At 24.1% G+C, this 52,662-nt stretch overlaps 4 protein-coding genes and 1 pseudogene across 5 annotated transcripts; 1 reads left to right on the top strand and 4 right to left on the bottom strand.

Annotated features, from left to right (window-relative positions):
- The window catches only part of LOC112684293, a 13,642-nt pseudogene extending 2,011 nt beyond the window's left edge, over window positions 1-11,631 (bottom strand).
- A 953-nt stretch (window positions 11,632-12,584) lies between these two features.
- LOC112684301 (E3 ubiquitin-protein ligase RNF123-like) lies at window positions 12,585-20,341 on the bottom strand. Its single transcript, XM_025555740.1, has 13 exons — window positions 20,327-20,341; window positions 18,598-18,865; window positions 17,357-17,592; window positions 17,169-17,288; window positions 16,846-17,098; window positions 16,617-16,779; window positions 15,758-15,957; window positions 15,548-15,687; window positions 15,216-15,395; window positions 14,997-15,157; window positions 14,480-14,637; window positions 13,757-13,937; window positions 12,585-12,714 (listed from the first exon to the last, which is right to left on the bottom strand). The coding sequence occupies exons 1-13, from the start codon at window positions 20,339-20,341 to the stop codon at window positions 12,585-12,587; spliced, it is 2,205 nt and encodes a 734-aa protein (XP_025411525.1).
- Window positions 20,342-31,387: 11,046 nt separating this feature from the next.
- Window positions 31,388-41,322, bottom strand: LOC112684311 (protein-glutamate O-methyltransferase-like). Its single transcript, XM_025555756.1, has 7 exons — window positions 41,162-41,322; window positions 34,772-34,858; window positions 34,584-34,689; window positions 32,648-32,883; window positions 32,241-32,584; window positions 31,850-32,083; window positions 31,388-31,766 (listed from the first exon to the last, which is right to left on the bottom strand). The coding sequence occupies exons 2-7, from the start codon at window positions 34,852-34,854 to the stop codon at window positions 31,420-31,422; spliced, it is 1,350 nt and encodes a 449-aa protein (XP_025411541.1). The 5' UTR covers window positions 34,855-34,858; window positions 41,162-41,322; the 3' UTR covers window positions 31,388-31,419.
- A 104-nt stretch (window positions 41,323-41,426) lies between these two features.
- On the top strand, window positions 41,427-44,423 carry LOC112684312 (60S ribosomal protein L13). The gene is made up of 5 exons (XM_025555757.1): window positions 41,427-41,535; window positions 41,742-42,017; window positions 42,080-42,259; window positions 42,324-42,458; window positions 44,246-44,423. Exons 2-5 carry the CDS (start codon window positions 41,772-41,774, stop codon window positions 44,363-44,365), a joined length of 681 nt encoding a protein of 226 aa, XP_025411542.1. The 5' UTR covers window positions 41,427-41,535; window positions 41,742-41,771; the 3' UTR covers window positions 44,366-44,423.
- Window positions 44,424-44,477: 54 nt separating this feature from the next.
- On the bottom strand, window positions 44,478-51,734 carry LOC112684309 (pyruvate dehydrogenase phosphatase regulatory subunit, mitochondrial-like). 2 transcript variants are annotated; one of them, XM_025555754.1, is made up of 15 exons: window positions 51,463-51,734; window positions 51,112-51,363; window positions 50,925-51,052; window positions 50,735-50,838; window positions 50,407-50,670; window positions 50,080-50,350; window positions 49,891-50,015; window positions 49,370-49,566; window positions 48,678-48,832; window positions 46,168-46,307; window positions 45,899-46,047; window positions 45,574-45,778; window positions 45,203-45,472; window positions 44,963-45,135; window positions 44,478-44,805 (listed from the first exon to the last, which is right to left on the bottom strand). In XM_025555754.1, exons 2-15 carry the CDS (start codon window positions 51,339-51,341, stop codon window positions 44,547-44,549), a joined length of 2,670 nt encoding a protein of 889 aa, XP_025411539.1. In that variant the 5' UTR covers window positions 51,342-51,363; window positions 51,463-51,734; the 3' UTR covers window positions 44,478-44,546. The 2 variants fall into 2 exon arrangements, with proteins under 2 accessions (XP_025411539.1, XP_025411540.1); XM_025555755.1 differs by having other exon boundaries at window positions 51,472-51,734.
- Between the last annotated feature and the right edge of the window lie 928 nt (window positions 51,735-52,662).

The raw sequence follows: 52,662 nt of genomic DNA, 5'->3' as shown, positions 1-52,662 counted from the left end.
ACACACACACACACACACACACACACACACACACACACACACACACACACACAAATGTTTATTTTATATTCGATATTCCAATGCCTCAAAAATCGATTTGATGAAATTATAAATCAGTCTAATAAGTATTATTTGTGTATACTTTCTTATAATCAATTATATAATTAATGATTACTTTTAATGAGTGTATGATTCACCTAGATGTTCAAAATCAATATAAACTGTATGAAATAGTAACAAGTTTAATTAGTAATAACAAAGTGATTGTAGTATTCTAAATTAATTTTATTCCCTTTCAGTTAAGGTCAAATTTAAATTTTATTCTATAAAATCGACTTTAGTAATTTATTAATTAATAATACTTTCTTTTTATTAAACAAATTATTTTTAACATTCATACATTGAAGAGTTTTGAGTTAAAACGAATTATTACAGTATTTATTTTTAATTTAAAAACATTTGCAACATAAATATTCTGTATATTAAAACTATATACTAGTACAGTGGTGGCCAAACTACGGCCCGCGGCCAACTCCGGCCCGCCATCATTTAATATCTGGCCCGCGAAAGTCTTCTATATTACAGCATTTACGTAAAAAAAAATTTAGAATGCATTTTTTTATGGCCCGCGATAAAAAAAGTTGTTTTTTATGGCCCGAGGAAAAAAAAGTTTGGCCACCACTGTACTAGTATATAGTATACTAGTATGTAGTATACTATGTATTGTATTGAATAATATTATAATTGTAAATTAATATATGTATGGGTTCCAGATTTCAATTACAAATTGTTATTTATTGCTATATAAATCATATACGTATTAGTTATATACCTATTTATGTAAGCAAAATATATGACAAAACTCCAAAACAAAAATAAATTTCAGAGCTTAGTGCGCCAATATCTATTTCAAACTTTAAAATCAGTTGAGACAATTAAGTTATAGTAGAAAAAACAGGTAAAAACATTTTTATATACTATACATATACTATTTTAGTAGTTTATATAATGATAACTAATCATAATAGAGAATATACCTATTCCAGTTTTATTTCGAAGAGTTGGAAATTTAAATTTGATCAAATGTTTCATGTTTTTTTGATAGTATATATTTAAAATATATCATTAATTTATTTAAAATAATATAATTAATATATGTATATGTCAATATAATTATAAGAATTGAATAATGTTTACTTTCAAATGGCTGTTAAAACAAATATATGAATATGTATTTACTTATAATGAAATACTATATATATATATTGAATGATAATAGTATACAAGTATACTATCAAAAATAAATCTTATTTTAAGGGTCTTGAAGCAGTCAAATCTAGGCGGTATCCAAGTTGGTTATTTAAATCAAATAGTTGGTACGGTTGTTTATAATATATCTATGATACCAAATACTATCGTCTCCCAGAATAGCGAATGAGAAAAACAATTATATCAAGACTGAAGGCTCTGATGTATTAAAGTTATAAACCACTGGTCATTTACTTTGTATATATGGTACAGCTTATTTGAAATCTGATTAAATATGACAGATTAACCTTCTAAGGCAACAAGCTTTCAATTTATATTAACCCCAGCTGTACATTAGCAAGTAACTTTATGCAGATTTTACTCATTACTGAGATGGCCGGTAGAATTTATATACAATTTATGAAAAATGATTATTTTATCATTGGTACCTATGTTTATATGAAATAAAATACAAAACAGTATTACACTTCACTCAAACAAAAAAAGTTTTATGATCTTACTTTATAGCTATATAGATGTACCTCCGTTTATACGATATCACTATTTTGATTATTAAAAAATTTAATTATTATGACTATAATATATAATTTATAAATAGTTTACGGTAAAATGGTTGTAGAAGTTGGACTTGGAAGTATAAATACATATATATAATGATTGCTAGTTGTTTTACCGTAAAATAATAAACACAAAACATTATTAAATTGCCAAAAAAAAATTAAAAAATATGTTGAGTTTATAATTAAGGAGAAAGTAAAGTTGCTATAAAAATATTATTACAAAAATTAAATGTTTATTTAAAATATTGCTTAACCTGAGAGAAATAATTGCAATCTCTTTTAGTGTTATTTTTGGCATTAATTTTGAAAAGATATAATAATGTAGAATTATAAATGATTAATTTTTAGGTACCTACGTTATCTGATATAAATTGTTCTACTTAAAATATGGTTTTTTTTTACGTACTGATAAATATCCGAATTAAAAAGCACATTCAAAACTGAATTAATATAGTTTATATAATTTATGTATGTCAATTAAATATTTTAATTTAAATACATTTGAATAAGTAGTGTTTCGAATTTTAAAATATTCAAGTGTAACTTGTCATTATACTACAGATATTAAAAATATTAGAAATTTAAACCAAAAAAAGATCAATGCCACAAAGTTATATTTTCATTACTATAATATCGTGACTAACAAGTATATTTTATATACATATATAATATACAATAATATAATATTCTTAATAATATAAACTATTATAGTTCGTGTTCATCCGTAAAATAAAAAACTTCAATATTTTAAGATTTTTCTAAATTAATAATAATTTATTTTTATAGCGTAGGTTGGAGCTTACAACCTAAGTCATAAACTTCATTGACTAATAAATTAAATTTGTTGTGTTACAAATTTATAAATACTTTAACATACGTCAATTTTGTACTATTGTTTTAACTATTATTTTCGTATTTTGATCAATTCCTAACTACTTTGTTTTTCATGGTTTATAAAGTTATTTTCAATTTTCGAGTAAGTGTTCAGCATCTAGATGAATGTCTTTTTTTGTTTATTCAAGAAATTACATTAAATTATTTGTAATAGGAAATCGTTATTAATATAACTAATGAATTAAAAATAAGTATTGAAATGCATTTAAAGTACCTAGTTTATATTTTTACAATTTTAAGAAAAAATTGTTAATTAGATTAGATTAGATTTTTAATGTATACGTAATATGAATAACAATTAATACATTTTTATTAATTATTTATATAAACGGATTTAAGTCCTATAACATAATATATCTTTTTATATAATTATATCTTTAATACTACCAACACTACCATTAAATACATTTTAATGCAATAAATATATTGTTTTTATAAGACTTACTTAGGTGAAAATTATTAACAGTGTATTAAACATTTTTTATTAGAATCAGTAATTAATATCTAACCGTATTTTCGTTGGATATTGTATTTGGATGGTTGTTTTTCTTTCATCTGTTTGACATTTGCACTAATATTATCAAAAAACTGCTTTAAATTCCGCATAACGTCTGTAAAATATGAAACAGAACAAATAGTCTTAATATGTAATAAAAAACATTAAGGAGTACATTTTTTTTTTCAAAATATTTATATTTATTACAATTATTATATTTGTATGAATATTGTTTGAAAACAAATTTTTTTTAAACCCTTAAATTTTATGAGGGTGTTTTAGTAAATTACGAAGTTTATTTTTATAAATGGGTTACCAAGTACATCTAACATCAAGTGATAAATACACGGCCACATAGGTAAGTTTAATCATTTTTTAAGATTACGAATTGATACCTAGTTATTTATTTATTTTGCATATGACATCGGCTATAATATGCTAACACGCTATAAAGCCTAGTTAAGATGATATCATATTTCACATATGTTTATATTTATATTTTCACATCTCAACTAGATACCTTGTTGATATGTGAAAACGATGTCATGTGACTGCCTAGAAATCCAGGTCTAATCTTTTTTTTATCGTTTTATTTAAATCCATCAAGAACCACTTGATATATACTCTAAAGACGCATACTCATCAAATAAATTACCTTAGAAACTAAAAAAATTAAAAACCTATAGTTTAATAAAATCATTTATTCCAGATAATTGTTGATATTTAAATTTCTGATATCAGAGTGTTCAAATGTTGTATATTCTATAGGCAGACGTGTAAGATTTACATATTCATTCAATTTTGAGAAAAATTAGTGTTAAAGACATTCATGAATAATATAATAAACCACAGACTTGGCATAAGAGAGTGTGAGAGAAGAGAAAGAGAGAGGGAAATGCATAAGTGCTAATTTTCATTTTATATTAAATAAGTAAACATAGTGGGAAACTTCTCCAGAATGTTAATACAATGCATTGATAATTATTAAAGAAGGAGTTAACGTACAGTCATTTATTTGAAATACTACCATGAATTATAATGCTTACCACAATATTATGTTCAATCAAAAAGCCAACCATTCAAATAAACGGTTATATAAAATTGACAATTTAAATGAAATGCCAAATGAACAAATATGTTTTTTTTATTATTTTAAAAGCTATTTACTTACCAACGCTTTCATATGGAGTTAAAGAAGATTGTGTTCGTTTTACCATAGAATACTCGTCAGAGTTTTTTTGTTCTATCGTGTCTTTGGGGTTATTCCTTTCCAGTATTTCTTTGGTTAATAATAAATCCCATACTGATTTAAGATTACTTCTATCGATATCTAAAACGACAATAGTCAAATACAGATCAAACATGTTTTGTTGTAAATATTTTCGTGATCATTTTTCTAATACGTAATAATAACATAATGGAATCGATTAAAACATCAGAAACTATTTTATAATAATTTCCGAATTTTTCTCGTATCCAAATATTTGGACATTTCATTTGGTATCGAAATTAAAATAACACTTAATTATTTGTACGTGTAAAAGTGTGTCTAATGTATAGTAATAAAACATTTTGTAGTCCAATGATATGTAGTGATATATTATTAGTATTTTATGAGTGATACATGATAAATATAAGTGAACATGAAAAATATTATTCAATTTATTTGATATTGTATACAAAATGAAATTAACAGTTTTCACATGTTCTAATGATGGCGTATTGTATAGGCAAAATAAGTACATACCTGCTATTAATTAAATGCAGTTCCATAAAGTACTCTAAAAATCATATTCTGTAGTATTATGATTAATAATTATTATTAAATAATTATAATTATTATAGAAGAGAGATTATGGTCCATAGTTTGTACTGTTTTCTTCAATTTAGTATAAATTATATTTATTGAAATACTCAATAATAATAATTAAGATTAAATAAAACAAAAGTAGGTAAAAAAACTACAAACTATATGCCAACGTAAGAAAATAATGAATCAATCGGGAGTACGATGATAATAATGTTTTTAGAAACTATATTTTTAATACAGATATAATCAGATATAAGTGGAATAAATTATTTATCTGGGACTGTAATACGATAGTAGTTAGTGTAGTAATTTCATAAGTCATTGTTATTCATATGATTACCCGAAATAAATAAACTAGATTGCTATAAGTTTTTCTTCTTTTAAAATTATATGAAACGTTATTTTTAAATTTAAAACATATTTTTGTTACAAATGTTTCTCTTACCTTATTGAGAAATTTATACTTGAGATTTTTATATATTTTTATTTTGACCACATATCCAAAAGCACTAGTGCCATTCATATAGATCGAATATAATGTAGAACTTGTTTTTTTATTGTAAAATATAAACAACAGAACTTTAAAAATAAAATACAAAGAATAGAAGTTAAAATTAAATTGCTCAAACGCTAGATCTAATATTATTTTAGGTGGGGTACTGAAAGAGTGTAATATATTGATTTGAAAAACAATTATTTCGCTTTGAAATTCCTCCTCTGAAATATATTTTTTGTATTATTATTTTATTATTATTAGAATATGAAACTAAATTGTCAAGCAATGATTATGACTTAAGTTTAAAAAGAGTAAAATTATGATACTGTATAAACATAATAATTTGATTTTATTCCTAGCGATTTATGTTATTAATACTCAAGCATAATTTTTAAAGGTCACGGGTTCTTGACATGTGATTTAATTACCTAATGTATCTTTTATAGTTTTTGGAAATTTTGATTTTTTACAAAATGTTTTCAATTAATATTTTTAAATAATTATTTGTTTTCTTTTTTTAATTTCCCAAAGATTATTTTTTAAATTTCATTCTTAAACACTTTTATTATCTTTATATACATACAATTTAAATATATTAAATATATAAACAAAATATTTACTAGTAAAATATTTCAAAAGACTTGGTATTTTAATTTTCAACTGTATTTTTGAAGAAGAAAAATAATTGCAAACTAAAATATATTATCTTTTTCATAATTTATGCGAACTGATTTTAAACCAAAAATTATAATATAATCGAATTTCTTTTATTACTATTATTTTATGTATTTATATTATGTTTATTAAAATAAAATTATATATTCATTAAAAAATAGAAAATATATGGTTTCAATATAGTATTTGTTGAACCAATATGCTTATCGGAAAAATCTTTTTAAAATAATTTAACAAAAAAATAATGTAATATGATAAATGTTATAAAATGTATTTTGTATTCAGATAGTTTCATGAAATTCTACCACAATTGAGGCTTTAACTCGAAAAATTAACATTATATTTTAATTACAACCCATATCCTACAGTCTAAATATCCAATTTCTAATCGATTTCTTTAGAAACCTGACATGTACAATTTTATAATTATATATTCATATATAATCGTATATTATTCCTTTGAGGTTTAATTATCATTTAGCCTCAAAGATAACATATACAAATAATGAGACCTAAGCATATGAGCGTATTTCTTTGTGACACAGTGATTATAATTTTTATAATTTAATATTTATGCGATGAAATTATTGATTTTATAAAAATGTGTATATAGTATTTTAGTTTTGATTGGTATATTTAAAATTTTTTAAAAAACACCATTTTATGATATTTAAATTTTTTTCTTCATAAAATATAACATTATTATTTTAATAATTCATAACACATGAAGAGTAAAAGTATTAGACCACCTGTATAAATGAGTGCATTTTTCTATACTTGATAAACACTAATGGTTCCTTAAACTATTTTTATTTGTCAATCATATTTAAGAAAATGTATAACAATTCGTGGCAATAACCATTAATTGTGTAATTATCTTTGAATGTTAAGCGAAGTAAAAATAATATTTGAAATGCTAACGTTTTTTGAGGATTAAAAATATATGGGTTAGAATTTAAAGTACCTTTTTTGAATTACAATTTTAGATGTCACGTTTACTTTGTTTCAAATATTTCTACAAATATAAATGTATTGTTTTCAGAAGTTTTCTATAAGAATAACGAAGAAATTTTAAAAATGACTTTTCGGAAATAACATTGTATTTAATTTCAAATCTTTAGTTAAACTTTATAAACCTCAAGAAGTCATCTATCTTTACTATAACTTATGCAAATACAACAACAAATACGAGTTCTTTATTGTAAATATTTATAATATGGTTCGGATCAATAATAATAATTTATTTAGTTCTATGTTTTTTTTAATGTATAATTAATAACTTAAGTTTGATTCGAAAAGTTCTGAAATTATATGAAAGATATTTACTGATTCATAACTGTTATTGAAGATATTCACATATTAATAAAATGTATCTTATCTACCAAACACTTACCTCCCAAATACAAAATAAAAATCAACTAAAAATAATCGGATTTTAATTATATTCTTTAGTATAAAAATTGTATATATTACATTTTACAAGTGTTACAACCAATAATTACAAAGTTTTATAATTAATTTAAATCTTTAAGGTTATTTATATATATATATATATATATATATATATTCATAAATTGGAAAGCTATATTGTTGTTATTCTTTTCTATTTTTTTTTTAAACGAATTATCACTTGATCATTTCATCAAATAAGAGAGATAAACAACTTTTATTGAAAGATAGTTGCCCGCCATGCGGGTGGGTTGTCATAAGACACAGCATACTAATAAATATATAGATACATCAAGTTATTTTAAATTTACAATATAAATACATTTTCTAAATTTATAGTAATTAGAAAGGCGAAAATTGAATTACAATTAAAAAACAATTATTTTTATTTAATTTTACTATAGCTGTACTTGCGAGTTACGTAATCTTCCATTAAAAAAATAAATAAAAGATACGACACAAAAAAGTTTTTAGATATATATGAAGATAATCCATTATCAAATGATTAAAGATGTTAAAAAAGCATATAATAAATTCATTGGTAAAAACTACTTTAATACTTTAGACGATTCCGACTTGTTCAATTTTGATAGCATTAAAATGGACCAAACATTTTAAAACAATGAACCATGATATTGCTATAGAATAACGTAACGGAAAAACATTATGTACGCATCATTTATCACCATTTTAGAATGATCAGAGTCTAAAAGCATTATTTTGTTCAATCGTGCGATGGAAAAACTTGCATTTAATTTCATAGTTGAAATATTTTTACATTTTAATTAACAACACAGTAAAAATAATAATTTTAATGAATTGTATTATAAATTTAACAATTAGTTATACCTATAGCTTATAGACCTAGAGTTGTTACTTTACTTTATCTTACTTTAATCGAGTCGAAGTCAATGGAATTTAATACATGTGTAATTTTCGCCTAACTTAATTTTATATTAATAGATCACAACTAAAGCATCGAATAAAAAATAATCGGTCGAGTTTAATGATGTAACTTGATGTAACTTGTTTTAAAATAAATAGGTATCTTAATTTTTTTGAATAGGTTTAATTTAATTCATATATTTCTTTTCCTATTTGATTTGAATTAATACGTTGTGGTTTATACTGCATAAAGTTATATAATACTTTAAACTTTTGAATAAATTATCATAAAATATTGTGATACAATTGAAATGGATTTTATATAAAGACTGCCGGTTGGAAACATTAAATCTTATAAATCATTCAATGGAACAAAATTGACGGCACAATCACAACGGTTTTATATTGGAATAATTTAGTAATAGTTGAATAGTTTGTAAATTTTAAATGCCTACATATTTTTAAACTTAAGCAACCGTGAAAGTAGAAATGGATTTTCACAGTAAAACTGTTCTGACTTCACTTGAGTCGGCATATAATAGAAAAATCAACAGAATATTTACTTTGTGGAATAATAATAAATATGATATTATAATATCAGAAGTAATAATTAAATTTAAATATATTTAACATGACGTAGTTCTAGTTTAAAATAAATGCCGTGTGAAAACAAAACAATATTAAAGTGGAGTCAAGCTGTTTTTAAACTTGAGAACCGCAAGAAATCATCGAATTCGAAAATTTGAGTGTAGCTCATTTTACTCTAAAGTTTACGAATTTTAATGTGTTTTTAAAAAAACTGTGAAAATTTTCGATATATTTTAATTATTACATTGGAATAGTAAGAAAATTTAGCACTGATATTTCATCCTTGTACTACAATTCAATATTTTATATTCAAAATTAAAAAATATATTCAAATACATCTCCAATCATAATATAATAAATAATAAAAATAAAAATTATCACTGCAAACTTATAATTTGAATCGTCCATAACTCGAACTACGTGTATGTCTTCTTAATGACAGACAAATGATTTGATAAATAATTTAAAAATGAATAATACATCAACTCGTACAATAAGAAAATCAATTTAATATTTAATAGATCTCTTAGAACTAACAATGAAATAAAATCTTGTGGTTTATAATTATTTAATTTTTATAAAAAATCAATTTATCTGAATTTTATCAAATTAATGCAAGTTATAATTATGAATTTACTTTGATTTGGATTATTCTTAAAAATAGTGTTAGATTTCAATTGAAATTATACTGAAAAAATTCTGCAGTGTAATAACTAATACACATTAAATAGAACCATGTATTAAATTCAACTATTCAACTTGATATTATTATCATATTTAAAAAAAATATGGAACCATCAACTTATCTATTACCATGTTCAAAGTAAAATAAATGATTAAGTCAGCACGAATATGATATACCAAAATAAAGATTTATTGTTTTGCATTAACAATTACAAGTAAATAGTTTAAGAGGCTTTCATTTTAAAATATAAATAAAAAATATGGAGGTATAAAATATTCGTAGTTATAAATATAATGTTATACATGGGCATATAAATATAAATATACGTAGGTTTATAAATTGGAAAATACATAATATTCATGTCCCAATAGGTATTAATAATATTTATTGTTAACAGAATATGCTATACCTTAAATTTATTACGAACTCAATATGTTATATCGATCTGATAAAATTTATTGAAGTACAGAAAACAACTTTTTTCAACTACGTTATTTGACATTATGAATATTATTGTCAGTTTTACTATTTTATTTCATTCTAGTTTATGTGGATCTGCACTGTAATATAATTTTACTATCAAAGTAAAATGTAATACTTGGTTTGAGTTTTATGTCTTAGTTACATTTATAAATGTTAATATCACTATTATAAAAATTCCATTGAATTAACATTATTATGTACATAAATATCCAAATGGAAGATTAATTTTGGTTAAAATTATTTTATAACACTTTCATGTAATACATTTAAAAAATGTTGACAAAATTTTAAAGAAAATAATGTACACCTACTTATTCATGAAATAATAGTTTAAAATGTAATATTATTATAAAAAAAAAATAACACATTGTATTAAATGTGTAATTGGAATTTATTTCCGTAATAAAGAAATATTATATTATTACATTATATTATATAAATGTTAAAAAAAAACCTTATGAAGTTAACTAATGACGATAGTATCATTGCTGAAGAGACGAAAATGTGCACCCAAAATTATATTTTGTTATTAAGTATTGATATTCAAAGTATTTTATTTGTATTTATCACATCATGAAAATGAAACAATTATCTTATGGCTGAACAAATGTAATTTACATGTTTGTAAAATTGTTTAGTTAATATAAATTACTAATAATTTGTTTATTTTGATTATTAATGATTTGTAAATTATTATAATTTAGTGAAGTTAAAATTTATAATAATTAATTAATTGAACCTTATAACTAAACATTGATAAAGAATAAAATTTTGTTAGTTGAAATTATGAATTCGAAGTACTTTTAAGTACTTATAAGTACACTATCCACAATCTTCACTCGCAATTTTGTATATTATAATAAGAATTAACTAAATATAAGGACGTTGATAATTTCTTAATGTTATTTATCTATAGATATACAAAATGCATCCTTGTTTATAATCATAGAATATTTAAAAATAAATAGTTTTTTCAAATTCAATATCTATGAAATATTTTGATTTATTTGAGGATAAACATTTTAAAATTTTTATTTAAATATTCAACACAATTAGTCATATATTTAATAAAAAATTCGCATTTATAAGTACATAAAACTATTTTAAACACTCAAAAATAGTATCATTACATTAAAATATATATAATACGAACAATTTTTAATTATAAATACCTTCTGCATTATTGTGATCTATGAACCAAGCATTATTTTGATTGAGCAAGAATACTGACAAAGCTAGTGGGATTAGGACGTTCATGACGCGACGTTTGAACACGAATGACTTAATCTCCTCACCTAAGGGTCTGCGGAACACTAAACTGTACAAGTAAACTCAGCCCATACTTATATGTATATATATATCTCCCACTCCTGTTTTATTGTTCAATAATATTTCGTTTTCATTTCCACGTACAAAATAGTATAAAATAAATGTTTGATCGTGTATTCGATAAATAATTTGGAATAAATAAATTATGCAATTAATTTTCAATTAATATTCTGTAAAAAACATGATATTTATTTAATAAATAGTAAATATTTAATGTAAATAAAATATAATTTTAGATACAATAAAGTTATCTTTATTTAAAAAAAAAAAAAAATCTAAGTTTTCTTTTATTGATATTATGTATTATCTACTTCTTATAAATTTAAATGAATATGCATTTTAAAGTACATCGGTTTAAATATGTAAAACGTATGTTCACTGATCATTAAATTTTAAAACCATTAAAACGTATGAACTTTAAATTTAACATATTCGTTCTTATAGTATTCTAGATATTCAATTAGAAAGGATTTTTAATTTTTAAAGATTTTAAAGATTAAAACAGTACCAATTGTATCAATTTTTTTCACTTTTTGATCGAGAAAAATTAAGATTTATTATTTTAATTTAACAATAGATATTTGTTATATATTCTTGTTTATATTTATTGAATATTTGAAAATAATTGGTTGTTAAATATTACCATTTCTGAAAATACTCAATTTTTATAAACGAGTATTTTTAGTAAATTATTTTGAGCCCATAAAAATGAAATCATCTAAAGTTATTTTTATAATTGTACAACTATTCATAATAGGCAACAATGCTCATAATTTAAATGAATAATGTGTATTTTTATTAGTATCAATTTTAAAAAATTTTATAATTTTTTGGGACTATTTGATAAAAATGTGAAATTCCTTATTTATACTAAATCATTTTTTTAATAAATACAGTTTGAAAACTTTGATTTTGACTTATTTTAGTTGATAAATTTAATTTGTAGTTTGTATCCAACGCATTTTTCATAGTGGAGGAAGTTCTTTTCCAAAATCACTTAATACGGCTAATGTATTGCAATCCACTATTTGTTCAATTCTTGTTTTACAATAAAAACATACTTTTGAATAAAGTATGTGGTGGTCGGCGCATAATCTGGAATTAAATAAAAACCCAATTTATTAAAATTGCACATTTAAATAACTGAAAAATAACAATAATGCATTTAAAATATCAGAATATGATATAGTAACCAAAAATAAGGTAATATACTTTTAGAAATATATATTTTAATTTTAAACTATAAAATTATAAATATCATAAACCTGTGTAAGATTTTGTTTAGCAAGGTTATTACTTTATTCTATTATGTTATCGTCTCGTGCCACTAAGTCATAAGTATTTTGATTATAAAAATGTTGTATGTATTAAATATATAAAATATATTAATTAAAATGACAACGAATAAAAAAATAATATTAAATATTTTGATGAAGATTTTATAATACTCAGTTAACTATCATAATAAACGCTTACGCATAAGGTAATTTAAAGTACTTAAAAATAGCATGCCTTTGCATGTTTACTATTTCACTTTAATTAACAGGTATTTTAAATCAATATAAGAAATTATTATGTATAAACGAAACAAAACATAAAGTTTTATTGACCACACTATTCATTTATTGTACATATTCAATAAAAAAATATTTTTTTTACCAACACAACTGAGTTAGATACTCCAGGTATTAAGATGAAACTCAAAATAAAATGCATTAAATTTATTATGATTTATAATAGACAAAAAATATTAAATAAATTTAAAATTAAAAAAAATATATTCTCAAATAAGGATTTTATAAAAAGAAGTATCTATTGTATGAACCTTTTAAAATACTATATTATCACTGATTAATTTATCGCAAAATGCAGGGCAGCACTGTGGACAATTAGCGTCGTTATATTGTTTTATTATTCAGAAAACTTTTAATCCCAAAACACTTCCTCTTTCAAAATTAAGGATTAATGAATATAACTCCCCGTATTGTAATAAATTCTACCTAAACTTATTTATATGACACTACAATTTTTAAATATTTATAGTATAGATAATAAGTACCTATTTTGAATTTTTATAGATAAATGTATTAATTTTTAGTATTGATATTATAACATAGTATAAATAACAAGAGCTTACTTGCAGCATTGGTGTTCACATGGTTTAAGCATTACACTATTTTTTTTCGAATAACAAATCACACATAAATCGTCCTCGTTTATGCTGGAAGCCATAGATTTATGTCGCTTCATATACCAATCTAAATGTTGGTACAGAACAGCGATTTTGTTTAATTCTTCCTCAGTAAGATGTTTTTTATCTAAGTATTGTATAAATGAAATAAAACAGAACTTTTAATGGTATATACTATAAACCGAACAGAAATTTCCAAATCTAAATTATTTGAATTCACTGAACTACCATACATGAATATTTATACGAAACAGTAATCAAAATAATTGGACTTATTGAATGAAGTTATGTTTAAATAAAATGTACTAATGAAAATCATCTGACATTGTTTTACTTTACTAAGTTAATTAAAATTGAAGTAATACAATTTATTTTTATGTATACCTATGATAAAATGTTTTCAATGAAATAAATATCAGTGTTAAAATTATAAATTTAATATAAATAAATTGTATTAAAATTAAATTGATTTATGAAATTTAAAGTAAAGAAAATTAAAGTAGATATTAAAATAATAGAACAATGAATAAACACATGAAAAAAATATATACACTACATACGTATAAACCGAAAAATTAATCAAATAAAATTTTTTTAAATAATTCTAATGAATTTATTTATTTATATATATATATCTGTGTATCAAAATTAGCATAAAGTAATATTTACAAGAATTCAAGGCAAATTTTTCTTCATTTTCACTTTCGGGTAAAATAATAAAGTCCAATGATGATAGATTAAAGTTTGGATCCGAAATGAATACGTCTGTGATATCTGGGATACTGGAAATCTTATTAGAACCATTGGAAGTAAAATCTTCTGTAACGATTACATTAAGCAAGTATTAAAAATATAATAAGATTCCAACAAGATTGAATGAGAATTTTAATGTACGAATTAGAATGGAGAAATATCACATAAAATTGCAAAATAATAACTATTGGGTTTGGTATGTAATTCTAAATTTTCAATTATAAACAATTTATGAAGGTTTTCTATAACATTTATACATTTAGACTTTACACATTACTACAATTACATTTGAATATTAATTATTAATATTATTATTATAATAATAATTATTATTACATATTAATATTATATGATTATTATATATTAATATATTTATTTTAAATGACTTATATTGCACAAATACAAACAATTATTAAATTATTCTAAATTACCTTTTTCGTGAATTTCGTCGCCTAATATAGACAACAAAACACCCATGGTAGCCATGAGAATGGTAAACTTATGAATACATTCCACAAAAGGTAATGATGATTTCAGAATTTTTTGAAACGTAGAAGATGATGTATGTATTCGATTTAGTATTTGACAAATTAACTAAAATGTCAAAACCGAAAGGTAAAAATATTTTATTCAAAAAAAATGTCTATATTACCTGAAAAACTCTGTTGAGAGATCCTTCCTGGTCCATTATAAGGCTACGGTCAAAATTAACCATCATTTCAATAACTCGAAGTAAAGTTACAGTTAGAACAAAACGGTGACTGCACATTCTTAACTTATTGAATTCTTCGGGAGACAAAGGAACTCCATCATTTTTATTTATGTCTTTTATCTATAAATTATGAATACATTTAATAAAACAACCTTTTTTTGGATACAGTTAAGAAATTATATATATTGGTAATGTATAGGTATCCTATACATAATCAATATAATCCTATAATAAGATTATATTTTCTTAAATTATTTAAATATTGTATATACTTCATTGAATAAGATTATAAAATCCGAAAATGACCCATTCAGATATTTTAAAGAGTTATTAATAAATTGTGATGCCATTTCTTTATCGTTAGTAACGATAGTCCGTACATCATTTTGTAATACAATCATTGGAGGTCGTTCTATAATTTAAAAAATGAAATATTAGTTGGTTGATTTTAGTCCAATATAAATATTTATAATCAAACTGACCAACAGCAAAATGAGTAAAAATAATTTCTTCAATTGTTCCAGTTCCATTATCGCTAATGTTTTGATCTTCTAGATGGGGAAGTCGTGTATAACGAAACGCAAATCCAGAGCCATGCCATATTAACATCAATATTATACTTGTTTTATTCCACATGTTCCACTCATCCGATTTTAATATTGATTGAATAGCACGCAATCGTCTAAGATCATTAATTAGACTTTATCAAATATATATATGTATACAAAAATTATGTATTTATGTTATTATGTGTACATATTATGACGTATTAAATTTAGAATCGTACTTTTAACATTGTTAATTATTTATTTAAACTTTGAAAATTAAATAATTATTTTATACAAATAAAAATGTATCTATCTCAAATAATATAAAATAATTATAAGTTTGTAATTGTAATAATAATTGTAATATTTTTTTCTATTATCGAATTTCTTGGGAATGTACTAAAAATCTTATACAGCAATTTTTTTAATTAGAAATTGTTGGATAAAATATTAATTTTTTTTAGTTATTTCAATCAATAAATTTTAAATGCATTAATTTACTTATTGAGATAAATTATAATAGTTATTTTTGTATTGCATTTTATAATTTTTTTATTTTTGATGAAAAAGTTCAATAAATATTAGCGTATATAAAACATAATTTTACTTCAAGAAAAAAAATAACTTGATTTACACAATGCTCATACTTTTTGCAACAAATTAACAGTTGGAAATTTACAAACAATCCATATCGTGAAAAATACAATTTTAAACTTTATACGTAATTAAAAAATATCAGAATAATATAAAAATTGAAAAAATATTATAAAAAATATTTATTATTAAGTCTTACGATTTTTCTGAAATGTCTTGAATCATTTCAATCCCACTAGAATTTGTTAAATACATAATAATCCCTTGTACAGTTGATTCTTTTGATTTTGGATGAATAATTCTATTATCACCAAGTATTTGAAGTTGTGTTTCAGCAACTAAAGTGGCTAACCATTTTTTATCTAAATGAAAAATATTGTCAAATATTCTAATAATAACTAGATACAATTTGAAATAAATATAATTACCAAGAATAATATTCTCAAACTTTTGAAATGGTTTTGTATAATCAGGCAATAAAAAAACCAAGCCCATCAAGTTATCTATATAAAATTCTGGAACGAATCGGAATAATTGGTTTTCATACTCTGAACAATATTTTATTGTATATGAAATTATAGTAAGAATCCATTCCAAAATATTTTTGTTAGCATCTACGAATACCATACTCATCAACCAGCCTATATGCCTTGAGGTCAAATGGATTTTGTTTTCATAACCCTATAAAAATAATATGAATTGATTTTCAGTAAAAATATTTCAAAGTTTAACGTAAAAATATAATTTAAACCATAAGGGTTTCTTCTAAATATTCTTGGTTTTCGATGTTTTCATTGGAAAATTTTAATTCATAATCCACTAATGCATAGTTAATTGATAATTCGGTTAATCTGTCCTTGAATGACATATACTAAACAAATGTTATAAGAATAAAACAATTATAGTTTAAGTTTTAAAACAGTTGTTTATAAGTCTTACGTCAACTAGTTGTTTATGACCAGCTATGTAGTATAAACAAATTACATTATTTAGTAACAAAGAGAGAATATGTAATTTATCAGTAGGTAAATTATCAAATGAAAATACTCTATCTGAAATAGTTGCATGACTATAATTGTTTGCATTTCTATCTTCTGCATTTCCAATAATTCTAGTCAAAATAGTAATTAAACCAGCTGTCGAATTAATTTCTATTATTTCATCTTCTGCATCAGCTTAAACAAAATTATATGCTTCGTAAAATTTTATTAAAATACATTTTTTTGATGTTTAGTTTGATATTTTTTAGTTAACAATTGATTAAAAGAAATTCATTGTTAAAAAATTGAGTTGAACTTTTTCAAGCAACGCAAAAACATACTTATAATAAATCATTGTGCTATAAAATTAATATAGTTATTTATATAAATTTTATCTAAACAAAATATATTTAAATTTAAAAAAATTGAGAAAAATGATGTGAAAACATCTAGCTCTGTATATAATTATATAATATGTGTTATGCGTTATTTATTGCTAATAATATTGCTAATTTTATTTTAATATTTTTTCTTTGGGATTTGTCATACTATAGTATACAGCCAATTATTACAATAAAATCTAAATGTATATAAAATTATAAATGCATAAAATAAATAGATTATATTTCAAAAAGTATACTTTCTTTCAATTAACCAAAATTTAATAATTCATAAATAATGGGAACACATATTTTTTTTTCAAATGTTTAATACCTACTTATAAATTATGAATTTTTTTTTTGGTTTTTATATAATTTGAAATATTTGAAGTTATTTTAAACACTTTTTTCTGAAAACTAATAACATATAATTATGAATATTATTAAATTAAGTACATGCAATTTACTGAAAAATAACACAAGATAATATGAAAAAAGTATAAATAGTAACTTAATATTGATAATTACAATTTTTGATATCCAATAGTGTTATAATAGATATTATAAAAAACCAAATCTTGTTTGCATTTTAATATACTTCGTATCAATGCTCATTTTAGAGCAGAACCTTCATAGTAAATTAATTAAATTTCAAAATATTTTAAATAAAATTTATAAATATTTTATTGAACACAAAAAAAATTGAAAATTAAAGTAAATCTAAGACTATACAATACAATTAAACTATTACTAAAAATCTCATCACCGTCAGTGTGTCGTAGCTGTAGATTGATAAAAAAAAACTACTTACAATATTCACTTTCACTTTGATGAAGAGATTGATTGTTGAGAGGATTTCCAAGTTTGGACTTTATAACTTCTTGGTATTTGGGTTTTAAATATGAAAATAAGCCACCAACTCGTTCGATTCCAAAGAAGTTGTAACTTTCCAAATAAAAAATATTTGGATTAATTGTAGTTTGATCATCTTTGGTAAGTTCTTCATTCCAAAGTTCACGAATCAGATGTGACAAACGAAATAATGTGCTTAGTATTACCGGACCAGGTAATCTTAACATAGGATCATTCTAGAAAATATTCAATTAAATTAAATAACATGCATTATTTTAACTGTAATATTGTCATTAAATGTAATAAGACAGGCATATTAAATAAACATGCAATAAATACTGCATACATTTTTAAAATTATTACTACTCAAATTTTAGTAAGTAAATAAAATAGTAGATCAGGGATCCTCAAACTTTTATAAACACTGTACCCCTTTTTATCAATTAACTTTTTTGGGTAACCCTTCTTAGTTAGAAAAACTAAAATAAATATAAAAGAAATTAAAAACTTATAAAATTACATATTTATTTCATTAAAACATAATACACAAAAAATGTTAAAAACAAAAATAGCTTACTTTCAAAATAAATTAGTGAGAAGGGTTAACTTGTTTTTATCGGCACAGTTGATCAATATTGGGTTCTAATTTAGTTTAGTACGATCTTAAATCATCTTCAACATTTAACTTGTTTCTATATTTACTTTTAAACTTGAATAACCTTTTCCACATAAATAATTTAAATTTAAAGGTTTTTTGGCCAGACTCGTACCCAATGCTCGAAGTGGGGGGATACGGAGGGATGGCATCCCTCTACTTTTTTGTATTTACAGTTTTCATCCCTCTACTTTTTTTGTCTAGAATAACGCATTCCTCCTAAGACTTGGATTTTAAAATGATATACTTATAATTTTTATATTTTTGTATAAGACATTTTTTTTCAGTGAAAATAATTGTTTTTAACATTCAGGCTCGAACGCCCGGCTTATCGTGTTGTTTAGTATAAGCCGTTTCGTAACTCGTATTATACCCGTATTTAGAGCCATGGATTAAAATAATATACTTTATGTGAAATATTTTAAATTAAATTATTATCTCTACGGAGCTATGTAGAAATGAAGAGACTAGCAAAGAATAGGGAAGATTGGTTGAAGCGACGAGGCGATATTGCCTTATGATAAAAAAAAAAATAAATATTATAGGTACACAAGGTATGAAGAATGTTATGATGATATCAGGAAATCTAAATTATGAAGCATCCCTCCACTTATCTTGAACCATTTCGACTACTGATCGTACACCTTAAAAAATCTCGAGTACCCCTAAGGGATACGCGTACCACAGTTTGAGAACCACTGTAGTAGATAATTCATAAAATTAAAAACTAAATATGCTATGCAACCCTTAGAAAACTTCTATTTTATTTAAAACGATGTTTTTTATTTACTCGATCAATTAAATACTAAATGCCTATAAGATATAAATTAAGAATATGTACGTATTATAATTAAAATTGTACCTTTAGTTTTTTACAAATTCATCGGTAAGTCAATTTATCCAAATTTGATGGTCATTAACTTATTACTAATTAGTAATGTTAACAACATCAAGTTATTATAGAATAATAAAAATTATTTTATAAAAATTAACAGTTTCCCTTAATGTTCTAACAAAACAGTATTATTAAAAAAATACACACTCTCCAATAAATCATGTTTTCTTGGGTAAAACTTTGAAATTGTCTACAAAACAAAATCCTTGAACTCACATTTGTATCAGTTTGATCATTGTCATTCAATAAAGTTTTTAAAAATAAAAACTGAAGTTTCTTTAATTCTGTTTGAAAAAATTGAATTGAAAATGGGATATACGAATATAATGACATAAAATGTAATTGTATAACATGATAATTTATATCACTTTACCATTTATTAAATGTTTGATTTTATCACATGAGTTCTCGTAGGCCGATTTACATATTTTATAGTCTTCAGGAAAATTTTTCATTAGTTTAATTTCCATATCTTCTACTAAACCTATATTTTCTATACTCCAGTATACAATCGGAATCATATGATTGAACATTTCATCGGATGGAGCTACAATATGTAAAAAGTGTGAAAATCTGAAAAGTCATAATACGAAAATAATATTACATTTTAAAAAGATTTAATATAATATATTTATAATAAATAAGAAACTCACAAATCATTTTCATAACATTATCAAAAACCCAGATAACCCAGCATCCAAACATATAGACAAAACCATTAAATACGCTAAAGAACGTAGTTTAGAATTTAATTCGGTAACAAAAGTTTATACTTATAATTTCCCCCCATAGACTACCAAATTTCACATCAATCTAACGAAATTCAAAAAAGAACACACTCTCCAAATCATTTAAACGAGTTGATACTAACACTCAAAAAGGACAATAAATATTTCACAGACACGTATAAAATAGAATAAAACATGAGTATAACAACTATAAGTGAAAATCTAACTATCAGGTTTAAAACTCCCCAAATGTCGATTGTTCTATTATACGACAGAAACCATAGCTATATTCAATACAGTCGAAAACATTTATAAATAACGATAAATTAACTTTTAAGAAGTGTGGTTGTCGAAAAAAAGAAGTTTAAAAAGTAAAGAAATTTATTAAAATCCTTAGTAAAAGTTTATATTTTAATCATTCTTTGTCTCAAATGATAGAACAAATGTTCATAAACTGTCAATGCATTATTTTATACTCACGACTAAAGACATAGTCATCAAAATATATTTCAAATCAAAAAGTTTAACCTTAATACATATTTCCGTTGACATTATATTTGATCATTTAAATCATAAGTTATAATTATATTTAAGTGAATCTGTATTTTTTTTTTTTTAATTAACTTCATATTATATATAAAATAATTATTATTGCATATTATACGTATATATATTATGCATACTTGTATTAAAAATAAAATAATGAGGGTGACAAATCATTTCACTTGAACAATTATCGAAGGGACCGCATTTTCTATTCCAAGTTTTCATTATTCCTTAAAGCATTTGCCTCAAGGTTAATGGGTAAACTTATCTTAAATACGAGTATTTTCTGCTTTCTCTCAGTTTGTCCTTTCATTTTAACCTATCTCTGATTTCACAGTATTTCTTTCTCACGCAAAATCATTGTTGCCTATTCTCGCCTTCGGTTTGGCCACATTCGCCTCCCGGCTAACTTATTTAATTTATCCCTTAACCATTCTTATAATTGCATTTGACATGCACCTTGACATATGCAATGTTTCCTATCAACTGCTTTACTGTCCTGTTGTTCATTATAATTACCGTCTTCTGCCTACTATATACTATATACTATATACCATTAATAATCCTTTTGCTCTTCCTCAAATCTTTCAACCCTTCAACGTACTTAATTAAAGTCATTATTCATTTTTCCCTTTTTTAAAGAATTTTATTATGATGTTCTTATTATTTTTTTATATATATATATTTAGATATTGTTGAGTTAAATTATTCATAATATTTATTGTATATCTCTTATCTTTAAATAAAAATAAAAATCCCAAATTTCTTATTATTTAAAATCAATTTATATATTAATTATTTATTATTTCAAATATTAAAATCACGTATTCGATTATATTATGTTATTGTATGAAATTAATTTTAAGTAATTTGTGTGTGTGGTTTATTTTAATTTAAAATAAAAATAATAGTATTTTAATTCTTTAGTTATTGTAGATCTTTAAAAATAACTTAATCTATTTTCAATTATAACTAAAAATATAAAACATAATAAAACAATTAGAAAAAATTGTCATATATAATTTTGCCTTTAAAACCTAAAATACATATTATATAGTTTATGAATACCTTATTTTTTACAATTATTTACAATAATTTAGTTACTGTAGAAGGAAACTAACAGATTTCCATTTTACAAATAATATTTTAATTAATATTTAAGTCTAATATGAAATCAGTAAAAAAAAAATGATACAATTAAAAACTATAACACATACTTGATTTTGTTAAATAAAACGTTTGCAATCATTTGTTTTCTAGTTTTAGTTTCTTCACAAATCGCGGTTATCAGTTTAAGTACCATAATTTGATTCGATGTATCAAATTTTTCTCTCCATGTACATTTAAATTCACAAAGCATACAAAACATAAATTGATTTATGATGCATATCATTTCGTAATCCTTAGAAATATTACAAACAATTTAGTACACTTATTTAGTACAAATATATTATATATGTATTTTAATTTTGCTTTTTAACTTAATAAAACCAAAAAATTTAAAATTAGAAACGTCATATTTTTAGTGAATTATATTAATACAGTGAATAGATAGTTTATATAATTATACAAAATATAATAATAATATTACATAATATTATATAATATATTATATACAAATTAGAAACTTATTATTTAAAAAAAATGTTTTTCTAGGGCATTGTATTATTTTAATACTCTTGCTCTTTAAAAAGATAAAATCACGGTAAAATAATATATATTATTAATAAATTAACTTAAACTCACTGGTATATTTTCCCACATCAATTCTAAAAAAACTTTAAGTTTTATGGTATTTTTTTTACTCATGTTGTTTAAAAATGATACAAAACAATAATCAATGATATATGGAATCTTCAAAATTCGCATAAATTGAAAAAACAACACATTTCCTATAGTTTTATTAATAGTTACTTTATCAGAATGTTTTTGACTTTGCTTTATCTAGAGTATAGATAAATACAAATTCATATAAAATATATGGATTCAATAAAATTTATATGAGACTTACGTTAGCCAATATACTAATTTGGTTATCAATTAAAAGGCTTATATTTTTTTCAAGTAGCCTATAATAATTTATTAATGTTGCTGGATTAGAAATTATTGGTTTTGCTCCTTGTATAGGAAACTTAAATGGTCTTTCGCCCAAATTCACAGCTACATGTTCATTGTTAGAAAGAGTTAATGCAGGGAAGTATATCAAGCCATCGTTATTAAATCCTTCAAATGCTCTACCCAATGTTCGACCATTGCTAAAAAAAAAAAATGTTAAAATTGTCAATTATATGATGTCTAATAATAAAAAAATCTAAAAAAAATATCTAAAAAATCAATGACTGTTATGAATAATAACCATAGTTCATAATATGATATCATAACTTATAATATTTTGCTTGTAATAAAAATTAAAAAATGTAAAGGTATGTTATACAGTTTTCGCGGAAACCTCATTAATTATAATTCTTCCAATGGGTCTATTCATTTTTTTTTTGTTTGTTTGTAAGAGGACATTTAAAATTAACTATGATCTATTTTATTTTATAATCATAATCAAGCCGGTATCAATTTGATACGGTTCTTAAAATTGTATATAAAAAATCTTTTAAAGTTTATTTAATGAAGCTTGGAAATAAGAATTAAGTTTTTTTTATTAAGTTTTGTGTATTACACAGTATAATATCGTGAGCATTTTATAAAAAGGTAATAAATGACTATTTACAGAAGAGCAAACAAAAATGTTTATTTTATATATTTTAACGTCGGCATAGAAGCATGGGCGGATCTAGGGGGGGGGGTTCAGGGGGTCAGCTGACCTACAGTTAATATTTGTTGACGAAATTGGCCTCTTGGAAATTTTTTCTATTTTTAGATCTTGATTTGGACTTTTAGACAGTTGGCCCACCGGAGTTACTTGAAAAATGAATGCCATGTATATTCAAAATTTAAAATTTTTCAATTCATAATTTATATTTTAAATTATATCGTTTTAGTAGAAAGTAAAGTAAATCATATTTTATTCCGTACGTTTGTTGCGCTGATAAAATTAGATTATATATATTAATCGTAAATAAGTCATTATCCGTAGTATCCCTAATTCTAAAATGTAATATAAATATACTTATACGCTTTTATGAACATATTGTGTTTTTTTTTTTTTTTACAAGGTATTAAATTCTAATTCAGTTTCATCCCTAATAAATGGCCTCTTTAAATGGCTTGATCCACAGTTCCCCGACTCTGGATCCGCCTCTGCATAGAAGTATAATACTTGATTTAATTAGTATATATTTTTATTCCATCAATGAAAAACTATGAAAACTATATCATTTTTAAGATTAGTCTATATGAAAACATTGGAACTTAATATGAACTTATGCAAACTCTGTATATTTTAATTTAATGCTTACGTTAGTATAGTAGAGAATAGTTATAAAATTGTATTTCTTACCTAAATGAAATGGTCAAACTGTACTCAAGTAAAAAAAGGCGATATGTATACCTTCATAATACATCTAATTATATTGTATTTTTAATCAGAATATATAAGGAAATATTTTAGTATTTTTCAACAAAGAGATGGTTATAATACTTAAATATATGTATATAAAAGTGGTATTACTATTATTTTTTTCCTTCTACTATGATTTCATAAACAACAATCACTTATTAAAAAATTTTTTCGAACATATTCTTGAACCAAGTGCAGTTCGATTATTGCCTTTTTTTATCCCAAGTAAAATTCGCCTAAAATAGTGCGATTCTTCACCTTATTAATATAGTATGTAATATTCAGTTTTACTATTAATACTACGAATTATAACTTAGAAACATAAAATATCATTAAATGTATTTTGCTTATAACTTGTAAGTGAAGTTAAATGCAATTCAATTTATAGTACTTGAAATATTCAATTGTGTTTTTTGGAAAATCAATCACGCAACTAATCACATTGCCAACTCTCCATTTTTCACCGTATAATGAACTATTAGACATATTCCATTTCTCCATAGTAAAGCCATTAAAACCATAAGAATTCGATGTTTTACCTAAACATTTTCAATCAATAGAATTTATTAATTACTTTTCATAAAAATGCATTAACTCAACGAAGATTTATAGTTTATATCTAAATACAACCAATAGATACAATTAATAACAGTAGTTTAAATATACAGTAATAAAAGTTTTCTAAATTGGAGAATATCGTAAATACCTACGCCCGAGAAGATTTCGGAAAATTCACAATACTGAGTAGCCCATCCTATACAAATCGCACCATTCGAATCAAGTTGGACCTCATATTGATACACTTCATCTTTTACACCATGGATGGCTTTTACAGTAACCACGTTTCTTTTAGAATATATGGTATTAAATTCAGTAATAATATTTACTCCGTTATAGTTTGTATTAAAATATTTAGTTTTATTGAAAAATTCATTTTCTTTTAGTAGCAATTCTTCGAATACTAATTTATCAGCTACAATTTCTAAATCTTCTCTTAATTTGTCAATGCTATAATAATAATAATTTATTTATGGTGTATTAAAGTATTAGTCTTTGATTACGTACTGTGAATAAACATCAATATTTTTTACCAACGGTTTTAATTTGTTTCTACCATTTTTTCCGAATATTTTATTCACTTCTTCAGACACAATTCTTACTAAATTAATTTAAACTATAATTATAATTAAGATTCGTATTTGATTTGCACTAATATATATATAATACGTTTGATACATTTTAAACCAAAAGAAAATATGAAAGATATGATGAAATCAATTTTGAAATATTTAAAGTTTTATGCACCAAATTTATATATACTTATTTAAATTATTTATTAATACTGAAAACAACGATTTACCATCAATATGCAAGTCCATAGCAGCATAGATTTTATTTAATCTATGATCACAGGAAAATAATAATATTTACTTATTTAGCTAAATATTCTGATTCAAACCTATTTTGTTTGATTATATGTAAATTACTAGGCAATGAACAAATCCAATAGAATCCCATGACAATTTGTTTATATCAGTGCAGCATTTATTTTATATTTGTACATACTCATGAAACATGCCGAAAATAAAAACATATGATTTTATTCACTAACAAAATATAATTTTACTAAAAGTCTACGAGTCTATCTTAAGGTATGCAGTTTACTATATCTGTATAAGTAGTATACATAATACATAAAATACAAGCCTCTCTTGTCGCTAGCTAGATAAATAAATTCTAGGTAGATCAAATAATAATAAGCATTATACACGTAGGTAAGACTCTCCATCTAGAGAAGTCATGATCTATTCAACATGCTAAATAAAGCAAATACACCATAAATAAAGCGCAAACAAATATTAAAAATATACCTGTACAATACAAATAATCAGTGTTGATAAATTTTTACCAAAATTTGATTGAGCTATTTAATACAATACAATACAGTGAACAATTCTTTTCAAAACCTAATTATAATTTAATATTTTATGAAAAAGTTTATAAGTAGGTATATAAACTGTATTGTTAAATATTATTTCTACGAGTGATTTCATGTGATACAAAAAGAAAATTGATCAGTTAATAGAACTGATTGAGTCTTCTCCTACACGTTGGGATTGTTTATTAAAATAATACCAAGAAACAAAAATTAAAAGTAAAATGTATGGAGAAGATTACACAAAAAATGGAAATAACTGCGGCATATTTTCTAAAAGATCCTTGAAATTAGTTGTAGATATTTATATGAAGTTTTCATACGTAATTTTATCTTTTACACTGATTTTTTTTAGCAAAATTATGAAAACTACTTCGTTAACTCTTTTTGAAATTCAGTGTCTCACCCACAAACCCCACAACCTCTTCATTCTTTTTTTTTTCCTGTTTTTTTTTCTTTAAGTAACTTATCTAAAGCTGCAACTAAAGTAAATTTTCGGTTCAACATGTTTCGTATGAAATATTGTAATTTATCATTTAAATGCTCTAGAAAGAAAACCATAAACAAATTTATTCGGGCTATAAACTGATTCTAGATAAATTAACTCTACGCACTAACGGAGACTGCTATATATAAACCTATTTCTTTCAATATTCTATATAGTGTACAGCAGAATGTCAAATAGACAGTCCACAGCAATCAATAATAATAGACAAAATAAAAAATAAATAGAAAAAAATTATAAAATATTAATGTAATGTCACAAATATCATAGATTCTTAGATAAAAGTATATTTATAATCCATTATTATGTCTTATCTTCTGGTAAACTGTAATCAATTAAATTTTATTAATGATTTTATATGTATTCAGGTACATAAAAATATTTTTATTTTTTTTTGTTAAATGTTTTTGTGCGGCTAACCTGCGTAGTAAACTTTTCAATATATTTGGTCCACTTGATACTTTGAGTTTTGCATGCCTAATATACAGGTACATTAACACATATATAAGATATAAAATAAATGATTAAATCACATAATTGTTTATTTAATATAATCTTAGCATACTATAAATTGTCATTATTTACAGTAAATGACTATAGGGGTTATCGACAAAATTATTTATATAAAATTATAAATCGTATATATGATAGATAAATAACTAGAATTTATAGGTATACAGTTATACTATGATTATTTATTATATTAGCTATTATTTTAACAAGTAAAATTCGTTAAAAATGAAACTTAAAAAATATTTTCTCACTTACCTGTCCTCGAACTTAATATGTATAATATAATATAATATATAATATAAATGACGTCGATGAATTTTAAATTATTGCAATTTTCATCAAAAATCACAAAAACTCTTGACATTTTTGTATTTAGAAATTCATATAACATTCAATTTTAATATTCAAGTTATAAGTTATAAGACTTAAAAATCAAAATAAAATTCTTCGTATGTGGTTATTTATAGTCAATGAAATTGATACTTAAAAATATTTAAATTTTATGTATATATACACAGATTGTCATAGTTTTAATTTGAACTGTTGATATTAGAGTAATTACATTAGTTTAAATGCTAATTAAATGCACTTTTATGCGTTTTTTTGTAAAACTCGGTTTAATCAACCCGGTTACGAAATTATTTGATAATTATACTAATGTATGGTAATGTAAACTAGACTAAGGCATATAGACTGATCCACCCTTTCTCCCACTATCCTGTAACTACAGAATACTCACCATTAAATTGTTTAAAAACTGTTAACCCAATTCATCAATCAAAATAAACGTTCTTTAATTATTTTTATTAGTATTTTCATAAACTAATTTATTAGAGCTTGATAATTCATTGTCAGAAACAAATTACAAGATATACTAAAAAAAATATATTAAACTTCAACTCGATAACACTTTAAAGTTAAAAGTGAAGTAAAATTGTAGACGTTTGGTTAATCAAATAATCTAATAAATAACCTAACATATTTAAATTATTAATCACGTGCGACATGAGACTATGAATGACTGGAGACATTAATACTTCGCAGCTTTGCTTATTACATAGCAAAATTTTTTTCATAAAATTTCATACTATACATTTTTTAATGTACAATGATATGATATAGAGCCCCTATATATCTACGCCCTTCCATATAATTATAATTTGTAGTACAATGTAAGTAATAATTTTTAGCAATAGTTCATTTTATTAATCAAATTGCACATTATAATTAGGTAATTACCAATCTGTTATTATTTTTTAAACTGAAAATATACTTTTGATCTGTGTAAATCTGAAAACTATTTACAAATTATTTATTTTAATGTGAGGTATATAATTTAAAATGTAATAGATGTATTTCATTCCTTATCAGTTGTCTTGCTTAAGACAGTTAAAACTAAAGTTGAAGTTGAAGTTGAAGTCTAAATTGACAAATGCCCCAGTTTCCACCCCACTCCTCTCTACCAAATTATGCCACTAGTCCACTGGTTTAGTTGTATAGTAAAATAAAACATATTTATGTTAGACCTCATGTAAGATTCCATAAAATAAGATAAAAATTTACAATGATAATTATGAATAAACTTAAAAAACAAATATTATATGATCATAATGTTTTTTTTTTGTTACAAGGAATACATTTATAATTTACTTTCAGCTCTAATAAGTGGTCTCTTGAAATAGCCTGACCCACTGTTCTCTAACTGTGGATCCGCTCCTCGTTGGACCCCAATTTTAAGAATAAATCTCAGGTGATTGCCGAGTATCCGGGTGGGCTAGACCGACACTGATTTCAAGAGGCCACTTTTAAGTCTGAAACTGGATTATTAATGTATATCTTGTAACAAAATAACATAATATGATCAAATAAAATGTGTTTTTAAGTTTATTCATAATTATCATTGAAAATATTAACATTTATTCTATTTTACGGGGAATTCCGTCTTACAACGGATCTGGCAAAGATATGTTTTATTATACTATACAATTAAACTAGAGGCGTTATTGAAAAAAAGAAGGGTTGAAACTGGAGCATTTGCCTTGTCTAGTATTAAATTCAACCTATAGTCGACAAGCTTAAAAATATATGAAGTCTTCAAAAAGCCAACATTTTTCAATATATACTAACTTATGGTTAGATGACCTCCTGAACCCATACCCCTGATATACGATCGCACGACTGTTAACATAATTTAAATGAAATATAGTTAGTTTCCCTTATGCAATTGCGGTCAGCAGTTTAAATTTGTTCGCTACACGAATACGATTTGACTGTTCGATGTTTCTAGAGTATTTAAATATTTCAAGAATTACAAGTTTCTAATTTTAATTTTAAATTAGAATTAAAAATCAATTAATTCTAGTTGGAAACCTTCCCTTACATTTTCTACATTTATGGAAAATGACATACTAAAATCTAAAAAAATCATATTTATACTATTGGAAATCTGCAAATCTGCACTGATGTACGTCTTTTAGTAATAAGATGTCTAAAATATATTTTTTTCCGTCATTATTGTCTATAGATAGCTGTTTTAATGTAGGAAAGTGTACCAAATTATTTGATACAAGTTTAGTTTCCCACAATTGAAATTTCATAATAAATTACTGAATCGATCCGCACATATTTAAGATAACTTTATTTTTGTTCTGTAATTATAATTAAAAAAAATTTAAAATCTTTAATCTAATCAATATAATCAGTTCAGAAATAAATTTATTCTTATTAGGTATTATATAACAATCGACTTTTTTTGTGACAGTTTAAAATATTTGAAGCACTGCTCCACGACTAAGCCATCATCTTACTTCATTATTATATACCAAACAACAATTTAAAATTGTTGAAAAAATAAATAATATTGCGAGCCGCATGGAAAGACCAAAAGTCACCTGTTTAAGACCACTGGCATAAAGCATTATTACTGTGCACTTATCAGGTCTCTTCTGGAGTATGGAATATGGAATTTGAGAATGAATTCTTCAATCCTATTTTACAAATGCAAACTAATATATATTGAAACAAATCAATTTTATTTTAAAATATAATATAATGGTTCTTACAATTTATTTTTTAAGCCAATAAATTTTGTTCCATTGTTTTTATTTATGTCATTACAACAGAATGTGATTATTTTTTACAAACTTTAAAACGTAAACATTATATTAACTAAATATATCTTAAGACATAATAACAACAGCAACATCTTAAGAGATTTTAAAAATCACTTAATTTAATAAACTTAAAAATATATGTATATAACTCATAATATAATATTTATAAGAAATACGAAGTTTTAACATATATAAATAAATATATTTATATGTATTTCATTTTTGAACAATATACTGAGTTAAAGCTCATAATAATACATTGAAGCTATTTGAATGTACTATAAAATTACATAAAAATATAATAAATTAAAAACAAAACAATATTTAGAGATTACATGTCTTAATTAAATATTTAAATATTTTTTAATGAAATTGTAAATTGTACATTTTAAATACCATCTACGTGGATAACAGCATATTTTCCTATTTTTAACCAATCTGGATCATTTTTTGATATACTTTCGGCAAGACCCTCAGGTAAGCCACAAGTGATATCCGACTTCAATGTCCTTAAAGCAATTAGTTTAGAAGGCTTAAAATTTCCAACTGCTTGAGAGAAAGGAACTGTAGGTTCCCAAAAAACATCACCAACTAATTTTCTATAATTAAGATCTCCTTTTGATATAATTAAAAGTGATTGTGAAAGTTTGTTGTACAATTCAATATCTAATAATTTAATCTGACCAAAATGAAACGGTAATGTCCAAAATTGTTCACATTCAAATTTCCATTGACCTATAAGTATAATAAAGACGTTTAATTTTACTATGGTTAATTTATAAAACAAAATATTTCTATACATTAGTCATCTTACAAACCTGATTTCATATAGCTTTCCCATCGCTTCCCTAACTCTTTCAGTCCTTCACATGTAGATTTATTAGCTATATAATCAATAGTAGTAATGAAATCCTGATTAGTGACATCAGATACAAACCATGGTATAGCTTTACCATGAAATCTTACAATATTTACAAACTTATACGTCACTAAATAATCAGCTAAACACAAGTCCGTGAATAGTTCATATCCTGCATTATCTAATATAATATCTGAAAATATATTTTTTTAAATTAGTCATAAAATAATATTATATAATTATTAAACGAATATTATTTATCAATACGTGTATTTAATAAATATATACAAATTAAAAAAAATAAAACTGTTTTTTATTAAAATACTTCAGTATGTTTTTAAAAATATTACCCAAAATTTTGTCATCATTAGTGATACTGAGTGAGTTACATAAGAAGTCAACTGCTTTAGAAGATTCATCAACAAGCATAAGGTCTTGTAATGAATCAACCAATTTCAATGGACTTTCAGTTTGGGCAATAGCATCACCTCCAGTTTGTGAAAGGTCACATCGATTTCCCCACAAAGCACATTTAATAATTTTTGGTAAATCTTCTCGGAGATTTTTTATTTCAACCTCACTTTTATTGAAATAATTAATTAAGAATTGGCCCAATATTTTCATAGCATCTTCACATGAAACCAAACCTTTCATTTTTTGTTCATAAAATGGATCATAGGTTTTTAAGTATATACTAAAATATAAAAGTTCAATGATTCCATGTATATGACTACAATAAAAATATTATAAAACTAACCTTGTTTCAAAAGCTTCAAATAAACGTCGATGTATATAACATTCACAATAAAGCCAATTGGTAAACATCCAAGTAGGCCGTTTTCCATCTTCATCTGAATAATCTTCAAGAAGTTTGTTCCATATTTGAACATCAACATTATCAGAAATCAACTCTCTAAATGGTGCATTACTTAAAATTTCTTTTCTTAATGTGTTCAATTTAGTCAAAACTGATGTTATATCTTTTTCAGCATCCTAAATATGACATTTTAAATATTTAAATATTTCATAAATAATTATTTCAGTTATTACAAATTTTATAAACAATTAGAAATTAAGTATAAATTATATTTTATAGTGTATGTTTTTAGTTATTTGAATGTGTTATGATACAATATTTACAATGAATATAAATTACACGCTTTGATTTAATACATAAATCATTAATTATACTAATCGAATAAGTAATAACGAATAATAATGCAGTAAAATTGCTGAGTTCAATCAATTAAAATAATTATTAATAATATCGTCATATTGAAGGATATGTAATAGTTATTACAATATAATTGCATTACCTAATGGAATTTTATACTTTTATTCATATGTTAAAATATTTGAATTTAAAATGAAGCTTTAGATATTATAAATATAGGTAAATAAATATATATTTATAAAATAAACAATTCAATACTAACATGTACGATTAATTTAGAATTATTAAAAGATTTAACAGATTATACTTGTATATTTAAATACACATAACGAATGCGTTTATATTAGATATGGACTATCAAGTATGAAATACTGGTAATTAAAAATAATTAAAAGAGAAGGAAAACGATCATGATTTTAAATAATATTTTAATATATTATATTACTCACATAGAATATGAAACTTAGGTGCTATTGTTAGTTTAATTAATATCAAAATTGTTCACACTTATGTAAAAAAACACTAAACCCATTAGTTATTAATTAAATTTAAATAATATAAATAAATATATTAATATAATATTATCGCAAATATTTTTAGAAGAATTTACTAGCTAGGTTAAAGTCAAAAGGTCTATAGTATTAAAATAATTAAAACTAATATAATTATTACATTTTTATAACCTATCAACTATCACTGTATACTTAGTCTAAAGTATTATTTTACAGCACGTGTACAATCATGCTTTACAATGATCTCACGTTACTAGACATGTGTTTTATACTAAAAGTAACAATATCATAACACATTTGTAAATAACTCATACTTTATACCTTGTAAGTACCTAAGTCATAAGTTATAAGATCATAAACACAGTTTGGAATAATATTGAATTATACTATCTATAATTGATGAAGTCAACAGCTGGATAAGATATTAATTAGTATGTAATATCTCCAATAAACTGACAAATTATTGTTTGATGTTTTTTCAAATCATAAACAATAATATAATTTAACTATTTTAAACGTAATGGAAATTTATTTCGATTATCGTAAATAATTTTAAGAACAATAAAATATACAGATTACAGTTTTTGAACTTCGTTTATTAAATTGGGTTGCTTGAGAAATAAATTAAAAAATAAGTAATAATTTTACTTAACTTATTTAAAAATAAATTATTAAAACTTTTTCAGAAATACACCTTTTATAAATAGTCTTTCATTTTTCATAATAGACCAACATATAGAAAAAAAATGTATAAACACAAATAACATTAATGTAAACAATATATGTTTATACTCCTCGATTAATGATGATTAAGTGTTCAGGGGTCATTATCAATAATTTTACCATAGTTCGAGTTCTATAAGATTACAAAGTTCATTGTTTGTACTTCTATTTACACCTCATATATTACACAAATGTTACTATGACTTCAAATATTTAACCATTTATTTTGTCTATATTTATAATATAATTATAAAATTATCTAAACAATTAAAGAATATACTTACGGCTCCATATTTTTGTAAAATAGAATTCTTATTACCTTCTAAATAACTACCAGTTTTTGATATATTAAATGGAGATAATTTTGATAATACTGGAAAAGCAAAGCTCCTGTGTACATTAATCATATAAATTAATTATATCTATTAAGTTAAAAAAAAATAATAACTGAATATCACTAAAATCTAATTACCTTAAATACTTTGCAATTAACGGTTTATTTCTGGGTGGAAAATCGTCAACACTCAGTCTAATCAATTCGTTTTCAATAGTCATTTTACTGAAAATTATTAGTATAGATTACTTATTTTAATAAGTCTCATTAGATTATATATATATATATATATATTAGATTTTATATTATATTATATTATCTCATCTTATTATTACTCATTAGAAACCCCTAACCTCTAACCCCTAACCACTATTCATAATATTGTTATATCTATCATTAATATCCACGTTTAATATGACCTAGTAGATAATTTATAACTTTTTTTTAAAATTATATTTATTCAAAAATAAAAACCTAAAGATAAAATCAATAAGAGTTTTTTTCCGTTTGTCTTTTTCATAGTTACTTTATTTAAACACCTAGAGAAAGTTCTTAAAAATATTTCTTTTTTTGATAATACATTGTTAAACAATCTAGCGTAACAATAATAGAAATAATGTTCTCATATTTTTGATCATTTAAAGATAAATAATTAATAAATAAGTAAATAAAATACATTATATATTTATAATATATATTTTAAAATATTAAAAATTGCGAAACCAAATTGGTAATGTGGAACGTGTATTTCACTACGTTATACACGTGTGTGTGAGATAACACACAAAACAAAGCAGATATGACGCTTCTTAATAGCCTTAACAAATTAACAACATACTAAAATGTTTGATAAATTGATATTAGATCAAATAATTAAATTATAATAATAATAATCAAATAATTAATGTATTTTAATTATATTTCTATGGAAATAAAATAAAAGTTATTTGTAAATAAATTCGACAAATAGATAAAATAATTGTAACTAATAAACTTTAATTTTGTAAAGCTTTTACGTGTAATTTTATAGTATTCTGGTGTGATTACATTTTCTAATTGGAAAAATTACACGTATTAATTATGAGTACAATTTTTTTTTCTATATAAATTAATTTTATCAAAATATAACAAAAATAACATACTTTCGAATACATACGATTTAACCATTTAACAAAAAAAATAATAATTATTATTTAAGAACCATTTTTGAATACATTTGTTTTAATATATTGATTTGGTACTAAAATTAACAAAAAAACATAAATGCTAAGGCTAACAAGATTAAAGTTAGAGAGAATATAATTATTTTTAAAAAATTATTAAATATCCCTAATTATTTTATATTTGTATTACATATACTGATATGTATACTTATACATATGTATTTATATATATATATATTCAGCGATGCTCCTATCAAAGTTCTTAAATGTTTACTAACCATGATAACTTTATATTTTATTTTAAATTAATCTCTTATAATTGTCCTTTCCTAAGTCTACACATATACAGAGTACAAAAAAAAAAAAAATTAAATAGGTTAACAGACAATTTTTTCCATAAAATGTTTTGTTATTCGATGTTTTATTTTTCATATTCAGTCGCAATTTTATTACCTTTGTATACACCGATGATAAATTTTTAATTTGTAACCGGTCGTACTTTACAAGTATAATAATATTTCAGACTAAGCTTTTACTTATTTGTATTATATATATATATATATATATATATATATATATATATTTATTTCTATACATGAACTATTTGTTAATTTATTTATGTATTATTCGATGTTTTACGCTTCCCGATACAATCATACAAACCATCATACTGCCAAAATCCCTTCAAAAGGAAAATCGTTTATTATATTGAGTAATAAGTGAACACATACAGTATAATATATATTTATTTTTGGTTTATCAAGAGATTTTAATTTTGACGTAAATTAATGTAACATACCTATGGGGACGTTTCTTTATTCTACAATTAATATTCCACCTATTGGCTATTTAATAGATGGGTTTGTAAATTTTGTAAATCTCAGACATAAATAATTATACTATATACTTTTAACAAAATTTTTATAAATAACTTATTTTAATAAATTCATTAATTTATTTAATTTTAAATTAAAATATACATAACACAAATCATAGTAGCCAATGTGTACATTTGCGTACAAATTATTATTTTAACTATTACTATATTTTTCGCCACATACAGTTCTCTAATCAATAGACCATAGTGAGCATAATTAGAACTTTGAACGAATTCATTAAAAAATATGAAATTTTCTTGACCATTGAATACTAATTATAATCAAAGCACTTGAACGCAGATAGTTCAATCGAGATTTACTGAGATATGCCATATAAAATCAAATAGTTATATGCAATACATTACGTTGATAATATAAGAAAAGATCATGGTCAATATAATGGACGAATAATATTATAATATAACAAAAAGACAAAAAAAAATATTCACATAATTCAGTTTCATTTTATCATCACGTGGTAAGCCAATATCTCCAGTTAAGACAATATTTCTTAGTTACGATAAAATGGTATGTATTTATATTAATTAATGTTTAGGGATATTTTGATCTTTCACTAACTGCAACCAAAATTATAATTCATCTTAATTTGTAGTACTTTATTGCAGATTAATTGTTTGAATTATAATAAAAATATAACAAGTCATAATATTATATTATGATATAATTTTATACTTTATAAAAAATAAAATAAAGACTTTCAAAATGTTAATGATCTTATCTTGATATAATTTATTATGAACTTATACTCAATCTAAAAAAATACACAGAAAAAAAATAATCCACAAAAAGAACTTGTTGACTAAAAAAACAACGTTATCGAAATATATAGATCAAAGTTAAAAATCAAAAAAAATTTATTGTGAAAAATTATAAAATAACTCAATTTGCTAAAAGAATATCCTCTAGACCAGTGGTTCTCAACCTTTTTAGGACCACGACCCAAATTTTTTTCCAAAAATCTATCACGACCCCATAGTTTTACATTTACAGAATCAATAAAAATAATTTCAAAAAACAAATTTATTCTATTTTATTTCTTATTTACTACTTTATAATAATAATAATATAATACTTTATTATTAATTAGGCGTTGTGATGAATGTGCTTGTTTCTTACAATCTATATAATTAAAAAAAACTTCTCGTGGCCCCCCAAAAATTGACTCGCGACCCCCTAAGGGGTCGCGACCCACAGTTTGAGAAACGCTGCTTTAGACTAAACGTAATTTTTTCACTTATTATACTTAGAAATATCTCATTGAATTTAGTTAAAATAAAATTAATTTATCATTAAAAATTATTATATTTATTTCTCGTTTTAATACTCAATATTTACAATATTATTCAATTAAAAAAAAGTTATGACATAAATATATATATATGTTATATTATATGCATGTATAAATTAATAATAAATATACGTATAATAATGAATAATATTGGGCACTCAATTACCAAATTATTTGCTATGAGCAAGCGATAATAGTATGGTTATGTAAATATTTTATCACACTTGTTGCTTTATACTATCCATATTCGATGTTAATTGGTGCTGTATTTACATTTATTTTGTAATTTTTAGGCATCTAAAAAATAATTATTTTTATGTATACAATTTATAAAAATTTTAATAATTTTTAAAATTGTTATATAGTTTTCAGGTAAATATAAAAAGTCCTACTAAACGATTTCAATCGCATTCATAAATCAGACATTTTCATTTGTCTATATTTGGCGCGCTGCATAAAAAAAAAAAATTAACAATATTTACTGAATAGACACCCAATTAAAAAACGTGCATGAATAAGGCATTAAAAGACCTTCCATTAGTGAATTAAAGACATAATAAAAATTAACGAGTACTGTCATATACAACCATACGTATACTGTATACTATATTGCATATTATAAATATATAATATTAAATATTATATAATATGATATTTTAGAAAAATTATAAAAGGTCATCTTTATTAATTTGATCTAACCTTATGAATACACTAATCGTATTTTTCATCAGTGTATAAGGTTAACTGTATTCTTGCTCACCGGGGTAATATTAGAAAATAAAAACTAATCAAATAATTATTTTTTATTCAAAGTACATTAAAAAAAAAAACAATTATATATTCAGCAACAATTGTTTCAATTCGTTATCGAACTAATTTTGTTTATAAATTTAAATATTTATTTTATATTTATATTTTTGAGTTGGTATACAATAGTGGTCACCAATTAATATTTTTGAATGGCCACATTAGGAATCTGAAAATTTTTTGCGAGCCATTCAAATTCTAAGTACATATTTTCAACATATAATAGAACAATAAGTATTATTTTAAAATTAGATGTAATGAGAACATTATTTATTTTATTTATTACTAGCTATTATTTTTAAACATTAATAACATAATTAATATTACAAATATTATAAACATAGAATGTTGTTGTGATATGTGCTTTTATTTTTTGTCTGCGGACCGGATAAAATTTATTCGAGGGCCGTATGTGGCCCGCGGACCTCGCCAATTGGTGACCCATGGTAAACAATATTAATAACAAAAATAGTCTTAGTGTTATTGAATCAAGGGATAAACCATAAAGTACTGTAATACATACGTTATCGGTGCACGAAATTAAATATTGGTGAAAACGGCAATTTAAATTTCTTAATTTATATAAAATTAAAAACACTTCTTTATTATTTTAATTTTAAGATAAAAAAAAAGAAAAGAAAATACAGGAAAAATTTTCAGAGAAAAAATTATAACATACTATAATGTACGTAGGACGTATCGCAACTTTCAACAAGATTTGCAATGTATAAGTTACATAAAATGCATATTTCTAAATAATAATTTTTCATTTCATTAATTATGAAAAATCGGAAGGTGAATTATATTATACGAGTATTATGTTTATTATATTCAATAACTATAAGATTTGTATATGTCTTTATAAAATTATGTTGCCTTCGTATTATTCACGTTGTTCTTCTGATAATAGTTAATGACATATTTAAAAATTCAGGAAGATAACAATAACCTAGATATCCAAATTATGATTTTCCGATAACTTCAACCACTATAAAATATTAATACTACCTTGGAACTGTTTTCATATTTACACAAAACAAAAGCATAAAATATAATCATCATAAAATTGATAAAATTGTATATATATTTATATACCTACTAATTGATTTACCTAATTTTGCTTGGATTAGTTTTTAATTATTTTTAATGATTCTATTTATTATTTTAAAGTGTACTTTGTATTTTATTAAAATTATTTTCTATTTATAATTATTCACAAGATTAAAAACTTCAACAAAGGAACTATGAATTGGGTTAATTTTATTAATTAATTAATAAAAGTCTTAATTGACATTAAACTAAATTTAAAGTGTACTTCTATAATTTATGGCACATGTTTATTCGTTTTTTAGTCTTTAAAAGTATAAATATCCGTTTTCAAGTTAGTTGTATGTTTTGTCGTAAAAAATCAAATGTTTAATTATAGTAAGTATAAAAGTTAGATTAGAATGGAAATTGTTATCAACATTAGATATCAAGATATTAGTATACCTGATTAGGAGGATAGGCGCCAAATTTTAAATTACGACTCATAGACTAGTAGACTTCAATTTTATATATATGATTCAAAAAATGTTATACGTTATTATTTTTTTTTAATTAAATTTCAAATATATTGTTAAAATTAAATATTTTTGAACAAATTAAAACAATATTAATTAATATGCGCTTAAAATATGAGGATAATTATTATTATTAAAATTATTAACAATGCATACATTTTATTATTATAAAATACAATTAAACTGCAACACGAGAAGTCAGAAACCTTATAGATTTATTGAAATTCGAACCGAGCTCTAAGATTTTTTTTTATTGCTGGGAAACTATATTTTTGACTAATTTTATTTTCATACAGTTCTAATTTAAATATAGCTTGTATTGGTATTTGCTAAAGTAGTTAATTCAATGAAAAATAATTCGTTCCACAATTTTTCTCCCGCCTTGACACCTATTTTTAATTTTTTAATTTTCAGTGCTAGAATAAATTTAATAACATCGACATGTAACCGTATAATCGTAAAACGGCTAAATTAAAACGGTCATCACAAGAAAACAAATGAAATACACTAGTCTTTATAGACCATAGTTTTATTTAGATAGAATAACGTGTGTTAGGGGGAAAAAGCAAAATAAGAACATCAAACAAGTAAAATAGAATCATGCATATAGATTATAATGCAATTAATGGAAATAATAAAAAAAAGAAATTGATTTTTTCCCTCGCAATATAAAGAGACCATACGTTAAGATAATTTTCATAAATTACGCATAAAATAAATTATTTAATGGTTTTATTCGAAAGCACAATAATTATAATAGTACATTTTATAGTTAATATTGGATTAGACTACGTGCTAGGTATACTTACAACCTTACTAATGTCGTCGTTTGTTGGTCGAATGAGTAACTTTATCACGTCCAGTATTCGATGGGCAAATGCAACTTTGATATTGGTAATCGCCGAACACGTTCTGTTGTATTTATACGAAATTGAGTAAAAAAAAAATCGCACCACAAAATTGGAAATAACTTTGCCTGAGCGGCTATTTATCAGTGTAGCTTTCGGAACAAGGTTAATCTTTGCAAGGCAATTCCTTTAGCATGGTACAGTGTAGCCAATTTAAGATGCGCGCATGGCATTTTGAGGTTAACTGATAACACTTATCACCTACCAAACAAACAACGTTCTTTTTCTATTCGTTCACCGCGTAGTGCTAGTGCGTTTGATTCCTTTCATTTTCGGTAAGTGCATACAATTACAATTTTTTATCCGATCGAATCCTTTGATTTCGATCATCGATTACGTCGATTCCTTTTCATGCGTAATTCGCCCGACGGCACCTACCGTTATTTAACCTGTTTCATCAGTGCTTTTACGATTTTTGTTTTCCCCACCCGACCACCCTTGACGTGCAAACTTAACCGTCCGTTTTCTTTCCTTGTTCCAGGATATAGGTAATTAAACAAAATTCGTCAATATGGCCCCGAGTGGTAATAACGTCATCCCAAATGGTCATTTTCACAAAGACTGGCAACGTTACATCAAGACATGGTTCAACCAGCCGGCCCGCAAATATAGACGCCATCAGAACCGTATCAAAAAAGCCAAACAATTGGCTCCTAAGCCGGCAGCTGGTCCATTGAGACCAGTCGTTCATTGTCCGACGTTACGGTATCACACTAAAGTCCGTGCTGGTCGTGGATTCACCCTGCAAGAGCTTAAGGTAAATGTTAACTTAATCAAGTTATGAATGACGTCTAATTTGGGTTTTTCTCAATTATTCAGGGTGCTGGTTTAAATAAACATTATGCCCGTACCATTGGAATTGCAGTGGATCCCAGGCGCAGGAATAAAAGTGTGGAGTCATTGCAAGTGAACATTGAACGCTTGAAGGAGTATCGCTCCAAATTGATTTTGTTCCCACTAAAGAGCAAGAATAACAAGATTAGGAAGGGTGAAGCTACTGTAAGTGATTCATCATACATTCATCAATATTTACCTTAGATTTATTTATGATATCGTTGTGTAGGAGGAAGAACGCAAAACAGCTACTCAATTGAAAGGAGTTATATTGCCCATCCAACAGTCTGTTAGTAAAGAACCTGAAGCACGAGCAATCACTGCTGAAGAAAAGAAGTTCAATGCTTTCAACGCTATTTGCCAGGTGAGATTTATTGTTAACTGTCGCACATTTTTAAAATCCACATTTTGGTAGTACAAATGTGTGAGTCATAAGTGTGCTAAATTATAATTATAATTATGTTTATAATTATAGTTAAAATTTTGTTATTTTTGCTGTTCATTTTTGTATCTTACAAAAATTGAAAATTGGACAAATTAACACTATTAAGAGACACTTTTAATTAAATACCTATATATTATATGTACAATCCTTAAAAGAACCTCTTAAGCCATTTTGGCTCATAATATGAGCGGTTCTTGAGTCAACCTGTACTAAATTAAATTTTTAGATAGTCATTTTTCAACACTTTATTAAAGTGTTGTTAGAATTGTCTCTTAACACCTTTTTGACTTTGTCTAACTATTTAAATTATTTTAGTCTTTTATTGGAAATTATTAATACTTATTTTAAATTTTATTTTAGCCAATAGTTAGGTAGATTGGATTTATTTATTATTCAACTAATATGAATGTGTTTCTTCGACTTTTATTATGTAACTTAATATACAATTTCATTTAATTTAATAATTTGTCATTTTTAATGATATAATTGTTCGTTTCATTAAAAAAAATGTTTATATTAAATAATAAATATATAATACTAATTTATGTATACATTTATAAGAGGCTTAAAGTTATTAAAGATTAACAAAAATAATTATAAGTAAATAATTTATGTTGAATAAGTACTTTCTCCCTGTAATATTAGTGTTTTATTATTAATTTTTTCTTAAGTTTTTATATAGTTACTGTATAATGCTTATATAATAAGGGTTTCAAACGATATATTTTTAAATATCGATATCTAATTGATACAACAAATATTTTATCACGGTATAGAAATATTGATATATTAAAAAATCAAAAAACCGATTTATTTCTGTTTAGTATTTTCTAATATTTATACATAGTACATACCTATGTATATATCGAAAATTCAACATATCGGTATCAATAATTTATCAAAAATATAACATGTAATAAAAATAACAAAATAGAGATTAATTTTTTTAGATTTATTATTTAAAAATTATAAATTAAATTAATTAAAATAAAAAAATCCACCATGTCCTTTTGGTATGATTTATTCTGTGTGAATTTTAATTTACTTTTTTCTCTACACTTTCGTCTTCATATGACATACTGTCCTCTATAAACAAATTAAAAATTAAAAAAAAAAGTGGGTTTACAGAATATGTGAATATAAATAAAATAAGAATTTCTAATGAGCTATTTACAATAATGTAATACTAGGTCTGATCAACCTATACATTGTAAATAAAAATAATAAATATTATATTTTATAGTTTATAGTAGTTTAATACCTTAAACAGTGATTGCATATGTAACATATGCGTGTGAGTGAAAGAGTACCTAATCTCCAATGCATTTACGCTTACTTATGAATAACGATAATTATTTATTATTAATTTACTACTAAGTACTAATACTAACACGCTGCATAATGCGTTGAATCATGAAATTACCTACACATAAATGCCCCATTCCTCGTTAAGTTATTTTTTTCTATATGCCTACATTACAATATTTATGTAGATATCAATATTAAATATATTATGATATTTGTATTTGATATCGATATCAAAAATAGTTTAAAAAAATCTAACAATATCAATATTGTTTGAGACCCCTATTATATAATATATATATATATATATATATTATGCTTTTATATACAATATTTTTGACATTTCTGTGTATTCTTTTTTTTCTTTTAAGTGTTATAACTAATTAATTATTCATTTACAGGCAAGACTTGAAGCTAAATTGGTCGGTATCAAAGAAAAGAAGGCTAAAGAAGCTGCTGAAAACCCAGATGCAGCGAAAAAAGCTGCAGAAAAGAAGGGAAAAGGAAAGAAGAAGAAGTAAATGGTGTATATTGTTTGTGACTTTTATAATAACTCAATAAAAAAAAAGTTGACAATTGTTGAAATTTATTAAGTTATTCCAAACATAAATTATAACACAAAATATTTAAATTTACTAATTATAATATATTGGTAGATCATATTTTTGTATACATTTCTCTCAAATTAAAACATTTGATAAATTAGTTACTAGGTATCTGTGAAATCACTTTTGGCACATAATGAGATTCATCTGAAACTTTCTGCATAGTTAGATTAACATATGGTGTATGTATTTTTGGAGTGACCGAAAATCTTGTTCCAGCTATGTCAATTTCATATTTTGCTGTTGGCGATAATATATAATCATTTGTGATAACCATATGACTTCTATTGCGATTATCTGTAAATGGTCGTCGAATATATGCCAGGCATACCAATTTTTCCATTGTGAAGCCATAGCTGAAAATAATTGAAATCAGAAGATTAAATTATTACATAGAAATAAAGGGTGACCAATGATTGTGATTTAGTATATTTCCAAGTAATAATTTACTTTTTAATTCGATAAATAAGTAGACATGAATCTTATTTTATATTTAACATAAGTTGTAATTACCCAGCTGATGTAACAGTTCCCACAAACTTTCCATTTCTATAGATAGGTTCTAATCCCCATGCCCATATATCCTTATCGGCATCTAAGTCATCTATGATGAACATAACTAACTTTTTGGTGATTCCTTGATCTTTTTGGCGTTGTAGAGCAAATTTTCCATTAAAATATTCTTTCTAAATATGTACATTAAAAAAAAAAAATTGTAATAGGGGTAAGAAAATATTCATGTAAATAACATACATCAAGTTTCACTACATGATTGCAACCAGCTTCAAATGGAGTGGTATCTCTTGTTAATTCTTCTGCCCAAAATGGTATAAACTTTTCAATTCTCATGCAACGTTGTGTTAAACTACCAACATCTCTTATTCCATAATCAAATCCTACAGTAATTAGCCGATCGTATACATGCAATGCATATTCAGATGGTATGTACAGGCAAAATCCTGGTTCACCCGTATGGGTGAAAGCCATCATTATAACATCGGAAGCATAACCAATGTTAACAGTCTAAAATTTAAATATATTATTTTTATTAAATAATATGTTCTAATAATTAAAACTTATGTATGTAATTATTACACTCGTGCTAAAATTATTCATTGACTGACCTTGTATGTAAAAGATTGTAAATTAATCTCACCATCAGTTTGTGATAGTTCTGATATTAAAGCACCTGCCTTAGGGCCAATAACGTTAACAACAGTATACATCGATGTTATGTCAGCCAGTTGAATTGATTCATCTTTTGGCAAATGGTCTTTAAGCCAATCTAATACTCTAGTTTGTTGACTGGTTGGAGATACCATTAAATAACTGTTGGCAATTAAATCAATATATTTTTAAAACCTATCACCTATTTTAAGTATTAAAATATAATTTTTTTTCAAATACATCATTCTTGTCCAAAAATACTGCTACTAAACTAATTCATACCAATTTTCTCTTTCGCGCACTAAAAGGCAATCATTTTCATAACCACCTCTTTCGTTCAACATTCCTGTATGTACGATTCCGCCAACTGGAATATTTACGTCATTGGTGCACAAACATTGTAACCATTCGACAACACCATTACACTGAGACTGAAAAATTTACAAATTGTAGGCATGAATAATTTTAATAATTTATATTCTATTTCGCATACAATATAATAAGTTTTTTTTTTCATTGCTTATATATTGTTTTTTTTACAAAAGTAATACCTGGATTTGCATTTTAGAAAATGATGACATATCTATAATACCAACAGATTCTCTGCATGCATAATATTCTTCCAACATAAAATCAAAGAACTTTGGTTTATAAAATGTACCTGGAGGCATTCCTGGAGGTGGTCCTTTTCCTATTACAAAAGTTTTATATATAATTATTATTTAAGTAACTTATAGCCACATTTATTAAAATGGGTAATATAAATATGTAGACTTTAGTATTTAATTGAAAATAAAAAAAAAAATTATTTTCATTGCTTGAATTATAAGAAAAATGTGAACTCCAAAAATATTTTTCTACATAAATGTTAAATAGGTATGATACTATATTAAATAAAAATTGTAATTGAATCAATGATTGCAAAAAAGTCATGTCACACATTTTATGAAATTGAGATATTAGTAAAAACGTATACTAGCCATGTGTTTCTATACGTTGAGTATAAAAACACGGATTATTATTACTTATTTATCTGATAAAAAAAGTATAACTAAAAACGTTTTTATACTCAACACAAACACATGACTAGTATAACTTTTTACAAATGTCTCAATTTCATAAAATGTATGACTTGACGTTTTTACAATCATCAATTCAATTACACACAAAAATCTTAATTTACATACCTTAGTCAATTTAAAGCAGTAATACCCAACATAGACCTGTCACCTCTTTTAGGATAATTCTGAATTTTGAAAGAAGTGGGTTATTCTTTTGTGATTAACATTTTTATTACATGAGTTTTAGATAACACTAAAAAAACTGCTATGTACTTCAACTTTGGAAAGAAGTGGAGTGACTAATCATAGTTTTCCTTTAACATTAAGTTGAAAAAGGCTTAATGTGAATCATCCACTTCTCACAAAATCAAAAAATCGAATAGTCCTAAAACAAATTAGACTTCTATACAAAATACGCTTCTTACCCGTGTCAGTATTATAATACGCTCCTTTCTCTCAAAACTAAAATGCTGCAAAGATGAATTATTGTTAACACACCCTATACATGCAAGGTTCCACAAGGTAACATTTTTGCCCTAAAAGCATATAACCTCTATACCTCTGATACACCTCATTCAAACCATATGACTTTAGCCACCTTTGCTGATAATACCATGATAATGTATTCCAATAAATGCCAAACTTCAGTCACAAGTCGACTGCAAGAACATCTTATTCTTCAAAACTGATTTCACTAATGGAGAATAAAACATATATGCACATAAACTTCACTCTCGTACAAAGAAAAAAAATCTCTGTAAAATACCTTAGCCTATATCTAGGTAAAATGTTTTATTTTATTTATGTATAATTCAACGGGACTAACCTTTTTACAATATTGAATGTGGTATAAAGACCAATTAAGTATAGAATAAAACAAATGTACAGAATAAATGTATAGCATTAAATAATATTAAAAAATATATAGGTATGTAAAAAAAATACAAAGAAATAATATATAAGAATATGAACAAGAACTTATTAAAATTACAATAGTTTTTTAAAAATATAATTGACTGAAGTTAAAAGTATCATGTGTTTTGTTAAATTTTAGTAAATTTTAATTAATAGTTAATATTAACTTGGGCATCTTACTTAAAAAACAAAAGATCTTCCCTCAACTTAACACTTCATAAATTCATACAACTCTTCCATTTTAATCTCTTTATAAAAATCCTCATTTATAAACAAATCATCGGACCCACCATGACTTAACGATATTCAACTCTGGAGAAGAACAAAAAAAAATCAAACTTAAATAACTCCAAGTCTTTTAGTCCATAACTTTCTGATGCCTAATACATTTTCTCTAGTACGTTAGTAATCTTACATTCCACAACGGTTTAAAAATTCCAACCTTCATCTCTTTAGCTTCCAACCACTATAAAAAGTACCACTATTCATTCAAATGTTCTTATCTCTAATCTCTCCTCCCTCACAACCCACCACAGTTTCTTAAATGCAACTGGTCACTAAGACTTGCTACTCACATGAAAAAAAAAGTTAATGTAAATCTTTGATTAGTAATTAGTAAACGCTATAAATTATACATTCCATTATAGTGTCACAGAGCACCTCCTTCTATTACGCCATCATATCTTGTAAAATAATAAACAAAATTACTAATTGTAAAAGAAAATAACAGATTGTATATTTTATTTTCTGATAAAAAAAAATTAAAATTATAAAGTAAAAAATTCAAAACTATATTTTAAATATATATTAAATTTCCTTAAAAAAAAAAAAAAAAATGCTGAAAGGGGATAGAGAAATTTCAAAATCCAAAGGCATTTAGTGATTCAAGTTCTGTATAGTTAAATTAATAATATAAATAATAATAATTTGTATAATGTAATGCAATATACATTGCATAGTAAATAGACAACAAATATACATCTTCTTAAAGAAAAACTTTAAAAATGATACTCGACAAGCAATTTTGGTTTTTATTTAAATTATACTTTGTGGATATTTTAATGTAATTTTTGTTTAATACTGACCATTGTACGTAGTATCAAAATACAGTGGTCTTTCATATCCCATTCGAGTACCAAAAACTGCTCCCCTTTTTTCTAAAACACTGAATAATGGAGAACACCTTAACTTTCTAGCATTATTATATTCATTTTGATGAGGATATGGTATTGCATAGTTCCTTTAAAATAGTAAAAATATAATAATTAATATGACATAAAATGATGGGCCAATAAGGTATAAAGAAATTTAAATGTATCATTTGGTTTAACAATAAAAAGTATAGTTAAAACTTTTCAAGTTTCATAAATAATGTGGGCGTTTTATTACAAGACACTAATTGATCATAATTTAACAAGAAAACAACCAAATTTAATTGTTCACACTATTAAGAATGTTTAACTTAATTTTTAGAGTATAATTTATAATATATAACAAGTCTTAAAAATTAGATTTTAAAATTATATTATGAATAATATAAAACTTAACTCAACTTCAAAAAAAATTTTACCTTTTATTTTTAATAAAATGCCAAAGATAAGCTAACTTAGATTTTATAACATTTAGATTCTTCTTATTGCTCGAACATAAAAAAACTATGATTTAATCACCCAAAAAAATCTGAATAATATGTAATACTTTTTGAATTTGAAAATATGATTAAGAATATTAAGAAGTTAAAAAATTAATCATTAAAAGATAATATTTAAAACATTACCTGCCAACAATTTCCTTTGTACGCTCTTGTAAGTACATTCTATTATTATGAAGATCTAAAAAACGTTGTACATCAAAAGCAAGATGTTCTTGAGTAGGTTTTCCCTCTATAATCCATTCAGCCATTGCTTTTCCTATTCCTCCTGCTCCTTGTAGGGGATTTCCATTCATCCCAACAGCTACAAAGTAATTATCAATCTAGAAAATTATCACATTTTAGAATTTTTACCTAGTAGGTTACAAATGCAATATACTATAATACATAATTTTTTTACATTTTTGTTGTATGAAAATATTATAAAATCAATACATTAAATGTCATTTTTTTCAATGGTTATATACTTTATGAACTCATGATTAATAGTTATGCATATAATATATATTTATGCATTTACAAGGCTTATCACTCAGAATTAATCAATTTACATTACATACATTTGAACGAAACAAATTTAAATCTATAATATAGATTAATATATATATATGATATTAAACATAATAAAATATTTAAAAATATTTTACTTCTGGTGTTTCTCCTAAAATCCACTTGCCATTTGGTGTAAATGTATCAGGAGAATTACTTAATGATGGATAAACAGCATCTTTAAGAATCGGAATTCGAGACATAGCTTTTTCCCAATATGGCACTAAAATAAAAAAAATTAGAATAATTTTTTATTTCAAATAATTTTAACATTATGATTTATTTACTAAAATGTTTCCAATCTATAGGCATATCTTTTTTCCAATCAGGTGGTATTATTTTCATATTAAGAAAAGCAGGTTTGGCAATTTTTTCAAATCCACCAACTAGAAACCCAGAATTATATTCCCTGGCATAAATATGAGAATCAAAATCTCTAATACATGGTAAGTCAACGCCGATTCCAGGCAAAGGACTAGTTGTAACATAAAAGTGTTCTGCAGGATATACAGGTACTCTGACTTTAGGAGAGCACAAATTTCCAACTTCTCTAGCCCACTGAAATAAAATAATATGCAATAAATATATTTCAATACTAATTAAGTAATTATTACCATTCCAGCACAATTTACAAAATATTCACAATTAATGAACCCACGGCTAGTATGGACACCCTTAATTCGATTTTCTTCAGTGACAACTTTATTTATATGGCAATTAATAACATAATGAGCACCACCTTCAGAAGCTAATTTAGCTAATGATTTACATATAGCTTGTGGGTTTGCAACACCATCTTCAGGTACCCAAACACCACCCTCCAGATCATCAGTATTTAAAAATGGATGTAATCTTTTCAATTCATTTTTTCCCAGCATCTAATATTTAATTTAAAACCAAAATTAGTATATAAATGAATAGGATTTAAGAAAATTATTCTACCTCACAATGTAATCCAGTAGGTGAATTATAGGCAATTCTTCGTTTTAGTGCAATCATTCTATCTTTAGTCTGAGCTAAATTTAAACTACCACACTGTCTTAAACCTAAATGGATATGTTATTTTAATACATATATTCGTTTAAAAAGTATAATAATAATCATTTTTAGTTGGTAATAAATTATAAGGTACCTATATCATAGCCTTTGGCTTCTAATTGCCTATATAATTTAATACTATACATGATGATGTTGCGTTCAGCAATTGGTTTAAATAGACTAAGAGTTCCAGAACCAAAATGGGATGTTCCTCCACATGGCCTAAAAGTATGGTTCACATGTTGAAACATTTTTAACGGGAAATCAAGTCATATACATACTTTCCCTGGTCAATAAGAACAATATCTGACCAACCATTTTCAACCAAATGGTAAGCCAATGAATTAGCTACAACTCCTGTACCACATATCACGACCTGCGCTTGAGTAGGAAGCACAGATTCATGAGTTATTGTAGAATGTGTTCGAGTACAGTCGCAATTGGTCAGACTTGACGACACACAGCTCAACTTCTTGGAGTACAAACGTTTTTGCCATCTGGTCAAGAACATGGTTCAAGTCTGTGAAACTAACCTACACAGAGAACATATAATTACAGGCTTTTGTCAATGACTATTTTACATTTTGACTCCAATCGCCATAAACTATTATTTGCAATTGTATACAACGTACAGACAATACCTCTGAAATATTTACAATCGCACGCGGATTCGCCTTGTTCTAAATAGCGTTAATTTTGATTTTGTATGTCATTTTCACCCGAACACCGTGAAAATGTAAAATTTATTAATATTTTCAAACAATTCAAAACGACTAGATAATAACCTAACCTTGATACGTGATGATAAAACGAGATTTTGGCACGATGGGACGACCGAGGCGAAACGTTCCGCAACTAATGATATAGAAAAGCAGGGTTCGGAGTTTTAAACGGTTTTTTTAAAAACATTTGATTTAAACATGTTTAAAAAATTATGTGTTTAATACAGATTGTTAGAAAAATGTTTTTTAATAAATTCTTTTAAATCTTAAAAAAAATACCACATATTATTCAAATTCCATTTGTTTTCGGTTTGTAAATAAGTAATTACCACTAATTATATTGATATTGATAGTAAATTATAATTCAAATTTATAAAAACGTCGATTTTATTGCATGTCCTATTTTGTACATATTAGCTATCTACCATGTTTTTTAAATACTCTCTTTGGTCTGGAGAGGATAGACAAATATGTAACTATGTAGAAGTAATTGTCAACATTCAAATTAACTATATTACTTGAAGAAGCAAATTTACTACTAATTTAAATTATATGTATGCGTTTGTGAGGTACTGGTTACTATTTTCTAATGTCGATTACATAGATTCCCTCGATATCCTAAACTATGGCCAGCTTCAAAAATAAATATTGCGACATAATTAAGGCACTATAAAAGGTAATACTATAATACTTAATAAATATAATACAAGTATAATACTTCTATAGTGCTCTAACATAATAACATATATTATTTTTGAACTATATGCCATTTTCCATTGTCCTTTAAAAATAAATTATAACAATTATTTTCTTATTTTAAAATGTTTAAATGTTTAAAACAATTAAAAAAAAAAGAAAAAATATTTTATTTAAATGAAAAAAAAACTGTTATTTTCAGCACTCTGTCAAAAAGTGCAGGAACGGAACGCAATAGATACGTCTACGAATACGGTGTCATTGGATGCGAGATAAATAAATAAATAAGAGCGGTGATAGACCATAGAATACTTTATGTGATAGACTAAACCTTGTCATGTCATTTTTTTAACACGTAATTACGTTGCATAGATAATAGAAGAATGGATAGGCCATTACAACTTATCACACGGG

The sequence above is a fragment of the Sipha flava genome, unplaced genomic scaffold, assembly GCF_003268045.1.
Source record: "Sipha flava isolate LNK unplaced genomic scaffold, YSA_version1 248_pilon_pilon, whole genome shotgun sequence".
Classification (NCBI taxonomy): Eukaryota; Metazoa; Arthropoda; class Insecta; order Hemiptera; family Aphididae; genus Sipha; species Sipha flava.
This window is presented reverse-complemented; position numbering and strand designations above follow the sequence as displayed.

Excerpts from the sequence above, each read along its gene's own strand:
- LOC112684301 (XM_025555740.1), bottom strand. Across the intron at positions 15,396-15,547 it reads TTATAATCTTATTCAATGAA|ATAAAAGACATAAATAAAAA; the intron begins GTATATACAATA and ends CATAATTTATAG. Across the intron at positions 12,715-13,756 it reads TGTGAACACCAATGCTGCAA|ATTATGCGCCGACCACCACA; the intron begins GTAAGCTCTTGT and ends ATTTAATTCCAG.
- LOC112684311 (XM_025555756.1), bottom strand. The coding sequence starts at position 34,854 with ATGACTATTGAAAACGAATTGATTAGACTGAGTGTTGACGATTTTCCA. Across the intron at positions 32,884-34,583 it reads TTTTACAAAAATATGGAGCC|GATGCTGAAAAAGATATAAC; the intron begins GTAAGTATATTC and ends TGTCATATTTAG. Across the intron at positions 32,084-32,240 it reads TAATGATGACAAAATTTTGG|ATATTATATTAGATAATGCA; the intron begins GTAATATTTTTA and ends ATATATTTTCAG.
- LOC112684312 (XM_025555757.1), top strand. The coding sequence starts at position 41,772 with ATGGCCCCGAGTGGTAATAACGTCATCCCAAATGGTCATTTTCACAAA. Across the intron at positions 42,260-42,323 it reads TTAGGAAGGGTGAAGCTACT|GAGGAAGAACGCAAAACAGC; the intron begins GTAAGTGATTCA and ends ATCGTTGTGTAG. Across the intron at positions 42,459-44,245 it reads CTTTCAACGCTATTTGCCAG|GCAAGACTTGAAGCTAAATT; the intron begins GTGAGATTTATT and ends ATTCATTTACAG.
- LOC112684309 (XM_025555754.1), bottom strand. The coding sequence starts at position 51,341 with ATGTTCTTGACCAGATGGCAAAAACGTTTGTACTCCAAGAAGTTGAGC. Across the intron at positions 50,351-50,406 it reads TTGTAAATTGTGCTGGAATG|TGGGCTAGAGAAGTTGGAAA; the intron begins GTAATAATTACT and ends ATTTTATTTCAG. Across the intron at positions 50,016-50,079 it reads TATAGATTGGAAACATTTTA|TGCCATATTGGGAAAAAGCT; the intron begins GTAAATAAATCA and ends TTTTTATTTTAG.